This window comes from Excalfactoria chinensis, chromosome 6, assembly GCF_039878825.1.
Source record: "Excalfactoria chinensis isolate bCotChi1 chromosome 6, bCotChi1.hap2, whole genome shotgun sequence".
Lineage (NCBI taxonomy): Eukaryota > Metazoa > Chordata > Aves > Galliformes > Phasianidae > Excalfactoria > Excalfactoria chinensis.
The window spans coordinates 32269181-32341269 of record NC_092830.1 but is presented as its reverse complement, the minus strand read 5'-3'; the positions used below and the strand labels follow the sequence as shown (position 1 = coordinate 32341269).

The 72089-nt window shown below is 39.1% G+C and overlaps 1 protein-coding gene across 1 annotated transcript; it reads left to right on the top strand.

The window, feature by feature from the left end:
- The first annotated feature begins 13254 nt into the window (after positions 1 to 13254).
- On the top strand, positions 13255 to 46007 carry RAB11FIP2 (RAB11 family interacting protein 2). Its single transcript, XM_072339782.1, has 5 exons — positions 13255 to 13856; positions 24167 to 24609; positions 25311 to 25773; positions 37891 to 37936; positions 41515 to 46007. The coding sequence occupies exons 1-5, from the start codon at positions 13504 to 13506 to the stop codon at positions 41740 to 41742; spliced, it is 1533 nt and encodes a 510-aa protein (XP_072195883.1). The 5' UTR covers positions 13255 to 13503; the 3' UTR covers positions 41743 to 46007.
- Positions 46008 to 72089: the final 26082 nt, after the last annotated feature.

Sequence of the window (72089 nt, the reverse complement as noted above, 5' to 3'; positions counted from 1 at the left end):
GCACCGACACCAAAGGAAAGAAGTTCTTTTAATACTGTGCTGTGCCACTTGAAGCAGCATTACCCTCTGGCTCGAAGCCAGCAAACTCCAGTGAGAACTATTTTATAGCAGATGACTATAATAAAAGATATTTAAACATGGCCTAACAATGGATTAAACTAGTAAGACATAGTTTGTGTTAGATCCCAAGGATGAATATCAAAAATAGAGGCAATATTTTAGAAACAACAGCCAGCAGTGAAAAGTTTATTTCTAATATAAACCAGACAGTCCCCCAAAATAATTTGTGGTTTATTTAATTCTTACCGTTCATCTTGTGTTCTTTCGAGTAAGCTAAAGTAAGGCACCCGCCTCAAAACAGCAGCTGGTTTAGATTTTGATTCTGGATCTCCAGTGAGCTGAAAAACTGTAATCTACATCTGCAGGGGTGGGGAGTCATTTCTGTAAACAGAGAAATAAGGATTCATTGTGGGGGGAGGGCAGCTTATCCAAAGGTGCATTTGGGAGAAGAGAGAGAGAGAAAAAAACCCAACCTCGCTAACGTATTATAATAAATTACTGTTTTGTCATTATCTGGTTATATTTGCACAAACATCAATTGCATGTGAGCCCTGAAAAAGAATGTCTCATTGCCTTTAATATGCACTGCAGTGTGCACCCATACAAAATCATTACTGTAACAAAACCAGCTGCGTGTAATAGAAAGCAAATGATTTACAATGTTACTATAAGAAACTACTTTATTTCACATTATCATAAAAAGAACAGCACTGAAAATTTGCATGACAAACACAAGAATCCAGGAAATTCCAAATCTAATTCATTTTTAGGTTTTAATAGGTATTAACTTACGAAGGTGAATTGCTAAGAACATTTCTTGAAGAATATTCCCAGAGAGTTTAGCTGCAATATTGGAAATTGCATTTACTGACATACAAGGTAGTCCAGTAGAAGAAGAAAACGTAGAAGCTTTAAATACATTGGTCGCTCCAAAATTAATGCCTTCTATTTCTTTCCATGGAATCTACAACATATACAAAGAGCACGATAGCACTATTTGATGGAGGAAATTCTCAGCTACAAAACACTGTCACCACCGTTAGCTATGCATTGCCAAACATGAACAAGAGTCTGCATGCTGTGCTTGTAAAAATCTGTACCAGAGGAAGTGACCTACTGTCTCTGTCACCACTGCTGAAATGCAGCATTGAGCTCACATCCACTGTTTGGTCTCTATTAACGTTCAGCAAGCGTCAATGAATGTTAGTGGGAGGAATTCAATGACACACCTTTGCTTCATGTGCACTTCCATGTCAGCTGCCATTTTGTCAGGCTTCCCCTCTGCTGCCATCTGTCAGACAGCAACAAAGTGTAACAGGATATTGGTGGAAGGGTCCTACCTGTATTGCCATACCATCAACATCCATCTCTGACATCACAAGCTGACATGATAAAATAGGAGGCGTTACTTTCAGAGCAGCCCTTATGGTTTGTATTCCCTGCAGGTCCTAGAGAAGCATGTTTCTTTTTACCATGACACTTTGGCTGAAGGTTTGGTGCTATCACAGATATTTCTGAAGCCATTGGGATGTCAGACCCTGAGACAAAAACTGCTGGATTAGTGACTGATGTTCTTCCAGCTTTAGTAGATATCAACATGCGTGGTTACATTTTCCAACTGTTATGAAATTGGAACAAGTAAATATAAGCAGTTTCAAACCTATGCTCTACCCAGTTGTATGAAGTAGCCGGGTTACTCGAGGGATTTACTAGATTACAATGGACACCCCATGAGCAAGGACACAAACTCTGTCTCATACGATTCATGAAACAAGTTTCTGTTGCATCATGGCAGATATGCTTATTTTGTGTAGGTATTGAAGGAGATGACAACAGTTGTTGCAAAAGAGGCAGAGGGGATGTAAAACAAAAGCTAGTCTTGAACAAACGGGGCTTTATAAGACTTAGGCAAAACTCAAACAAATGTTCAATGAAAGTCACTTTTATGGCTTTACTTTGGTTTATCGCAAGGCAGTAATAAATGTGTCTCATTAAAAGCCAGTAAAAGAACACCACCTACACCACCAATTGCTGTAACTGCAGATATAGCAGATCTGGAATAGTTACCTAAAGACCCTAATTTCCTAGCATTTAATGCTTCCCTGTCCATATAAACTAGCCTTCTATGGATTTAAAGACTGTTGGAAGCTAAAAGCAGCAGCTGTTGCTGGGAAAACGACACTTTCAAAGCTCTGTTTCTTTCTCAAGGTGAATTTGGAGGAAGGTGGAGTGAACATGTAGCTCTTGTTGGTTAAAAAAATGCCAGAGGAGAATGTGCCAACAGAAAGAGAAGCAGTTCCCCCAGTCTGCCTAGAGAACGAGCATCTTGCCTCCACTTTATTGCTCAGCGGGTCAAATTCATTCCTGGTGAAATGGCAGTTCCCATGGTGAAGTTGCAGGAAAATTCTGAACCCTTCTGGCACCTGTCAAGAAATAGGGATGTGAAAGCAGGGGGAGGAACTGGCATGTAGAAGCTGGGATTAAGGGTGGGAGCCACCACATAAAAGGTTATTCTTGTTCTGGTTGTTAGAACTTTTTTTATTGCGTAGAATTTACATACATGCTTATTAAGTGGTTTAAAAAAGAAGCCTGACAGATATTAAACAGCATGCCACACTCTTTATGCTGCTGCCATACAGATGTGTCCAAAGCACAAACAGACTTACACTCAGCACTTGATTGCTCTATGGGAGAGGATCTCTCTAGTAAACTTCTCCAAACTTTTCAGGACAATTAGCTTGAGAATTGGAAACGTCTTTTTTTCCTAATTTGATCCTTTTCTTGATCTCTTGCTGCTTTCCAATTATAAAGAGAAAATATATAGCAAGTGTTTTAATACCCTAGATTGAATTTCCTAAACCTAAGCTAGCTGTAGAATTACTGGGCCGGGGATTCTGGCACAATACATACAGCTGTGTGTGAGCTGGTGGGAAAACTACTGGCATATCATGACTAGTCTTGGTGCTCACACTTCAAAGAAGGCATGGAAAATTGAAAATAGATCAGAAAAGAATGATTTCAAGATATGTAATATCTGCCTTGTAGGGATCGGTGTATGCAAGCCTACTTGGTTTACCTTATCAAAAGAAAGGTTATGAGACTTGATAATAATATATTAATACCGACAAGTGGAGAAGATTTGTAATGGCTCTGAAAGTTAGCATGTAGAAACACATTGGGACCTAGAAGCTGAACATGGACAAAATTCAGATTATGCATAAAGAAAACAGGATTAACAGTAAAGCTAATGAGTTATGATGAACATTTCTGCAAAAAGATTGCGGATTCTTCACCCCAGCAGCTTTTTGTCTTTGCTGTAAGGAGAAACATTGTGCTTGACCCATGAACTGCAGGGTGGGTTCAGGATTTCAGGGTGATACATTCTGGCCGGAATAGGTTTGTTAATCACAATGATCTCCATGGCCAAACACATGAATGGGGCAGTCCAGTCTTGCTCAGTTGAATTAGCTGGCAAAACTGAAGCTGCTATATGAAGTACATTAAAATCCACATCTCAAAATGCCCCTCAGGTCTGGCACATCTGAGAAGCTCTGTCACTTGCACTAATGCCTTTTATACCTGGATTTAGGAGTGCCTGCCCTCAGAAGGGAATGGATCCTGTAGGCATCCTTAGTTCTCGAGTCCAATCCCAAAACTGGTGGACAATTCAACAGGAAGCTTATTTACTTGAAGTTTATCACCCTACCCTTTATTTTCAGTATTCACCATGTATAAGTTGTGAAGATCCTTCCTTAATGATCCATCCAGCTTGCTGTAAGGAAATAGTAATTGCTCTGTTCTGTTCTCTTCATACTTCACCCAAACCATGCTCTAAAATCCAGAGATTCTTTTTGAAAGTATTTTGAAGTTTATATAATAGTCATACACCTGGTAAAAGCCCTTTAATGCATGAACTTGTGTTATCTAAATATTTTTGTGTCCGTCATCCATTTTCTCAGCTTATACTTCTGTGAAAATATTAAAATATAGCCACGTAATCTCTTATATCCAATCTCTTTTGTGTCACGCCCAATCCAACTACTCTAATCCTTCTTCCACCTTCCCACCCCTCCCTCTTTTTTTCCCTCTCAAATCTGTTGCCACTGGGTAGAAACCTCTAGAAAATTTCCTTTTGGGAACGCATACTGGGTACTGAAATGCTGATCGGAATTTCTGTGGTTTAAGCAATTTTCAGGGATGAACCTGTAAAGTTGTGTCTTGGCCAGGATGATATTTAAATCAGCACTTACAACTGCCTCTGAGTTTTGTTGAGTAAAGGCTATTTTCACAGTGACATTAGGCTCGTGCCTCTTCTTTGAGTCAGCAATCTCTGCATTACCGTGCCATTCAACCCTTGCTGTGGTGCACTTAGTAACGCCTCATCTACAAATTTCTGTGACCTCTTGATATTGTCCCTAGGGATGGAAGGTAGTGGTAGGAAACTTTGTGGACAATCTTGAGATAAATGAAGCTGGCACATCCAGTTGTCAGAATGGAGTATTTAATTATACAGCCCTTTCTACTAGAGAAAATGAAGGTGAACATGCTGTCATTGTGATGTGGGGGAGAGAAAAAATGAGACTGAGCAGCAGCAAAGAAACAAAGGAGAAGCTAAAGGAAAACAAAATATGGAGATGATTTAAAATCACTTATGAGACCTGTGCCTGCTAATGCATTTTTTTCAAATGATCACGACTTACATAAAATGCATCTGAACATCTTCTTCTCATTAGAAATACTGAGTTGAGAAAGATATAACCAGTATCCCAGTGTGTTCCTCTTACGTGGGCTTTGAACCAGACTTAGAAAGTTGCATCCAACACTGGTATGCCTTAACATCACATGTTACTGGATGATGAGACATCTGTGTTCTTATATGGACAATCATTTACTCCAACACTGGTGAGAGTGTTTCTAGAGAACAGTTGCTGATGTGTTAGCATGGTTCCTGTTTTTCTACTGTCTTTTATTTCATACTTTGTCTTTTATTTCATACTTTGCTAGCAGATGGTGTTTCAAAAAAAGATACTATTTTCATTCACTGTATTTTCATAGACAATGCTGTCAAACATCAATCAAAAAAAGGGAGCACCACTGGCTTTAGCCCATGAAGTGAAAAGCATAAGGTAAAGGCCAAGGTAGGAAAACACATCACTTGTTCATTAGATTCATTCGAAGAGGTGAGCGAAGAAGCTCAGAGGGTGGCCTCTGCATTCTGGCAATGTTAAAGTGGAAGGCTTTCATGGCAGTTCCTCTATTAGAAGCAAAGAAAGAAACATGGTGGTCAAGTGTATATACCCAACAGGAGACTGTAACATTAGGTGACTGTTTTCATTTTTATTTACTCAGATTCCAGAAAGAATGAAATCTCTAAATCTCATTGCAAAGCTTTGCTTTTGGACACAGTTTATTTCTAAAGCAACGGTGAACGAAACTGACAGAGCAGACTCAGTGCACTTCTAGTGCAGGGAAAAAAGCTTCAGGGCTGCACATACTAACCAGGGGCTAAGTTCTGCTCTCAGTCACACTGGAGAAAACTCATAGTAATTATCCTACTGACTTCAGTAATAATTTACATTACCGTAAATGACAGCAAAAATTGGACCCGATATAGAAATAATTTATACAAGACCCGAAGTATAGTTGCACAATTCAATCTGTAAATAATGCCACTAATGCACATATGGCTAATTTACATCCAGACTATGAGAACATATCCAGCACTGACTTCCAGGATGCTTGAAGCACTAGGCAGTGCCAAAACAAATGTGCAGTATTCCCATAGCCCTCACAATCCTTCCAACTTTTGGTGTTGGGAAGATTCACTACGGATATTTTGGAAAAGTGAAGTTTTATCTGTTCTATGACTAAGTTTTCAACGATTCTTGCAAAAAAAGTAAATAAAAAGGGCACAGAAGGCTGTCAAGATGCACTCCATGTCTATTTGCATGAGCTCTGTATGCTCGCTCATCTCATTGAGTTGTTTTCATCTAATTTGTCTCTTACTGGGAGCAGAGCTTTAGAAGCAGCTTGAGTTTTCTAAGAATAAACCATGCTTCAATGAAAGGAGGATTGTAAGCAACACTGGAGAAGAGCGCTCAGAGTACGTTGATTTAATGCACATAAAACTTTACTACAGCAATTTAATTTAGATTCCTTCTATAATCATATATTTATATTAAGAACTGTCTGGAGCCAAACTGAAGTTTACTTTGCTAGAAGGCAAAGATGATATAAAATCTGAATTATTCATCAACACAGCAAAAATTCTCCCTATATACCAAATATTGTTCTGAGCTCTACACCAGCTTCGCTACACGGGGTGAAGAGTTAGACAATCTGTGTCTTGATTTACCAAGACTTGAGAAGAACATGTATTCAACTTAAGCCTAACAAATAAATAAATCCTCCTTTCTTTCCTCCTAAAAGATCTTTCGCTATTGTATTTATTTTTCTCTCCTTTATTATCAGAGAATAAGGGTTCTCCTGTTACCAACACATAGGAGGTGTTGAGACCCCACAGTTAACTGCAGATTAATCACGGCTGACTTGGAGCTGCAGGTGGATTTCATTAGATCCTTCAACAACAGAAGAGAGATGGGATAGGCCTCTGGAAGGAGAAAATCTCTGGGAAGAAATTTTGGGGGCCTGGGAAAAATGTATTGGGAAGGAGTTTAAGTGTGTTTGTTCTGGTTAAGATGATCCAACTTCAAGAAGGAGGTCTTCTCATCCTTTTCAAGCAGCTTTTCTTTAAGGTAGGTAGATACTACACCGGCTTGCTGAAATCGCTAGCTTAGCAGACAAGGAAATGATGGAACTATAACAGTTTAATGTATCTGCAAGTAAGTTCCTTTTACCTGGTCCCAGGTGGCAGCCTACTAACACTGAACATTTAGGTCTTGTAAACAAGGGGAAAGAAGTAGAGAAGGTCAGAACTACAGTTATTATTATTATTTTTTTGTTAGGACACAGTTTTATGGTATTTGCTGAGATTTTCCTGCAGAGAGTTGGTAACTTTGGGATAATATCTGAGGTAATGGTTTCTGAGTTCCTTGGAGACCTATAAAGAGAGAACAAATGCATGATATATTTAAGTATGGGAAAGTACCTTTAAAGAAACCTCACTCAGACAATGGTAAAAATCTTTTATTTTTCCTCCTTATTTCATTAGGACAGCAGAAAAAAAAAAGGTCATAATTTTCAAGTCATTTATTTCTATTGCTAACACTTCTCTGTTTCTGTCAGGCACAAAAAAGATTATTCTCTATAGAGATGGCGAAATTATCCTTATATTTATTTCCAATTCCAACACATGAAAGATATTTGCAACCTTCAAGCATTAGATATGTACTGAAAACAAAAGAATATGCATATTTAAGTCTGAAAATAGATGTCATATAGCCAGTATCTCTGGTGTAACTCTTTAGATTGAACCCCAGTTTGAGCTCCTGTAATTTTTGGATGGATGCTTCTCGAAGGGTCTGTTTGGAGACCTCCATTAATTTCTAAGAGAACTAAAGGTAAACCTGGATCCAGACCCCAGGGGTTGTATCTTTTCTGCTGCCATCTCTTGTCTTTCTGAAGATGATCTGAATGCCTAGGGCCTTTCAGTGCGCCTAAGGTATCATACGTGTATGTATTTTAGGTTAGAAGTGCTTGGGGAATTTGTATGTCTCCCTCTCCCCCCCAGAATAAATAAATACATACATAAATAAAAACAACAACTAAAATGACTTGCTTTTTTCTTACAATTTAAGCAAAAGCTGCCGTCTTCATGGCTTTAAAAAAAACTGAATTGAAACCTAACCCAGACACCCAACTAACATCTTCAGGCACAGGCAGTTTGGGTCAAATCTGGATGACTGGCAAGTTTAATTATAGCATTTGATGACTGTTTTACAGCATTTAAGCCTCTCTGAACTTAACAATGGATGACAGTGTTGAAAGGCTGCGAAACAAGTTCAACGAAAAATGAACAAAAAGGATGGTTCTTCCAGCACTCTTACCTGGTGTTTATTTAAAGTCTGCTATTTTACACGTCCTAATGCATCTGTGACTCCGTATTTCCCATTGAAAAATGACAGGTTTCTGTCAAAACAATGAACAATTCCATGAGCATTTGCCATATTTTGACTTCTTGTCCCGCTCTTCATGTACGTTTTTCCTTTGCTGTTTATCCTATGATTCTGTTTACTGAAGTTACTTAATAAAAGCAGTGAAGAAGGAGGCAGGGAAGCTGCATCCTAAGTGAAGTGGAGGATAAACTCATACCTGGCAGGAGGGGATAATGGCTCACTAGCAATGACAGGGCAGTAGCTGGGAGCTTCATACTAGTGTGAAAATGTGTGCGCAGTTGTTGAGATCTACAGGGGATTTCAACCATAGCGTTGAGGCCAAGGCATTTGGAAGATGAAATCATATATCTTAGGATATGTGCCATAATGTGAAAGGCAGAAGAGAGCATGCACAGCAGGGCACCGCCTGGCTTGTCCAGCCTCAGAAAACCAGGAATCTCCATACTTGAGAATGCAGAATTTGGGTTCGGGACAGAAACGTGATGGATATTCATCAAGCTTTTAATATTTGCAATCAAAATACTTTCAGCTTTTTTTTTTTTTCCCCTCTGCAACCCAGAGAGCAGACAGAAACAGTAGCTTGAGGAAAACTTTCCAATTCACAGTGGTGGGTTTGATCCCAGCAATTTGATTTCTGCAATCAATTAATTCTGGTGAATTCCTGGAGAAGTCAGTAATTGAAACAGTAACAAAAGCTAAGATAAAGTTAACAGACAACTATGTTCGGTCACAAAATTTGCATAGCGTCTCCAGTAAATGTGTATTCTGGACAGTTGCAATAGCTACTGAAAGTTAGGCTGAAAGCAGAAGCTTGTTACATGTCTAGACACAACTGGGCTGCGCCTCACAGCCACATAATGTTCAAAACAAACGCATCACCCGAGAGCCAACAAAGAATAATTCAGCAGATAATTTCAAAGAGAGCACTTAAAAAAAAATAAATAACATAAAAATCAGAAAACAACAAAACGTACCCTACTTCATAAACAGAAAGAGAAATGAAATCATGAAATTATCTGCTACAGTTCACCACTGTAAGCACAACTGCTCTGATCCTCTTTAGCAAGAATGCAACTGGAAATGAAAAGCAGAGGATAGAACAGCCTCAGAGCAATGTAGGCTGGATGGTTTTCTTGCGTTTTCTTTTGCAAAGGCAGCCAGACTATCAAGCCTGATGTTTAATCAGATGTACTGTTGGCTCAGGAATGAGAGCGGAGAGGGTATTTCAAAGTACTGAAATTGTCAAAAATCCACCATAATTCTTAGAATTCTCTTTTTTGAAAGAATAAAATAAAATACCGACCCTTTGGGCCAGGAATGCTTGGAAGAATCTGTAATAGAGATAGATGGCACACATGAGGATTATGGATTCATATTAAATGCACCAAAGGTATGCACTGTTGTTCTGCGTTAAACAATCACTCTCTAAACAATCACTTTTTAAACTTTCTCTCGTCAGTGTATCTTGTTTTCTGTCCAAGTCCACTTACTCAGAGAATATTCGATCACAGTTTTTCTTCCACTTTGTGGTTTTGTTTCTTTCAGAAGATTTCTGAGCTCGGAATATTACGTTTGGAGCTCACATTCCAAAGTGTATCTTTAGAGCTACATCACAGTAAAAAGTATTTCCCCGTGAGGAAGTCTTGTAGCTCCTGTATCATTTTCCCTGTTGTCCTTTTCCTCGCCTCTCTCTACCTGCGTAGGATTGGAAGAAGACACCCGAGAAAAGAAAGGCCAGAACACTTGATGCTGAAGAAAAGCCAACAAAGCTGGAACCGCTGGTCTCAGAACAGTTTTTATTTGCACTATTTGTTCTCTAGTGTTGGTGCTTCCCGTACTTCATCTCTTTTAAATGACAGGTAACGCACCTTCTCTGATGTTGCCAGTCCATTTCCTATTCCATCCTAAACAAACCAACTAAAATGAAACTTGTGTGATTAAGATGCATTTTGATGATGTGAGCCAACTCAATGAGGGAATGTGATGACCTTGATATGTAAAACGCCAGGCTCTTTTCACAGTGAAAGCATGAATTATGGATCTTGCCAAAACCACAATCTAGGAAAAATTCTTCCCTTCATCCAAGAGTCATTTGAGTTCTAATGACCTCTTTCAGAGTCTCAGGACTTTTCTTCTCCTTTATCTGTTGTTTTGTTTGTTTGTTTGTTTTTTCCTGCTTATTCCAATCAGCAAAGAGACAGTGAGAAGAAAACGTATCCATCACCTCTCAGCTTCGTGGTACCCTTCCCCATGTGATCTGTTGTTTGGTTAGTGCCCACTTCAAATTCAGGCAGGAAAAAAAGGGTTTCTCAAAGATCAGTCATCATTATGAGCATTCCTGCTATACTGCTAAAGCAAAGTACTTAATATTAATGACCACTGATATTCCTGTGCTGTTTGTCCTGCATCCAAGATGGTCTCAACAAGGATTAAAAGCAAAAGTGATGAACAGTAAGGTCTCATCACCAAAAAGGTGCACAGAAAACAAAATGGATGTTTCTTGTTGGATACTAAAATACAGACAGCGATAAGCAAAACATACAGTGTGTGCAGCCACTGCATGGTGGCTGTGGTTTAGCAAATGGGAATCCAAGTCATTTCTGGATTAATGCTCTAACATAGTGCCAGGGGACACTGTGCTGCTGGAGATATCATTATTTAACTAGGATGTTTTGTCATTTATATCGCACATTACATTCAAGAAGAGGACAATGTTCGTATTCCAAAGAGGGCAGAATCAAAAGGCCAGATTGCAATTTGACCCTGGAGGGGTATAAGAGTGAATAAAATACATCTGGTGCACCTTTGAGCAGAATTCACACTGAGCACAGGGGTGGGAGAAAGGTCTCCCCAGTGCTGGCTCCACCAGATGAGCAGAGAGAGAAATGAGAACAGGAGAGCCTCCCCCCACGTTCCTCTCACATGCCACACTGTGTGCAAGGACGAATAATCCACCGCTGACTTTGAAGGCAGGAAGGGCAGATTGTGTGTGCTACTGGTATTCTGAGGTACAAACGTTCCTCCACCTTCCCCTGTTCAGCTGCAAGCATATGTACTTGTGCCCGTCCCGATTTAGAAATATACAGTAAGAAGAAATGATAGAACACCAATAAATGTCAAAGAAAAAAAACCAAATCCTGCCTGCTATGAGAGCTCATAAAACTTCTTCTAAGACACAGCATGCAAGACATGATGTTTGACTTAAATTCCTGATTAAATAAATACATTCTGCCTACCTAAAATGCATTTCTTGTTTTGATTTGACGAGAGCATCACGCTCAGTCTAGACTTTAAGCAATGAAGAATACTCTATTAAAACAGAATTTATATGGGGGTAAAACTCACTTGAGAAATCATCTGATTTACATGTGTCTTACTGTTTCTCAACAAGAACCCAGTGGCTTTCTCTCAGACTCCTGCAGAACGCTTTCACTGTGATCCTTCCTTGCTCTTCCAGCCATTTTCCTGAGACATTGCAATGCTGTGCACAAACACAGCAGCTCAGCCTGGGAACTTGTTAAACAACTCCTTGCAAATCATTTGGGAAAGACACCCAACGAAGGACGTGGGACTTTGGCAGCAGTAGCAGAGAGCAAGGAACTTCCAGGTGAAGGTCAAAGGCAATTAATACCAAATTGCTGATGCGCAGCTGTAATTTGGCCAGTGGTTATCTCACCAAACAAACTAACAGAGATAATCACAGCATTAATCTTCAAGAAACCCTGGCCCTGGATGACTCATTTGCATACTTTTTCTAAATAAGACCCCTGTAAATGTTCTGAAGTTGTCATTTGCAACTGGACAGTCTTCCAACATCAACAAAAAGCAGATACAACGTGGAAGAGGAACGAATGCCAGCGCCATATTAATAACTATCAGAGCATGCAGACAAATATCCAGCTCACAGTCAAAACTTAAGGGTCATCCAAGTAGTTATTTAAATTGTTAAAGATAACATGAGCTTGGACTCAGCCTGTAAAGGGAAACTAATGACTGTGTGCCGAGCAGTGATCCCCAACCTCTTCTGACCTCAGACAATAACTCGCTCAGCGTTATGTGGTGTGGGCAACATCTTACTTTACTCTCCCTAATGGCCTTCAACTTTAACTTTTTAATTTCCTGTAGCTCAGAGCAGCAGGAGAAGGTTTCCCAAGTGTTTGTTGCTCACTAACCCGCGAGCCAGGGCTGGGGACATGCAAGGGGAGGATGATGAGGCTTGGTTCTCTGCTTGCTGTGGGTTACGTGGATGGGATACCGAGCCTTCAACCCTCACTGCACGCTGGGTTTTGGGTAGCAATGAGGCTGTGTCTGTCACTCTGCTTACTGCTGCATATATGTGCGTGCATCGACTCCACAGAAGTGTCCCCTCAGAACACACGAGAGTTGTTTTCACACCCTCACTTAAATCAAGCAGAACGGTCAGGGTGGGGTGGGTAAAAAATCAATTTCCATAACTTCTGCAGGCGGTTTGCACCAGGACAAGGGTCCGAGCTGGACCAGCCTGAAGCGGCAGCGGCCTGTGTGCGAGGGGCTCCTTCCCTCGGCGCTCACGGGGATGGGGCGGCGTGGAGCGGTTCTCATCGCGCAGCGCAGAGCTCTCCCTCCGCTCTGAACGAAGGGAGCTGCGGCGCTCCGGCGGAACTAAGCCTCATGCCGGCCGTTCCCTTCCGCCCCAGCCGGGCACCGCAGCCGGGAGAAAGGGAAGGGGAAAGGAAAGGAAGCACCGCCCGCCCGGCGGCCGCGGGGAGGAGGCGAACCCTGCCCTCTGCCCTCTGACCGCCGCCGCTGCCGCCGCCGGCAGCATGGGGAAGGCGGAAGCGGCGGAGCCGGCCCGTCAGGCCGGGCGGCGGTGCGGGGGGAGCGCGGCGAGAGGCTGAGGCGGCCGAGGCGGCGGGAGGGCAGCGCGGCGCGGAGCGGGGCGGCGGCGAGCGCGGTCCCCCTCCGCGCTGCCCGCCGCCCTGAGGCACCGGGAGCGTAAGAGGCCGGGAGGCCTGCGGGGCCCGCGCTGCAGCGGGGGGCTGCGGCGCGTCGGGCCGGGCGGAGGGGCCGTGGGCCTGGGGATGCCCTGGGGGCGGCGGGGCCGGGCGTCCCGGAACGTGCGGGGAACCGGGCCGGGGGCAGCACGGGGCTGTGCCGGGAAGGGCCGCGGGTCCGGCCGAGGAACCGGGAGCCTTGTAGCGATGGAGTCACCCGCAGGGCTGCCTTGCGGGGGGAAGACCTGAGCAGTGGTCGGTGCCTCCTGAGAGAAGTGCTCGGAGAGGAGCACCCGGGGTCGGTGGCAGGTGCCTCCGCTGTAAGTGCCCTTACGCAGTAACTTGAAGACTTAGAGACTTTGTTTTGGTTATTGCTGCTGCGGAGAGCTTCAAAGATGATGCTGGCAGAGCAAGCCCAGAAGTGGTTCCCAACTCATGTGCAAGTCACGGTTCTTCAAGCCAAAGGTCTGAAGCCCAAAGGCAAAAGTGGCACCAACGATGCGTACACCATCATCCAGCTGGGCAAGGAGAAGTACTCCACCTCTGTAGCTGAGAAGACCCTGGATCCGGTCTGGAAGGAAGAGGCCTCCTTTGAGCTGCCTGGATTGCTGATGCAGGAGAACCCAGACAAATACATCCTGTACCTGATTGTCATGCACAGGTCACTGGTGGGGCTGGACAAGTTCCTGGGACAGGTGGCCATAAGTCTGAATGATGTTTTTGAGGACAAGCAAAGAAGGAAAACAGAGTAAGTGATAGTTGTTTCTTTGCTTTAACTGTGGCCTGTTTGCTTTGTACTTTGGAGGAGGGCAGAAATGGAAGTCTTGTTATCAAAGTATTTGGAAATGAAACTGGGACATTTGTTTCTTCTATGGTGTTCAAAGCCCCAGGCATGTACAGTTGTGTCATTGGGGACTGAGAAGTTCTCTGTAATCACAGCTGTCATTCTGCACAGGGCAGGGCGGTCAATACGTTAACATTCTTTGACATTATTGTGTACAACGTGAACTCATTGCAATCTGTATTTCTAATGATTTTTTTTCTCCATCTGCTCAAGGCAATTTCCCCATTCAACATGTGCCCCAGTTTGAACCATGTATAAGATTCAGTCTCTCTCGAAGCCTGATATCCTCCATCCTAAAAATGCCTTTCATCAACTCCTGCAACCAAGTGTCTTTAAATTTTTTTGTTTATGTTTTAGTGGCCACTGAACTGTGACTTATGAAGGCTTGCCACAGTAGTGCAGTGCTTTTCTGATCCTGATTAGTCCTAGGCCGTGATCCTTGCTATAGCAGGCCTCTGCGGAGAAGACAGAAGAGAACGTGCTGCTACTGTAGTAGCCTCCATCATTACATACAGAATCATTTGTCAAAACTGTCATTTGCCAGCAAATTCTAACACTAGAATGCAAGAAAACAAAAAATAAAAGTATCACAGCAGTGCATTAGGCTGAACAGTAAATATGTCAAACTGTTGTGGGGTATTTTTTTGTGTATGTTTCTCAACTTAACTAGGAAAATTGTTAGCATCTCTGGTGAGGGTATGGTTGCACAAAGATATTTGGTACCAGTGTAATTTATCCTTCAAAGTTTGTGGGAATAAACTATATAGCTGTAAGTGTACTATTTGTATGCCTGGTAATGTTTGTTGTAGGTAGACGTGTCCCACAGAAGTAGCACAAGAATAGCATGGAGACTTGTAGGCTAGCTGTGTGTAGACAGAGATATTCTGCAGTGGTTTAAAAGTTAATGCCCAGGTGTCTTTACTTCTCTCCTCTAGAGGTTAATATCTCATCTGTTGAGTAGAAGGGATCCTGTGCCCAAACCTCAGCTGTTAAAACTGTATAAGTCTGGTATTTCTTGTGTTCACTGTGGTGGGTTTACGGTAAGATGCTAGACTTTGCATCAAAGTGACTAAGACTCTGGCATCATTTATCTTTTGCTGACTGTGCTGTGCAGGCGTCAACCTCCAGCAGAGTCAGAGCAGACAGTTGGAGACAGCAGTCAGTGCAGCAGTATTAGCCAGATCATGCTGATCAGTGCCTGAAAGCCATCCCAAAACCTGGCTCTGCTTATGTGCGGCGGTGGTTGAGGTTGAAGGAGCACTGAAGGCAGGTCAAAGCAGTCTTTGGATTGCTTTTCTTTTTTTCTTCTTCTTTTATTTTTTTTTTTCCCTTTAATTTACTAGCAAAATGATATGCTCACACATATACAAGAGCGCAAAGCATCCTTACAGAATCTCTTGTGGGTTTGTAGTGTGAACTAATATACTTTTTAATTGCTTATCTTTTTAATGGCAGGCCAACAGCAGTAGTTCTCTTTATGCAATATGTGGTAATGCCTGTAGCTTTAGGCTCTTAATTTCTGTTTACATTGGGTTCAAGAAGTTTCAGTGCTCTTTAGACATGGATCTTAAGTACTCTTTAATCATCAGTTGTAATTATCTTGCAAGTCAGTAGACAACTGCTTTAGGTTAAACACCTTACTGCTCTACAGGAAAAAGGTGACTGAAGACCGTAAAAACGCTACTAAAAGTAAAAACTTAGTCAATCTAGATGAAAATATCTGTTCACAAGCTGGACAAAAATATGTAAACTATTCATGTATTACTATGAATAATGTTTTCCTTTGGGGAGCCATACACTTAACATCAATTTTACTAAAAGTGTTGCTGGAGTTATTACAAAACCATCACAAAAAAGGTTCGACTGGCAGAATAGACTCAGTGCTTGCTGCAGTGAAGTAAATATGCAGAGCCTGTCGGTATTTTTTTAGTAGGAAGTTTTGTTTAGTGTGGTTTCATATGTGTTCTTTATTCTTTCTTTCTCTGAAGTGTGAGAGAAGAGCTCATGCTGCATGAATGTGCAGTGATGCCTCCCCAGGCTGCTACAGAACCTGCTGGGGCTCACTGAGCTGCCCGTGAGCCATACTGCAGGAGATTGGGGCCCCTTGGGGGACTTTTACAAACAGCCTAAGACCTATTTTCAGAAGTTACTTGAGCATTTAAGATTAGAAATCTTATTAAAAGCTGATGGGTGTTGGACTTCTAGAGCCTAACAGCCCTACTTGTAAAAGTCTTATATATGTGTAAAAGCGTGGCTGGGTGGTTACTGGCAGCTTAGACAGCATATGCACTCTTACTGCCAGTTTAAATTCTTACGAGGTAGAGGCATTGAAAATCCACTTTTCCTATCAAGGTCTTTATGTGCTTTAGAAACCTAGGGGGAAAAAGAATTGTTCAGTCCTCCAGCATTCAGATGTTTTTGAACAGTTACCATGGTTGTCCATTTCTAGTGCCTTCGTGCAGCACGTGGATGTTGTTGCTGTTTCTCATAAGCACTAGTTGGAGAGGTAGATACGGTATTTGTGTGTGTTAGGAGGGGCAGTCTTTCAAAAACACATTCACGTGTATTTTTGTGATCCCAACCAAAATGCTTTTTCTCTTTTCCCTTTTATTAAATCCTTTTTGATATAAAATATCCCTGGTCCTGAGTTGGCAATAAACAAAAGGTAATATATTGGAGCTGAAGAGCATCTAGCCGTGACTGCGCTATGGGAACTGAGATACCCAGTGCCTTTTAAGACCGAGTCCAATGTCTTTATTACTGAAGCATTCTGATGGTTGAAAGCTGTACTCATTGTTTCAGAAACACTAATCTGTTTTATTAAGCAATGTTTTTACTTTCAAATATGTTCAACAGGCTTGCGGTGTTATTAAATCCAGAGTTATTTTCTTATGTTGATGTAACCTTAACATTTCTTGCTTTGTTTGGGGATGAATGAGATCCAGTTATTTGATGAAGTGTCTATTGGTAATATTTCTACTTTTTAATATATTTAATAGCTTCCTCTTTCCAACACAGCTGTACATATGGTGCTGTAAGAGACAGACTTGAGAGTCACCGGGGTATTGCAAAAAAGATATTTAATATTCTGCACAATGCTGAATCCTGTCAGCAATTCCCCAGAGCTTTTTTAGTAAGGAGGTATGAGAAGTGAAGGCTACCAGCTGATTCTGAATTCCTAGAATTGAAGAGCGTGGGGTGTGTGACATCCAGCTTTTTGTGTTTTGTTTTATTTCACCTTTTATAATTTGGAAGCAATACATTTACAAACTCACTGCAACTTGAAAAACCTATTGGAGAGAAATAGTCCTTTTTCTATAACGATTTCTTGTCGTGTTACTTGTGACACCGTAAGAGAAAGACTTCATACAGCAAAGTTTTTAGGCAGAGGCCTCAGTGGTAAGATTTGCACATTGCGTATTCTAAGAAACTTGCTCTGGAACAAGATCTAATGAAACAAAGCAATGTATCTGCTATAATTCAATAGGGAAAATTCGATATGCATCCTTTTTCTTCCTGAAATTGGTGATTTTTCAATTTCTTGAAAGTGAAAACTCCTGGAGCAGTTAGATGCAGATGTGGCTCAGATGGTCAGTCGTTAGGATTCTTCCTGAGACCTCAGCCAAAGCATGTGCAGGATCCCAGCTTATTTCTTCTTTGTCTTGGTGGAAGAAGCGCCATCACACTGTGGTACCTCTGTAGGTGTGTGTCTCCGGCAGCTCTGCTTGTAGTTAGACATGGGCAGGCTCTTTAACTTACTCTGTTCTTTTCTCTTGAGTTGAAAGCTAGGTCCAGATGCTGGGAGTTTTTACTGAGCTGTTTTTAACTATTTGAAAAGCGTGGGAGATGTGGCTTTATTGGAGATACACTGAGCACAATGTTTCTGATCTTAGATTTCTGCCATCTTTTAATTGCTTGCAGGAGAGTCCTATGCCTTTTTTCCCCTTTTTGATTGGTAAATACATCTTGGTTTTTGTCTGGTGTTCTGGAATAAATGCACCTCATCTGCTCTTGCGGTTAAAATTTCAATGATGTTAAATTAATCTGTTGTTTTAAAGCACATATTTGTGAAACAATATGTATTTGTAATTATTTCAATTCAGTTATTATTCATAATTTCCTTCGCACTGCTGATGATTGAACAATGCTTAACACCAAGCAAGATTTTGAATTTCCATAGAGCAAAAAATAGCCATTTACTGTTGTGTTGTAATTTACTGCAGTGCTTTTCAGTAGCTTTTCTTAATGAGTGTGCTCAGTATTTTTTTTTCTCCTGTGTGCTAATGTGCCCAGCAATAGAAAAAGTCATTTCTGCTAGCTTTTACCACGATGCTACTTATTTTGTCAGCACTCATTTGGTCCTTGTTGCCCTTTAACTCCACCCTGCTTATTGCCCATTCCTTTGCTGGTTTTCTTGGAGTGCTAATTTTATTCCATGTTCAGCTGATGCAAGATGCAGCAGTGCTCTGGAATGCAGAATGCAGAGGGAGGCAGGCAGTGGTAGTTATTGCTTCTTACAGAAATTTTGTTGGAGGACTTCTTTGATTTGTGGCGTAATTCCTCCTATCCCTGGTTTCTGTAATACCGCAGCCTCACTTTCTTACCTCCAGATTGCAGCAGTGTTGATAAAAATGTTTGTTTGAGCATAATAGAGTAAAGGAATCTTGGCCTTATCTAAGATGTTTATCCTCTGCTTACATCAGTCATATATAATAATGACAAGCAACTCATGAAATGAATAAAAAAAACCTAAGGAGTGAACTGATCAATACCGCTCTATTGTAAGCACTTTTCCTTATGACTGCTGAGCTTCCTGAAAGGTATGGAAACGTTGTGACTTCCGCCAAATTAATGTGAATTTCTTCTTGGCAGCCTCCCCCTATTACACAGAAAGTCTCCCCTTCGATCGCCTCTGCCCTGCCCGCATCCATAGCAGCAGAAGCAGGAGTGGGTGGCTTCAAATGCAGCTTGAGTGATGAGTAAGCAAACAGCTGCTGATAAACAGGTTGTCACAGGCTCACTGCTTGCTGATGAACAGCGCATTTTAAAAATCAATACACAAGAAATAATCCACAGAAATAACGAACAGCCTGGATGGTCCATACAGGTTTGCTCTGCTGCATTTACGGTAGCGCTCAGGGAATGAAACAAAAAGAGAAAGTTAGTAGTGGAGGACAGAGGAAAGATGGTTACAGAGAAAAGCAGAAAGTAGAGCCTGGTTGTAGCTTTATGAGATTATAGCAGTATTCTAAAGTGATTTAGCAGTATTCCCAGCATTTATATTTCGGCAAAAATGTGAGCATATACACTGAATAAGTCATAATTCTGACTCAGAGGCTGAGTGCCATCTGGATTGAAATGCTTGCGCTCTATTTTCTGCGCACACGCATGCTTACACAAAGCTGCAGTAAGTGGCCTTAATTCTCATCACTTCAGTTCTTTTGTTTCTAAAATAAAAGTTTTCACACGTAGCTTTTAAGCAAAATATTAACTAGTGTAAATGAAGACCACATAATTACTTTGATTCCAGCTGATGTTAGTGAGCCCCTTAGTGAAAGCATTGTGATGTGTGTCAGTTTCCATATGTTTTATGATGTTAAATGTCAGTCTGTAATATTTATTTTTAAACTCTACTTTGTACATCTCATTTCATTTGGCTTCCAGAAAGTAATAATATTCATCTTTGTGAATGTCATCACTTATCTTAATAAGTAATCCATTCTCTTCTTCATTTCCCCTCATACGCCGTGTGTGCCATTTTCCTACTTTTCCACCTCTTTTGGCCAGTGTCTCGATATGATATCGACTAATTGACTTACTGGGGGGAAAAAATGGTTTCTGTTTTTTTTTAATTTAAATTAATTTGCTGCTAACAAGTATGTTACATGATTCTCAGCTTTGAATGTTGTTTTTCTAACCATTAACTGGATAAATCTAACAGTTGTGTTAGTGGGATTTTGTGAAGTAAGAGTCTTCAGTGTACCTAATTTGAACGTACATAATCTAACGTGAAGTAGCAGTTCTTTCCCATGACAGCTGATGTCCATATTCACTCATTGGGATTTTGATCATTTTAGGGGTGATTTTATAAGTACGTGTTGACCTCCTTGTAACGGTATAGCAGAATTGCTTAGCAGATCAGGCTGCTGCTTTTAGCTATAATATCAAAGTTAGCAGCCTTGTAGGTGCTTTGTTTGCTTGGCTTTTTGCAGAGTACGTTCGGTGATTTGGGAATTAAAATCGGGATTTTTGCAAGAAATCTTTGAGTGTAACCTAAACATTTCAGCAAAATGCAATTAGATCAACTCAGTAGGTGTTTACGGAGTGAAGGCAGAAGAATGTATTTGAGAAGCAGTGAAATGAGGGAGAAAATTCCTCTGTTAGTTCACCTCTTCGGCATTGGCAAGGGAACTGAGTCAGAAGGTCCTGCCAGCATGCAGAGCGAGTTTATATTATACCTAATAAAATAAAAATGATCAGAAACCTGTGCAGGAGAGGGAAAGCCCATCAGCGCACTCAAAGCCATATGAGAAAAAGAAGCAATGGTTGCTCTAATGGAAACCATAGGGAAAAAGTAGAAATTGGAGGGTGTATGGACGTTGTCCTACAGTACACTAGAAGGTGAGAGCAAGCTGTACGAATGTGATTCAGAAGGCAGTAGGGCTCCCTTTGAAGTTAGGAAAATTTGCCAGACTTTGTACAAGGTCTGTTTAAATAAAGACTGTCTGCAAGACTGGATGTAATATTTGGTTATTAAATAAAGGGGCATCTGCTCTCATAAAAGCCACCCTGTTGGTTTTTTTGTGTGTGTGTTATTGGCTATTTTCCTACTTTGTGCAGGCTTTCTATAGAATAAGCTTATGGCAGCCTGACAAATGGAGTATTTATTGTGGCTAAAAGTACTGTAAACAAAACCAAAATAGCAAGTTTTATTGGCTTTTATAATACATTACAATTTTTTAAATTGGCAATGGTGTAGTGGAATTTAGTATTTTGGGACCCAAATGTTATCTGAAAACAGTGGACTTCATTTTCCAATTCTTTTTCTATTATGTACAGTACTGTTGTTCTATTTGTTGCTCACGCCCATGTGTTGTAGAAACAGATTCTAATAAGAAACATTTACAGACTCGGTTACTCGCTGATGTGCAGCTCCACGCAAATGCGTTCCTTGCCTTTGTTCTCATCTGTTTATAAATAATAATAATTATTATTATTACTTGTCATTGAATTTGAAGAAAATCATTGAGAGTGCTTCTCATATTGCCTTGTATGAGCAGAAGCTTATGGACCATCCACTGTAAGTGATTCAAGATAAAATCTCCAGCGTAACAAAAGAACCCCACCTCCTTTACTTGCCTATAACGATTAAATATATGTGTTTTATACAAAGACCTGACCCTGCAATCATTCTTCAAAGAAAAATTCCTCTGAAGTCCAGAGGAATTTTGCTAAAAGAGTTCACGATTCAATTCTTTTGGGATCAGAAGTAGTGTAGAGCGTGGTACCACCCCATATAGGGTGCAGTCCCTTACAGGTCTCCACTGTCTTATTAAAGTGAGAAGAGTTACTTTGTTTTCCCAGTTGAACTACTCTTAAGTGTGAAGTCCTTCGCATTCTGCGTGGAAAATAGACGTACAAACCTCAGAAGGCAATGTAGTTCTTGTGTATGGAAGTTCTGCAGACCTCGTAAATATCAAAGTAGCGTGTGTGGATACGTCATTAAGAAGGAAGTTTTGACAGTAACACGGAATTGTTAATTCATGATAAGAATGCCGATAATTGGGTTAAATTTAGTTTTAAATGAAAAGGCTTTCTTCAACACAGCAGAATCTTAAGAAGCTGTCAATATTGTTTTAAATCAAGTTAACCGGTGTCAAACATCAGTTTGATGTTTCTGTAATTCCTAACTAGAAACATGAAAATTCATGAATCTTATCAGAGATACAGTATGAACGTTTAAGAGATATGAGAGAAGGGAAAGGGAATACATTTCCTTACATTGCTGGGTGAGCTAAGAATTTTGAATGTCAAAAAATGAAGTCCTCTGCCTGTTGAGCCTTTCAAAACACCCATAAGCCTTATTTATATTTAGGGACTGTGTAAGCAATCCTGTGCAGGACTTGCTCAGTGTTTTTTGGTGGTTGTTTTTCTTTTGTTTCCTTTCACACAGACCAGATGAATTTGGAAATTTATAAGCAAGGGCTTCCTTGTTATGTTTGTGGGTTTTTTGTTGTGTTGTTTGTTTTTGCATTGCTATTTTTTTTTTCCTTAAAGCAAATATAAGAACGTATTTTCTTTTAAAGAAAGTAGTCTAAGTTGTCTTTCCATTTTTGCGTGTGGGTGTGATATTGTTTAAAAAAAGAAGGTTTACTCTTGATTTTGTTGTGCATGTTTCCTTTAAAGACTCTCTAGATGAATTAAGGAGTTTCTGGAATCAGTTACCAAGAAGTGAAATCTTAGTAAGTAAAATGAAAAATGATCCCGTCTTCTTCAGACTGTTAACATTCAGTTTTTGCATTTCACATAAAGCACATAAATGAAGTTATCTCACAACAGAAGGAAAACTATCTTCCTAAAAGTTGAAATGTCCTTCACTGATCTCCAGCCTTTTTGAATTTCTTGGTCTCTTGGTCTGGGGTCAGTGTCAGGATAGAGACTGTCTGGTATTTCTTAATTGCTCAGCTTTAGAGTGCCATATAAAACTTCTTAGATATCACAAGGCAACAAAGTCACAACACTGTTTATCCTTTCATTACTTCTGTGGAAGGTCACCTTTGTCAAAAAAATAGTATTGAAAACTTGATTTCTTCTGTCACCTTTAAATATATTTATGAAATCTGAAAGGAAATTGAGGGCTATTTTTCTCCTTCTCTGACCTTGTTTTTTGTATTTGACAGTATTGAATAATGTATGTATAACTGCATAATCAATTTTGCATCTGTGTTGATAGGCAATTTCATTTCTTAGTCTCCAGTTCAAAAGTTACTTCATCATGATAATGTACTCTTGTGTTGGTGTGCGTGCATGTGTTTCTACTGACTGTGTTCCCAGGAGTGATAAAGCAGGAACAGGAGGATGTTGCTACTTCATATTTAGCTGAGCCGTTTTACTCATCTAACTTATGTAATCAGAGAGCTAGAAATATGAGTTAGATAGTTTCTAAATTAATAATTTCATAAAATTTATAAGAGATTTTTCCAGGGCTTCTAATTCAGCATCACCTCGAGGCAGGTGGAAGAACTTGTCCTTTGGATGACTTGTCTTCCCCTTCCCAAACCTCTTGGTTGAGAAGTAGTGTTATTCCTTTTCCGCAATGATGCCAACCAATTAAATCATTTAATATTTTTCATGTGTGAGAAGAAGTATAAGAAAAGCTCTCATGTCCTCCAAAAGGAGAAAGAACAGCAATGAGAATATATACAGATGTGTTTAGAGCACTTCTGTGGTACTGGAAAATTGGAAGTGTGCCCTTGTGCCCCTTTTGAAATAGGAAGAAACTAGTGATGATGAGTGGGGAGGAGGTCGGTCATTCACTTAGGTAAGGCTGTGGAGGGGGGACTGAGTTTTAATTCTACTGGTGAGTCCAGTGGACAGAGGAGCAAGGTGGGCAAGTAGTCAGACATCTGGTTAATGATAAGGTCTTTGCTGAAACTGAGGAAACACATATCTTTTTGAAACAAGTGACCTCATCAACTGGAGGTTTGGATCATGTTTCCAGAGCCTGTGGAGGTGTGATGAAGTAAATCCTACTGATTACCTGCAGTGAAGAGCAGTGTTGGATACATTGATGCTGTTCTGCCGCTGGTGTTTGTGACCAGGGTTGCAGCTGCAAAACCAAAATGATGTTTGAGTGTAAATCCTTCCAAGGTCTTGGATATTTCCTTATTTGTTTGTGTAATAAATATTAGATGCAAATTCTTTGTAAGCAGATGAGATCCCCTTAGCTTCAGTGAAGTTTAGTAAGCTTCCACTGAGTTGACTTGGATTCTTGAAGTGAACAGAGAGCTTCCTGCTTTCTAGTTATTGCATGTATCCTCTTTCAAAACCAAGTGGGGACCAAAAAGTTTTTCAATATTGGGAATATTTTGATTTTTGGTATGGAAGTTGGCTTTCATATTTTTAATTATATAGCAAGACTTCAATCGACTAACTAGATTTTAATTGCTAGCCTCCAAAGAAAACAACTTAACTTGCTCTTTTTCTCATTTAAGGTGGTTTCCCCTAGAGTCCAGACAAGGAAAAAGAACCAAAGACAGAGGAGAAATAAAGGTCAATATTCAGTTTATGAGGAATAACATGACAGCAAGTATGTTTGATTTGTCAATGAAGGACAAAACCAAATCCCCTTTTGCTAAACTAAAAGACAAAATGAAGGGTCGGAAAAACGATGGGACGTTTTCAGATACATCATCTGCAATCATTCCAAGTACTCACATACCTGATGCAAACATAGAGGTGTGTAGTGGTGAAGTGCAAATGAAATCAAAACCAAAAAAGCCTTTCCTTTTGGGACCTCAGAGGCTATCTTCAGCTCATTCGATGTCAGATTTAACAGGATCACACGTCTCCTCAGAAAAGTTAAAATCCAGCACAGGAGGCTACTCTCATCTTTTCAAGCGTCAGCTAGAGTCTTTTGGTTCAGTTGATGAAGGAGGTAAGTGAAACTCATGCTACTCAATCATGAACATTACAATTATAATTCCCCGCTTCTAGAGCATACAAAAGTCTGTTTCTTTATGAAGCAGTTATGAGGCCAAAAAATAATGGATTATTGCTGGCCTATTTTGTCTCTTCCACTAGTTGGAAGTAATATCAATGCCATTAAGAGTGTGAGAAATAACTTACATTGGTCATAATGTATTAATAATTTTTAATTTTCCTTGTGTCCTCATTTGGGGAGTGTGTTGTAACGAAATATTGCGTTCAAGACTGAACTTTAGGCAAAGTAATATAGTGTGAAGAATAAGTCTTTTTAAAACGTTAAGAACTATCACTGAAGTTTTAAACCCAATTTATACAAATGAGTGAAAGTGCTTTGCATCACTCAAAGTTTTTAGGCAATAGATTACTGTCACTTTCTGGAATGCCACACTAGCTACAGCTGTATTCCTTCTAGAACCTAGTTCTCATACATAAAAAAAAAAAAAGGCTGTAGTTTCTTCCTTAAACACATCAATACCACAAAGACAGTGCCAGAGCTGTTGATATTTTAAATGCAGATTTTTTAGTCAAGGGTGCTTAATGCTGAAACTCACTTTCAAACCATCTATACCAAAGCTAAAATATTTTTTCTGTGTGTTATGAACTATGCTGTAGTATCTCATCGATAACATACTAATGGTAGATTGTTTGCAGGGAGTCTAAAATCTCCGCATAGGAGGACATTAAGTATTGATACTTCTAAAATGAATCAATTGGACAGCACGGCTGATGAAACTGCACTGGAAGCACAGAATGACCCATTTACCAACGTGAGTGCTTCATTACCCCAAAAATTCGCTACACTGCCAAGACAGAAGAATCCATTTGAAGAAAGCCCAGCAACGTGGGATCAAAACATAAGTCTGTTTTCCAAACCTGTTGAAATCAAAAAGGAAATTAGAAAAGAGAAAAAAGAGAAAGTTAGTCTTTTTGAAAGAGTGACTGGCAAAAAAGATAGCAGGAGGTCAGATAAACTTAGCAATGGGGGATCGGAGAGCTCCACTGACTTGAAATCACCGAGTGCGTTTGGTGAAACTCATCAGGAGAGTTTTGATTATGAGTCAACTAATCCGTTCATGACAAACTTCAAGCCTACAAGCATCTTGCCATCTTCAAGGTAGGTTTTGGCTGCATTTTGATCTGCTATCTTGAACAGGTTATATAAATGAAAGTCTGGAATGTTGAGGGGCACAGTCCTTGTTTTCCTAACTATCAATAGGAATTTAACAATTTCTATTGTTTCTAAGTAACATTTATGAACCTTTAATGTAATTTAACCTTTTCATTCTATATTTTATTTAGAAGTTACATTTATATTAGTAAATGTATTATTACTGTGACTCTTCTTGGGTTTGCATATGCAGAAAACCTTGTTCATTGCTAGCTATTGCACTACCTTCAGTCCAAGGCAAGGTTTTAGAGGAAGAAGTTTTAATTGTTAGAGTATGATGGAACAGAATAAATGAAAGGTTTGAGCAATGAAAGCAAATGCCTTGGAAAGAATGGGTGTAGATTCTATATATTAAAGCACAAGAACTAGAGACCGTTCTGTTTCAAAATGAGAGCATCTGCCTGGCCCTTATCATGCCTGGAATCATTTGGCTCACTGTAGCTTTCCTGAGTTCATGTGTATTCAAGGCCTTATACCAGGCAGCAGTTTATATGCTAAACAAAATGACTTGAGTTACAGGAGTTGATAAGAAACTTTGATTTAAATTATCTATTTTAATCTTTGTTTGCTTATCAACAGTTTACGTATTTTCCTTAAATTAAAAAATATATATGTATATATATATATATATATATATATATACACAACATATCACTTCACCTTTGGCTTTTGTTTACTAGATTGCATATACCTCTATGTATATAGTCTCACACTACATATTCTGTAACCAGTGTTCATAATCAATCAGGTGATTATTCATTTACATTCCTAAATGTTTTTTGTACCTTGTCAGAAATTAATTGACAGATCAATCTTACTGTATCCCAGCTTCTTTTTATTCATAGGTTACAACATATACACTTCTTACACTTCTGTTTAAAACTTCAAATCACTTTCTCAACACAACTAATCTTGGTTGTGAATTTAGTAAACTGAAATGGGCCAACTGTAGAAAAGATTAGTTGTCTACAAGCTCATACAGACTTCAGTGACTCATCTTCTTAGTGCCTCCTACAAGTCAAGCCAGTTCTACTGTCTTGAATAAAGTATTTACAGCCAGAGTCTTAGAATATTATTTATTTAATAAAGGATTTCTCTAGATTAAAGTGAGGTTAGGATGTAGCTTGCTTTGTCAGAAGTTAAACTTTCATTTAAATAATCTCCTTTAAGCAGAACTAATTTAAATAACAATTAAAATTACATAGCATTTAATATTTTTTTTAAATGAAAAAATGTGTTCGGGCAGATGCTAGATATCAGTAGTGAAATCTTTTGAAGTTTTGAATGCAACAGATCTTGATAAATATAAATCTTAAATAACGATCATGATGGACTTGTTTTTTCTTTGTTTTGTAATTAAAAAGCTCATCACAGTGCCCATTCAGAAGGGTTCTGGTCTTTCATTCCCTCTTCTTGTGTGAGTCTCTTTTACTAGTTCTTGACTTTTATGTAAACATAACTACTTGTCTTATCAAAAGTTTTTTGCTATTTCCAAAAAGCCAACAGTAGAAAACATTATGACCATTTTTATAAGTCAGCTACTCTGGAATAGTATGTATCATGCAGTAATTTATGTTATGAGCTTTTATACCCTCCACTATTATGGTCTATGAGCATCTTTAAAAAAAAAAAAAAAAAAAAAAAGTTTATTTTGTATGTATCTTGAACAATGATTTTCTTTTGAAGCAGAAACTAATTCAAAATGTGCATACTTAATAAGTTTACAGTTTAAGTTTACCTTTTATCTGCAGAGGATTTGTTGAATAGGATCCATTTTTAATTTTTGGAGTTAGTAATACTGTGAGGAAAGAAGCATATAAAGCTGTGAGCATAAAATAAATGAGGTTGAGTAACAAATTCAGCATGCAGGAAGCACACATGGGGAATTTGGATTTTGTGTTGCTGTTTATTTACCCAGCATGCTATTAAGTTTTTTGATGGGTACCATCTTGCAAGTAAAACAGGCGGCACGTTTTAGCGAGGTGTGTCCAAAATCAGTGTTCTGGGGTGGACAAGGAGTTTGCTTTGCAGTTCATCTCCCAGTTAGCCGCTATGTAGCCATGCCTTGCTCTGATTGATGGAATGGTCGTGGATCCCTATCTGATGAAACTGAACAGGAAAATGTGTGGTTAAGCCATGGGGCCAAGCTGAGGCTAGTAGTACAAACTGGAGGAAGAAAACAAGAAAATTCCATGCACTCCCAATAGACCTCTTCATCCCCAAACCCACAAACCACTAAACCAACCAGTCCAGGTCAGTAATATGTATAAATAGGTTAATTAAAAGCCTTTTAATATATATTTATACCTCAGATCAGCCACAGGAGACTTGTTTGGATTTTTTTTTTTTCCCTTCTGTCAGCTAGTTAACAAGATCTCAGAGGGTTTATACAACCTCATGATGTAATCCAGTCATTAAGAACTGTCACTACATGTTTACCTTAAATTGAAGGAGGTCTCAGGTTGGAGACACCTCTTTACCTCTTGTCTTTCTTTTTTGTTCTCATTTACTTTCGATGATTCTTCTCTCCTGGATCCTTTTGTCCTTTCTTTGCATTCTTGTCTCCCTTCATAGCTGGGATCTTATAACCTATGGACTGACCTTACCTGTCTTTGTAATAATAAACATGTCAGCAGTCCCCTCTTTTAATCAGCATGTTTGTAGTCAGCATCATCATTAGATGCTCCTTCTGCTACTTGTATCATTTCTAGATTTGTTTTCTTTTTTAATTATTATTTTTATCAAGGTCAGTTTGGTTAACTGCTTTAGGACATCTGATGCTTGACTTTACCTAGCTAATATTCTCTTTAGAGCAAGGTGACAAATTTTAGGTTAGGTATCAGTGGAAGTACAAAAGACTACCAGTAGAACTTCTGGTTATGCATTTTTGTTTAAATGTTTTTGTTGCTGTATTACCATTGTTCTAGATTTACCATTGTATGGGAAACTGTTAACACAGCCTGAACCTCTGATTAAACCATCTGAGGCAAGTGTGGGGTCAGCTGCAGGAGCAACTGTGAAGGTAATTCAGCTGTGCTCCCAGAAGGGGTGGAACTTGACTCCACCTCTCCTAGATTTCATTTAAGGGCTGACCACCACTAATAGCATCTCTTTCTGGAGTTTGCTCCTTTGTGGAGTTATGGTGGCAAGCCTCAGCGTTTTCCATCTTGACTGAAGGCCTCACAGTTGGTGAGTTTTTCCCATAGATACTCTCTGACTATCTATTTACAACTGTTCTTGTATTATTCTAACTATACATAATTATACTTGCATTATTCCAGTTGTTCAGCCATCAAGGCAAAGACTAATCTTGTTAATGGCAGCAGTTATGAATCCAGGCAGTGTTAAGACAGCAGAGACATAGGCATGTGTTCCTTTCTGCAAAATGGCTGTGGTAGAGGGACAGATTGGATGTTTGGTGGGCAGCATCTCTAATCACTGTAATTAGATTTGCTAGGAGTCAAAGCTCCCGACTTTCTCGTGGGAGACAATTCTTCCAGTCTTCACATGCAGAAGAAAGCAGACTGTCAAATGGTTGTAAACAGGTAAAAGGATGAGGTTGTGTTTTAATGCACAGGTAAGAAACGCCAGTTCTTTCCAAGATGTGAAGAAAACATATAGTTTCTTCTGTTGCTGGCTGCATGGCCGTGCATGTCTTGATCCTGATATCTCTGTACAGTGAATAACACTGTAAAGCAGCTTTTCAGCAGTTTGTTGGGCCTTGGGTCTTGCCTCGAGTCCATCTGAGCTGGTTGGATAGTCTTGATCAAGCAACAGCAGTTCAGAGCTGCAGCTCATGACATCGCTGACTGCAGGTTGGGGGAGCTTCCCAGCAGAGCTTAACATTATCTTTAAACACATTCACTAACAATTAATTTTGTTGTCTTGGCTTTCAAGTGGTTAATTTGCAGTCAGTAGCCACGTGGATTTTGTATTGAACACAGTTACAGAAATTGACAGTAATCCTTGCAAACAAAGATTTGTTTTATTTGCAGTGACCAAACCTTATGCATCGTTTCTCAGAAATTGTTTATGTTTAGGAAAATACACTACAGTAGGCTAATAAACTGACGTGAAAATTTCTCAATTTACACCACTTGACAAGTGCTAAGAGAAAAGCATCTTTAATTTTAATGTGTTATTAGGACCTTTTTAGAGAGATTGGACAAGTTATTAACAAGGTCCACTGAGACAGGAGACGGGTAATTAACAAGACCTACAGAAAGGGAGTTTAGGTAATTAACAAGATCTTAGGCACTGGACACAGGGAAACAAATAATCCAATATTTAAAGCTGACAGGTTGTTACTAGTCTGATCAAATTCCAGATCTGGGAATTTGGATTGATAGGTGTGAGCTCACTACAAAACATTATACATAGTGTGTGCATGTCTGTATGGTTTGTTTTCTATGTATGGAACATGAGTGTGTTTGTATATAGGTATATGTACATGTGTGGAGAAAGAGACAGAAAATAAAAATAACCTACAAAATAGCACTTCCATCATGTGAAGAAAATAAAACAAAGCTTGTGCTGCCTGCTGAATACTGGTTTCACTTTATGTCAAGTTCAAGCAATAAACCTATTATGTTCTAGGAGGGAAAGCTGTGATTACTGGGATTCACTGTAGCCAATAGGAATAATGCTCATAAACATCATTTATCAGCTATCTGGAGCCTAAGGAACAGCTGATGTTGAGTTTAAGGAATTATGAACATTTAGCATACGTGGTGATCAACCACTTAGGCTAGTGCAAAACCGTGTGTTGCTCAGAGTTTCTTACTGCTTATTGAGCTATGTTGGTAGAGCTGAGGCCTGACACCAGTCAGCTGCACTTGTAAAATCTGTTAGTTTAAGCAAGAGTGAAGATAAATTGTTAGTGCAATAGCTTGAACATCAAAGATAAATGTCTGCTAAATAGTGCTAGTGTTGCTTGTTACATATGATGGACGTGGTTACTGGACACAGCTCCATTGGAATGAACCCCAGCAATGGCTCTAATGGCTGTGCAGTCTCTCACAAAGTAGTCACTCTTTCCCAGAGCACAATGCACGTCACTAATTCTGGACTCTTTTTGTATACCCTATTTAGTAATGTTGATCTCTAGGAAGTTCATTGCTGTGCTTGCTAGAGCAGTGAAGTCTGTTCTGACGCTTGGACACGTATTTCTCTTATTAAAAAAAATAATGACATCAGGTGAACTGCTCTTTTCAGAATTTTGTTTTATCTTAAAATAGAAGCATTTTGTTGTTTTCCACTGGAATTGGACTTTCCATGTTTCTAGTCATATGTGACCATTGGTAGATAGAATTTGGATGGATTATGGCAGCTCATTAATTGTTACGCAGACTATTAGTATGTATTAATTCATTAAAGCAAATATAATACTGGTATATGAGAGGAAACAGGAATCTACAAAGCAAAGTCATGTAGGGATCCTTAGTCTGTGCTGCTAGGATTGTTAGCATCTGATTTAGAAATATCACTACTCCATGTGGTGAGAAAATAAAGATGTCATTTCTAAAGCTGCTACAAATCAATGATTGGGCTATTTGTTACCTTACGAGGATGAGATGGAACAGTTGATTCCTGGAGAGAGCTCATAGAAATACTTAGTTATTTCTACAATTAGTAATATTAGTACTTAGTATTACTTTCCTGCTGACTTCACCACCAATCACTTCTTATTAGATTCTAAGTCAGTTTCAGGAATGCTGTTGTAGAAGTTCTTCCTGCTGAATAACAAGACATTTTGAACCTTTAATTTTCTGTTGGTGCACATTAGGCTGTGTGAAATCTTTCTTGAATGGCTTTGAGGCACATCATCTGTCCCAATGGGGAGTGTGCTGCTGGTTCTGTTTGCTTTAAAAATAATACTGAATAGTCATATCCATTTTCTTTATTAGTAAATGCAGAAGCAAGTTAAAACCGAGGGTTTTTTTGTTGCTGTTATTTGCTTGTGGGGGTTTTTAGTTCTGTTTCTTTTTAGAACCTAAGAATTAGTGCTATTTCTTTAAGCATTCAAAGTCACTTTCTTTATTTTCAATACAGAGTTGTACTTCAGGGTTATTGTTGGTTTTAGTTGGCTCACGCATCTCTATAAGTAGAGTCTTCTTGTGGAGGTGCTGGCACAGCCTTTAGTGTAGAGGATTCTTAGTGATCTCCTGAGTATAAATAATTCATTTGTTCTTCAGGCGTAGTGCAGCTGCCTAATAAAAGCAGAAATGTTTAAATGCTTTACAATGCTAACTTTTATATGAAACTGTTTTTGTTTATGAACGTTGTTGGACATGAATGTTCTGTTGAGCCCACTGTGTAGATCACTTTTGGATCTAGATGCCTCATAATGAGTGAACTTACATGAGTAATGTACTTACAGACTGCTGGATACAAGTTCCATTATTTAAAGATACTTAAATATTTGCAAACAGAGGTCTGGCCATCTGATAGAGCTCACAAATGCAGCCCTGCACACCTACAGGTCCCTGGTCTGTCTCCAGTAACCTTAGAACCAGCTGCCAGCCTGCCGTGGGTTCTAATTCATGATGTTCAAAATGAAGTTATTTACATGTGTGCACAGATTAGGGATCCAACACCATTTTAGATCTGCTTCTCAGTTTCCTCACTGATTTGTGAATGACTGCATCGTGTCAGTTGTGCTTTTGTATCATCTTTAATTTATTTAATGCATCAGAAAAAAAAAAACCACAGAAAAGCACTTCTGTGATATATGTCATTTCAGGCCAAATAATGCAGTCTCAAAGTGCTTGGGATGTTTTGTTTAAGTACTGTCACCTTGTGTTGCTGTTAGTCTTAGAAATACAGTGAGGAATGTTCAGCATTTCAGGTTTGCTTCGCTTCTGCTTTCTTCAGCTCTCATTCAGTGTCCACTTCAGTTTCCATGCATGAAAAGGCAGAGTGATACTGCATTTGAGCACAAAGAATACTGCCTTCTAACTCCTGGCTGCTTAATATAATAGAACAGATGAAAACCAGTATATAAAAAATTAGATTATTTATTGATAACCATGTTAATGGATTTAATTATTCCCGTTACGGAAAGCATTGGTTTTATGTGTGGTGTTGGTCTGGTCAGAAGTTTTTTTACTACTGCTAGCCATTGTAAAATCAGTACAATTCTTCCTAACAATCTTAGGTAGCTTTGTTTGTTTGTTAAATCGTTCAAGTTTTGTATCTGATTACTGCTGTGCTTGTGCTGTTTTTACTGCACTAAATTTGAGGTGTCGTGGTAGTGCATGTTGACTAGGACTTCTGGGACTCCTTCATGGAGCCTGCTGCTATCAGGAGGGCTCCAGAGCGCAGCAGTCTGCTCATGAACAGGTCATTTCCAAAGGACTGTGTGTAAAGAATGCGTATAGATTGGGATCAAATGGCTCGCAATAAAAGTGTATCTTACATTCAAAGTTCGGGGTTTTTAGTGCAGTTAACTCTTGGCATGGGACGTCATAGTAATATTAAGAAAATGGAGTGATAGCAACACAAAATGATATTCTTTTTGTGTCCTCGTGGGGCTACGCAAACTCCAGAAGGCCTTGGAACATGTCTTGACAGCAGGACAATTTATGTAGTGAAGTGTCTTAAGTGATGTTCCCCAGAATCTGATTGGGAAATAAATGGTAACGTGCTTGCTCAGCTGCCAGACATGACAGTTATTCCTTCTCAGAGTATAAAGTGATGTCTGCATTGCCAGGCACAGCAGGCTAATAATATTCTTTGGAAAACTAAGTATCTGAGTTTCATTAACTGTATGCGATTTTATTCATTTCTTTTGTTTTTCTATTACTTTGGTAATAACTTAAACTGTATCCTAATATTTCAAGTTTCTGGTGTGTGTTGTGATAAACCAAAGAAAAATTCGTAAGCAATACAATAAGAATCGTAAGTGCAAAGACCAAGAAGTAGGAAGGGGAAGAGTTTTTAGACTCTGATAGAAAATCATGGTACAGCTTTGCTAATTACCTGTACAGAGATGTTCTGTAGTAGTCATGAAGTAGTCATCCAAAAAACTGTGCAGAATCAGTATGTTTGTCCCCAATATCATTTTATACTAGTTGTATTTCTCATTGCTTTTTTCCCCCCAGCAATGTGGTAGCAGGGTTGAAATCCAAGCTAGTAAACCCCAGAAATTCTAACAAGCTTTTGCTGTTCAGTAAAAAATGTTAAGAAACAATTGTAGTAATAATAATAATAAAAGGATAGGATTTAGTTTGGTAAAAATATCTGATATGAAGGAACTCTTATGAAAGGTAACTAGATTCCCAGTTGAGTGAAATGGGGGCATGACTAACTTCTGTGCTGGACCAGGTAAGTCTATTTTACCTCTGGTTGCTAGAGGGGATTCAGAAGCTGAGTGGCTCGTATGGTCAACCAGCTTATGATCTCAGTTCAGCTTGTTTCTGCATCCTCACGCTTGCTGATGTGATTTACCTCCTAGTATTAGTTCCTGAATTTCTTAAAGGTGCTCAGAGTGAATGAAAGTTTATTAGCTGTAAGACGAGAACTACGGGTCGTCTGATGTGTGACCTGGGACATGACCTAGAGGTACATGAGACTGCTAATGGGCAGCCATGGGGAAGGAAGGTTTCCCAACCTGTCTGGATTAGCAGAGCAGATAGAAGGTGACTGGATTCCTTGAGTAGATTAAGGAAACAGGAGTAAGAAGGTAGATGAGTTCCTCTCAGTGAGCAGGAAGAAGAGTGAACAAGCCAGTTTGTGTAGGTTGGGTGATATATTCAATGAGTAGGCACTAGGGTCAGATGTAACACCTGGGAGTTATAGAGTATTAATGAGGATTCATGAGCCAGAGGAACCCAGTTGGACTTCAGTTCTCAGGGGCAGTTGGCAGAATGTTTGTTTGTTAGAAAAGAAACATCTTTTCACTTGTACACTGAGCAAGTTTAGTGTGGGCATAATTGAGAAACAGTAATTACAAAATCCTGCGATGCCAGATTTTTACAGTCACTTTTACAGTGAACTGCTCTCTAAAAACAAAAAGATTTTTTTTTTCCTCAAGCTGTGAACATATTTTTATGCTTCCATAGCAGAAGATTCTTGCCAATTTATCAAGCCCTGGGGAAAAAACAGAGACAGGCCTATAACTAGGCTATGTGCTGGGATTGTAACGCAGTTAAAAAAATAAGACATGATTTCATATAGTTGCTTAGATTGATAAATTCAGAATGCTCTTATGGAGTCATGGAAGAATTGTAGAATCATAGAATTACACAGGTTGGAAAAGACCTTAAAGATCATCAAGGTTAACTGCAGCCTAACCATGCTACCCTAACAGCCCTCCACTAAATCACCTCCCTAAGCACCATGTTTGTGAAGTTCATGTTCTGTAACGCTAGAGGTGTGTTTTCTGTAATCTATGTAAGTGATCAAGTCAAGCAATAACATCGGGGATGTAACGTTGTGTTGAAATTTAAATTGGAAAAAAAACAAACCCTACTGTTGTTAATTTCAATACACAATATCTGCAACTCCCCCAACTGCATGCATTCATAATTTTACAGTGTGCTCTTTCAAGGTATTGCAGGGCTCTTGGACAGTGAGTTATGGGTGCAGCTGGGAGAGTCTGCAACGGCTCACGTTCACCTCAGGCTGGAGGAGCTGGCAGGAAACCCTGCAAGGCTCGGTGGGGCTGCGGAGCTCCCACGTTGGTTGGTTGGACAGGCTGACTTAAACATGCTGCATGCGATCCCAGCACCTGTTTCTTCCTGCCTCACTGAGAAGTAGTATATTTCTTCATATCTCTCTAAAATAGGAGTATTCATAGGGTTGGGGTTTTATTGGTGAATATTTTGTTTAATAAGTTTTTTGTTGTTGTTTTTTTTTGTATGTGTTTTTTTATAAGGATATTCAGATTACTTCATGTGAAACACACAGATGTGCTCTTTTGTAATTGCACTCGCAGTGTTACAGAAGTGACTGCTGAGTTTTTAGATGAAAATAAAAGCTTAATCCATATTGCCAGTGATTTATATTTCTAATTTTGAAGCATAACTTTTCATAGTCAGAACTGTTCCTTTTCTTTTAAGCAGCTGCTGTGTAAGGGAGTCCCAGAACTTATTGCACAGAAAGTCATTCAGCGCAATGAAAGATTTTGCTTTTTTAACCTTTCAGAAGCTCACTCAGTTGAGCAGTCAGTCTGTATTATTCCATATCTTGTCTAACATGAGGAAACAGTCCCAAAAGAAAGATATCCCAAATTAACGCCACACTTCATTAAATAGAGACATTCTTGGTTTTCACCAAGCTAATTTGATCCAGTTCAGTTAACTCTTTTTTTTTTTTTCCCTGGGATCACAAAAGGCAGCCATGAATGAAGCAAGTTCATCATGTGTTTGACACATCAGTGTGAAACTAAAATGCAGACCGTGAGGGAGGGTTCCTGCCTTTTTGCTTTTTAGACAATACCCGATGAATGCAGCCCATCATTCAAAACTATTCTCCAGCAAACTCCAGGCAGAGTGCTTCAGATCGCTGTTACAAACAGGTACAATGGGAGTTAGCCAGACCTTGATTCTCCAGACGCCTTTTTACTTCTAGTTGTGACTGTAATCCAATCTTCCTCTAATATCTTCAGTCCAGCAGGTGGTTCTCTGAACTACTATATATGAGCGAAAGCCTATTTTTGAAATGAAATAAAAGGACATATAATAAAACATTGGTTTGTACACTATGTCTCTTCCATTTTTAACAAGGTCTTTTTCAACCTGTGTAATTCTATGATTCTATGATTTTTACGCTATTAAATTTATGGCTTGTAATTTCAGATATCAAAGAGTGATGGGCGCAAGACATGTGCTTTTTACTTCAAGCTACATTTAAAATTAAAAGGAAAAAAAGTGTACAATTTGTATTTCCCAAATTATTTTTTCAACCATAGATTGCAGGTTGTTTTTGTTTTGTTTTGTTTTTTTACTAATTTGTCTTTATTCACATATCAGCTTGTTGAGTGTGGAATTAATCATTAGTTTTATGCCAATGAGATTCCCTAGCCTGAAAAATAGGAAAGAAATGAACTTCTGACTGCCTGTCATAGCATTTGCAGGAGCTTGTTACCAGTTTTGGTGCAGCCAGGTACAGAGATGTGTTTTCTTGAAGCTCTGTTAACAGATGCCACCCTTGACAGCCAATACATGCAACCTGAGTAAATGGTAGGTTTTGTGATGGGAAAGAATGATGCCTTCTAAGGTGCTACTGAGGAAGCACTATTGGTGAGTCATACCCAAATTCTGAGCATATTTTCTCTAAGACTCAATTTTCTCTCAAAACTTTCTATAGCAAGTATGTGGGACGTGGCAGTATTGGTTTTTGAGGAGACTTGGAAATAATTGCATCAACTTGTGTGAACAGTGTCTATTTCTTGGGTCTGACGCTTTGACTATGGCTGCTTTTATCAATAATTGCTGCTGCTTTTGCAGATGAGAGAGAAATATTTACACGCAACAAAATCATGAAATAGCTTTGCTTTCTGAATATGTGGGATAATCACTGTGTTTATAAAATAGTAGTTTATTAACTCAATTGTAAGCATAAAGCGAACGTTAATAGAAGATAACTTTTTAGTTCTAACTGAACCTGGTGACCTCAGTGGAATTTCTCAAAGGACCTTTTTCCTTTGGCAGCTTCCATGACAGTTGGCAATGAATATTAGCCTTTTTGTTGTTGTGTTTTTATTTCAACTACCTCATCCCAGAATCTATCCCCAGAATAATTCATATGAAGTATTTTTTTTAATACTTAGAAACATAAAATATGTCTAGAAATAATCAAATTGCTAGGGTTAGACCAATCTGTAATATCTTTGCACTGCTTATTCTGAGCATATGACGGATATAAAAAATTGTGAACAGAGAACATATGAAAGTTTCTACGAATTTCAAATATTGTCCTAGTTATTCTAAGTTTGACCAGTCAAGAAAACAAATGGTAATAATTGCCTTGTGCAGCCAGTACTCTGAGTTCAGTAGTAATATCTAGTAGAAGTTTTGGCCAAATAAGTGTGCACAGTTGACGTTTGTTTTTCCTCCACAGTTTTAATGTGAATCCTTCTGGCACTGAGGACCTCAGGAAAACAATGGTGAGTTGTAGAGTGTTATGAAAAGCTGTCAGCAAATACCAACTAACTGGTGCCCAATACGATATGAGCTAGTGTTCTTTTTTAATTTCTTATAAGGAAATGCTTGTTGCTTGTTTGTTTTGTCCATGGAGGTGTTCAAGGCCAGGTTGGATGAAGCCCTGGGCAGCCTGGTCTAGTTTTAGGTACGGAGATTGGCAGCCCTGCCTGTGGCAGAAGGGTTGGAGCTTGATGATCCTAGAGGGTCCCTTCCAACCCAAGCCATTCTATGATTTTTGTCTTGCCTTCTGTCGATATTTCCAGAAAATCTAATTGGAAAATAAGAAAACTTAAATGAACTTGAAAATAAAGAAGAGTTTTGTGCTTAATGTGTAAAATATTTGGATAACTTCTAGTATTACAATGTAGAAAAGAATGGGAAAATTAGATCTGTACAGAGAGAGCAATAAGAAGCACTGGGGTATGATGGAGAGCTCTAGAGAAATGCAGTCAGGTGAGAGCCCTGCACTAGGTGGCTGTCCATTAGCCATCATAACAGGTGTTTCCTTTCACCAGGCTCTGAGACTGGAGGACCATTTTTAGATGGCTCATCCAAATGGAAGTAATGAGCTGATACGTGGTGAGATTCATAACAAAACTAATAAATGAGCAGCCTTGCAGGAAACACTTAAAATAGAAATAAATACTAAAAGTTATTATTCAAAATACTCTTTTTACTGTCAGAGTAGCTAAAAATGTGTACTAGTAAGAAAAGACAAAACAAACTCCGCAGATGGACTGTGCAGCATCTTTGGAAGAAAATGTGGTCTTGCTCAAATTTATTCTGTGAATAGATCAAATCTTTAAAAGTGGGTTTGTTTTCAATCTTTACAATATATAGAAAACAAGTTTCACAGGGAAATATGACTTTGTACTATTTGCTTTTGCTGGTTTATGTAAATGTCCTTTAATGATATTTGATGTTTTTATAAACACCCAAGCTTTTTTTAATGCAAGTAACTGGTGGGAGATGTCAGCGTATATGAATGCTGCCTTTGATCAGATAGTAAACTGAATTCTACCAGGCGGTTACTTAATCTCTGACAAAACACATCAAATAAAAATTGATTTAACTTTGCAGCTATTGTCTGTAAAGTGGCCGTAATTACAGTTTTCTGCGTGCTTGCAAATGTGCTACTGGAAATTGTGTAATTTATTGCTGGTAAAAGCGCCGTTATGATTCTTTTAAGAAATAATATGTGGATTGTTTTATTTAAAGGATTAAAAGGTGATAAAAGAAACCCTTGATGATTTTTCTTTCGGAACAGCAGCTATTCTAAATGTCAGCCGCAGGATTATGAGGTGGTGCTCATTTAATACAAAATACAAATTAGGAGGAGAAGAAACTACATCACAACCAGAGTTTTGAATGAAACCATTTGAATATATATATATTTAAATATTCCAGATTGCTTTCTGAGGTGTTTGAGGTAATTTATTATTGGGTTCTGCTATTATAGCCCTCACCAATTTATTGCATTTCTTCCTTGCACATCACATTGAGTAATTATGTTTGTGTGTCTCCTGCTCTGGTGCCGACACCTGTCTCTGACAGCATTGCTTAAGTGGGAGCAGTAGCCAGTTGAAAGGGCAGCACGAGCTCTTTAAGGCCTAATTAAGAACTGAAAGGAGGATGAAGTAAGGAGGACAAAAGATGTGAAAGGAGTTTAGATAATATCCCCAGAGTAGAATTCCTCATTAGAACAATATGGAGACGATCAGAGATTGCCAGGCCATTGCTTTGATTCCTCTTCCTCCATCTCCTCTGGTTGTCAGTCTGTGCCTCAATAGGATCTTACAGCTGAGACAGCAAACCCATTATTTGCAACACATTCTTCACTACTTTCCTACAAGATTAATGTTTTATATTACATATTTTGGTGTCTTTAATTTCATTAAGGGTATAGGTATTTAAGTACCCTTTATTCAAACTGGGCATTTAAAATCCTCCTACCTTTAACAGTATCTATTTCTGAATACAAAAAGCATCGTAGAATTTTCCTGTGTGTTTAATTTGATAAGTTACACAGAAGATCTGTCGGGAGCATATGTATGGCAAAACATCTTTACAGCATATGTATTGTACACAGTTTTCCAGTAAACTTTATATAATGATTGAAAACATCATTGCATATTCCTCTTCCTTTGCCAAATCTGAAAATTAAGCAAACTCTATATTTTTGCACATTGAAGTTTTAATTTATTTTCCACCCTAAACCCTTAGTTCTTTGAAGATAAAATTTAGCTTCCTTCTTATGGAAGAAGATGTGCTAAAAATAGGATGACCACAAAGTGAAGTTATTTTCTCTTCTCTACTTGTTGGAAATCAATTAGTAACCAATTTATGGATTTCATCAAGGTAGGCATTTTTGTAAAATGGGACTTATTGATAATGTAAAATGCCGTAACTCGATAATAGAAGTTCAAAATAGTAAATACACCTACATAAATGTGCTATTAGTATCTCAAATGCAGTGAAAAATCCTTAAAGCACCTAATTTGAAGAGCTGCTATTAAAATCTAATTGATGGAGAGTGGCTGCTTGATCTGTGGTACTTCAGCTTGTTTGCAGTGCACCATCTTTTCTTACTGGGCTTAGCTGAAAACTCTGGGCACCTGCATATGTTAATGATTTGACGTGCCAACTTGTCAGTATGGAGCCATATGGGATTAAACAATCTTTTTCTCAATAATAAATTGCCAAATGTATCATTATCTGGTTACTGAAGATCTCAGCTGTATCTCTTGGCACAGAATAGGGCATTATAGTGTTTTGGTTCGCATGCTGACCTTTCTTACAGGGACCAATTTGCCCATCTTTGCTAATAACTGTATTCAGTGTCATCAGAAATTGATAGCAAAACACTGCTGTTTCCTCTGCTGCTTATTTCTGTGCCCTTCCTGCTTTGAAGGCAGCAATGCAGAAGGGTGTTGTAGCAGTACACATTTCTGCCTTAAGCACTCTGGGTCTTCTTAACTTCACCTGAAATGTAAAATTGGAAGTTGTAATGTATATTTCAGAGGCCAAGGCCTGGCAAGCTGCTGGCAACTAAAAATAGAATATGAAAGACAGATGAGGGCTGATGTCATTTAAAGCTAAGTAAATGTTTTGCTGTAATATTCTCTAAAGACGAGAACTCAGGAAAGTTTACGGTAGGGCTGGAATTCTCAGGGCTCTTTTTCTGCTGTAATTAACGTTACCTTATAGTGGGTTTCCCAAATGGACCTGCTAACAATTTGTTGGGGTTACTGCTCAGGTGTTCACAAACTTGTGTGCACATCTTCCTGAGAACAGCCTTTTTTTTCCTGATGTGTTAGTGTGGGAAACGTTTCAAACTGGGCAACATATCGCCAGCTGTTTGCTGTGGAAGGGATATTGCAGGGAAAAGCTCTAGAGTAAAAGGAGGAGGAATATAAGAAAAATGTCCTATGTCAGAGGTCTACATAAGAAATATATTAAAAGCAACCTGTCAACGTCTTTAGTTCAGAAAACTATTTAATTGAATCTGATGGTCTTTGTTTTGTTTTCTTTAAACCTGTAGGATGGAAATCCTTTTGACACCACTGCAGGATACCGGAACCTCACCTACGAAGAGGTTTTGCAGGAGCTGCTGAAACATAAAGAACAGCTTAAGAAGAAGGACACCCATATTCGTGAACTTGAGGATTACATTGATAATCTTCTCGTACGAGTGATGGAAGAAACACCCAGTATTCTCAGAGTGCCATATGAACCTTCTCGAAAAGCTGGCAAATTCTCCAAAAGTTGAGATGGTGACACTGGGTGATACTTTCTGCTGAATACATTCGTGGGAGGAAATAACATTTCAACATTTTGACTTCTTTTCATTCCTTTTCGTTCTAAATAATTCCAGGCATTGGAAGGATGGGACTGTGGCGTAGCTTTTTGTGTTGTTGTTATTTGTTTTTTATTAACTCCAAACACTAGCAGGTACTGCCAAAATGGTACTTCATTAGCTGAATAACTTTGGTCATTTTTCTTTTTTGAGAACAACCTTAGCTGCAGCATCTTTACTGTAGAGTAAATAACACACATGAATGCAGTGTCCTTGTGCACACTGTCCATGCCGTGTCAGCTGGGATACCCTGTGCTGTTTTGAATGTTTTCTCGGCTGATTAATATTATGCAAATATGTCAATTCTGGTATTAAGGCATGCCATTAAGGCCACTGTTTTCAAGCCAGTGTAGAATGCTTTACTAAATCTAAATGTGGCTTCTTGCAATGGAATGCAGTTTGTTTTACATGTAGTAGAGGAAAACAGTGATGCGCAATCTTTGCAGAGTAAATGCTATACTGTATGCAGTATGCTTTTGTATGGCAATGTGAAAAATACCATGCCATTTCACTAATGGCACATGTGGGAATGAGTTAATTTACACTTAAATGCAGATTTTTTGTGTATAATGATTGAACTTTGGTGGCGAGCTCATTACATGGGATTATTTTGCAGATCTTTTTGTATGAAGTTATTGCATGCATTTTTTTTTATATGTTGAAGTACTTTGAACAGTGTTAATAGAGTCAGAAGTAGGATGGGAGAAAAATTGGAATAAGGTAAGAATACTTTGTTCAGTCAAGGTCTGCTACAGTAACAATACAGGAAAAATGAACAGGCTGACTTAAAAAGATGATAATTCTGAGAATATAGAACTGACTCAATTTAAGGTTGAGTTTAAAATGATATATATCTGTATGTCTCTTAGGTTTATTTAAACTTATGAGAACAAAATATAAGCCTTTAGAAACAGGCTGTATTGCTGAAACATGTCTGGGGTAACTTAGGTTTAATTTTACTTAAATTTTTTAAAAAGGTCTGTATTCCTTTTAAGTACTTTAAAAGTGGGCTCTCCTTGAGGCAAATGTAAGAATGTAGCAAATGTCTTCCTGATCAGTTAATAACTGTCAGATGACAGATGGAAAAAATATCTGTTATTCAATAAATTGGCTAAATATGGTGGTTAACTTATTAAGGGAAAATAGTTTAGGAGAAGAATCTTTACAATATTAATGTAGGTAGGTTTTAATTATTTCCTTCATAAGAGGCTCAATTGGATTTTCTATTGCTGTGAAACAGTAAGAAAGTATTTTAAAAAGGAAAAAAAGGTACAGAGAATATTTTAGATTTGGATTTTCTTTTCTTTCCACACCTGATCTGTTTTCTTACATAACAGCAGGAATAGCTGTTGTTGAGAAAGAAAAAAAGCTTTTTCCCATGCTGTAAAAAAAAAAAACAACTATATTTTTGTTTTGAAAGCTGCAAAGATTACTAATATCTTAAATAACTACTTTCTGGAAGAGATGAAAAGGATCCACTATTTGAATACTTTTTCTTTATTCTTTTCTCCTCCTTTTCACATTTGTTCTTTTCTCCCATTTTTAGGAGCTATCTCCCATCCCCCTAGAGTTAAAATTCACACAGCTTGAGCATTCTCAGCACTCTGTTGGGATCCACCAGTGTGGGTCATTTTGCCTGGATGAAACCTCAGCAATTCCAGTCATCCCTCCCTAATTGTAGTACTCTCCATTTGGTCGTTAGAGACAAAGGAACAGGCCCACTCCATCAAGTGATTTCTCTATTGAGAGACAAAAGATTCATCAAGTTCTGTACCTTGTAAACCACATGAATGTCCTTTTACCCACTTACAGTCTGCATGACTGTAAATTTGCTGTAATATATTCGAAGTGCCAAAGGTTATATACGAAGTTATGGTACGTTTACTGTTGGAACTTAGGTTTTGCACTCAGTTAGATTTTAATTTCCTAATTACACCAAGATGTATTTCAGTTACTCAGTGTTTCCATGCAAGTTCTTGAACAATTTTTCAGCCTTTGGCTCAGGCAAGTGGCTTTCTCATATTGTTAATGGGGGAGAGTTGTGCAATTGTTTTGAATTCAGCAGTCGTTTTCAAACTAACTGGTACACATGAGACAATGCGTAGTATCCGCGATGATTAAACCATACACACCAGTGGGGTTTAACAAGTAAATAGACTCCAATGACTTTTCACTTGGTGAGCCAACTTATTATTATTAAAATGAAACTCTACTATATTTAGCACCTCTGAAATCACTCCTTTTAGAATGTAAATGTAGAATATCAAACTGCATAATTGACTAAAAGCAGATCATTTGACATATTTGCATACAAAGAATGATAAGCAGATTAAAGGTAGCGAAAAGATCAATTTTTGTGCATTAGTGAAGAAATTTAGTGAAGCTTTGAATGCACTATCTTGTCTTTATCTGATCTGTGAGTGAATAAGCGCACCTTTTGTTTCCAACAGTTTATCAAGGAAGAGAGGAGAACAACAAATGCAATTTAGGAGAAGGTAAAGTTACAGGAATTTCAACTCTGTATTTTTATACAGAGTTTTTATGGCTGAAGATATGAGCTTCTCTGGGGCAGTTGTGGAAAAATTGCACACCTGTCATTTTCTGTTTAAAATGAAAATCTTACCATTTTTTTTTTCTATATTTTTGAGACTATTTTTGAAATGCATCTTCATCCCACTTGTATTTGATGGAGCATGCAGCTTCCAAATGAAAACATTTCATACAGAGTGATTTATTTGCTGAAAACAAAGTAAGTTCTGTTTCTCCTGTGGGACAAAATTGTGAGTTCTCTGACAGATCACTTAAAAATTGTAATAACTTGCCACTTGCAATTAGTCTTTCTCTGAAATGATGATAATTTGGGGCACATTGTTTTGGTGTCTTCTGTCAAAAATAAGTATGAAAGTTCATCCATGCACACCCTGTATTTGGAAATTCTCCGTAGCAATGTACTTCCCTTACTTCAGAGAACAAGTATCAAGGTGGTATTTTAGTTTTGTAAGCAACTTTCTAAGCAACATTAACTTTCTGCCATTCAAGAAGGATGTTTAATATTTATATACGTTACCTCGTGCTGCTGTATTTTATGTTTAGCTTGGTTTTCCACCTACTAATGAATGTAGCATTCTCCCTAGATTATACATAGCTACATTTATTGCCGTTGGCTCCGTATCAAGAACTATTTGTAACTTTCCAGCTGTGAAAATGTTGCCTTGCATTTAGAAAGGCTTCATGATGTGGGGACCTAATGAAACTCAGGCTCATTAGGTAATAGTCTGCATTTCTTCCTCTAGAAGATGCCCTTTCTTAGATGCATCTAAAAACAACTGTTGTCTTAATATGTTTACTGCTGCACTGGAGGCTTATTTACACTTCCAGCTTTAAAGAAAAAATATTAAGTATGTAAAGTAAGCTTTTTTTGCTGTTTATGTATCCATTACTATTGCTGATATGATAGAGTGTTAGCTCTGTGGTTTTAAAATGGTGATATTTGAAGCATGTTGCCTAACTTCCTCTCTTTGAAGTCCGTGATGAAGGATAGTAGTGCTGCTGCATTCATGATGTTAGATGTAAGGCTCTGTCAGCACTTTTAGTTTGAAATGCTATTTTCAGGAATTTATAACTTCTAAATCTGCGTATGGGCACTGGAAGTATTTAATATGCAATAGGTAGCACTTTAATCTGTTTATGAAGGGTTTTGAGATTTGTTTCTGTTGGAAAGAGTCATGATTTCCTACGGCATAGGGAGCATTTACTTTACCTTTCACAATTTGTTCATCAAAGCAGCCACTGTATTACAAGTGATAGAGCCATTCCTGTTCATCTTATAAGCTTCCAGGTGTCTTGTATTACGATATGCTGTAAAAAACAAGCTGAAGATCCAGGTTGTATAAGAAGTCTGTAAAAGATACGAATGTTACTTCTACCTTAAGGGTTAATTTTGTCTTGTGCAACCAATGGTACTTTGTCTACATTTAATAATGGTACAGAATCACAGCTGTATGCACATGTGAGAACTATAAACCTAGGATGCATGAAAAACCTTTATTTTTGTTTCATTATTGCAACTTCAGCGCCTTTAATTTGATTACAGTGTTATCTCGGTATATTTTAATTTCTGCCCATTAAAACAATATTGCATGTCTAACACTAATAAAGCACCACAATGCACTACCACAGTATTGTTTGAATTGTGATAATTAATCCGCATTTGCAAGAAATGGAACTTCTAAGTTCCACTCCCATACATGTTTGTAAGAACCTGGCTTTTGAGAGTCTCAGCCTTAGAGAATGCTGTTTCTTTAAGGGCAATTCTGACTGAATGACAAATACAAGGTGGTCAACAAAGGAAGCCTCCAATCTCTTCAGTAGTTGCTGGGATAGCAGATGCTCAGGAGGAGAATTTTAGGTGTAATTGAGCGAGTCCCTTGAATAGGCTTGAATTTTGGTTGGATGCAGTTTCTTTCCCTGTACTGGCAGTCCTTTGTCATATTACTATGGGCTTGACAGGAGGCTTAGAAGGGGTTCTTCCCTTCCAGGCATCATGAAACAGGATGGCTGTTGCAAATCAGGGTGGAATTTTGAGATGTATGTGCTCTTACACATGCTTGGTTCTGCAGATCTGCATTGCCTGTGTTACCTCGGTGCCTCGCTGGCTTTGCAGCTTTCCTAACGGGTAAGTGGATGACGAATGAAGATGGAGGAGGAAGGGAGGTTTCTGAAAGCGCCATGACGTTGCTTAGTTGATACCAACTGTAATTCTATTGACAGTGTAAGATCCCAGCTTGATTAGGTAGCTTTCCATTTTCCCAGTGTGGGCTTGGATTTCAAGTTTTCGCTATTTAACCTGTCTAATCCCCAATAACAGTTTTTCAAGGATATTTTAAATGCAGGCTAGCAGTTAAAAAGCAACTGAAATACTCAGACGTAAACAAAGAGGGGCCATTAAAAACAATTTGTCTCTCTTCAGGTACACACATATTAAACTTATTTTAGTTAATTCTTTGTGGAAACATGCAGACTAAAAGTCAGGATTTCATTTTCTTATTTTGTTTAATCTGTTGTTAGGGGAGTGCTGTGCAAGCTCTGGCTGCAGCTCACTTGGGATACGTTGCCCCATTGTATAACGATGGACGTGTTAGTAAAGCTATAAATAATGATGATGAAAAAACAAATCTCATCTCTCATTCCACATTAATAAATTAAACGTCGGATTATTTCATATTAGTGCCGTCTTGTGGGAGAGAAGTAAGACTATCTTTTAAAGGAAGCTGTAACTCTCTTGTCTGTTCTGTATATTGAATAGTGATGATGGAAGGCTACCACGCTCAGCACAGTCCAAGTGAGGACATTGTCTGTGCAATGCTTATGTAAGTATCAGTACATTCCATCCTGTGTACCAGTGTCTACTCCATGGAGATTTTTATAGTGTGTTTTCAATGGGTTTTTATAGCACAGAATCATATAATTGAGTTGGAAGAGACCTTTAAAAGCCAATGGGTCCAACTCCCCTGCAGTGAACACGGATGTCTACAGCTCCATCAGGTCCTCAGAGCCCTGTCCACATGACTCCCTCAACTTGCTGACCATGCTTCTAATGCAGCCCAGGCAGCAGCCCATATGGCAGCGTAGATCAGGCTTTGATATTCATAACAGATAAGTACTCTCCGTAGCTAAATGCTGGCAAGTTTAAAAGTAAGCTTCTTAAAAATCTTCTGGGCACATTCAACACTTTAACAAAGCCCAGCATTTCAAAGGGAAGGAAGTTCCTTGGGATGCTCCTTTGCTTCAGCCTTAGAAGTGGGAGATGTGGTGATTGCTATTTGATTGTCTCTTGGGGACAACCAAGGTCAGACTGGATGGGACTCTGAGCACCTGATGGGCTGCCGGTGTCCCTGTTCATTGAATGGGGGGTTGGACCAGATGGCCTTTAAATGTCCCTTCTAACTCATGGTTCTATGAGTCTGTGATCTTAAATATCAGATGTGTGATGAAGAGGGTCCAAGTAGAAGGAATGTTGGGTAGATTTCATCGCTGTTATAGAAAACAAAAGAGAGAGAGAGAAAAAAGGAGGAAAATAGCCCGCAACACAGAAACAACCCAGCAACAGAAAGATGAAGTTGGTAGGACAGGATTCTGATTTTAAGGAATCTGTTTGCGCAGCATGTGGCCAGTTCTTTTTGTAGCAGGGTGCTTTGTTCACTTCTCCTTGCAAGCGGGATCAGTGTCAGGGTGAAACCCAGGGAAAAAAGAAAAGGGAAAAAAAAAAAGAAAGAAAATGGGAGTTTAACAGATGGATTTGTTACCATGAGGTGTGAGGCAGGTGTCAGGCAGAAGCCAAGCGCTTCAGGCTCTTGTCACCTCTGCTCTCTCCATCCCTCTGACCTAGCATTAACTTTAAGGATTGAACTGAGTAGGAAGCAGAAAGTGCCCGAGGAAATGTGGTGCCTGCAACACGTGGCTGCCCAGGTTGCCTTTCTTTGTTACTGAGGTGTGTGTCTGGCACAGGGCCTGGTGGAGACCACGAGGAAAATGCTGAAATGTGTCGTGTCACCTCTTTCTCTAAATGATTCATTTGGGGCCTTCGGGGGTGACGAATGTCTCCTTCTCCGATAACTTGCTGCTTACATTATGAATTCCTTGAAAATTGATTCCCTGGGACGTCTTTACAGAAAACATCGAGCGTCTCCATTTAAATTTAATGAATTTTATGTCATTTGCCAGGGGCTTCTACAACACATTGTGAAAATCTGCTTCTTTGAGGCCAGAGGTTTGTCTAAAAAACTGGGAGCCTCGTGGCATCCTTGGAGAACTGCCCCCAACGTTCCAGCTATGAGTGTTTTCTTTTTCCTAATAAGAAGTTTTTCCCGTTAAACCAGCTTGTTCCATAAACTTACAATTCACAGCTTCGATATACCTGTATTTTGCTAACTGTGGATTACTTGGTGTTTATTTTTAAAGAACGTGGAAGCTCAAAGTACAAAATGGCAATTGCTTTTTTTAAAAGAAAAGTCTCCTGCATAGCAATTGCATTTCAATAAGCGTTCTTCAATACATTGTTTCTAAGGAGGGCTTACCTGTTGTTGTAAATGAAGTCATTAAACTTCTGTAACAGAAAGCAATTCAAGGTCTTTATGCGTTTTATGGTTTTGGCTCCTTTGAGATATGTGCTCCAATATTTTAGGATTCAAATGTTACCACAGTTAGATGTTTTAATTTGTAAGGTTGTATGGTAAGATCACAAGTTATTTTCCTGGTTATATAAAGCCAAAGTTTGTACTCCTTTGTTCATGGCAGACATTAAAAAAGGCTTCTGACAGGAAGGAGAGTTCCCTAAAAACAAATAAATAAAGTAGCTCAAACCTTTGTATGGAACAACAACGCAGCTACACTTGGGCGCTCAGCCTCAAGCACTCCTTTGTCAAACAGGTGAGCATCAATTTCACTTTCATTCCTTTATAACACGGAGGACAAGAGAATCGGAATGGTTCTCCAACAGGTGCTGTGTGCTGTGAATATGGAAGAAAATATTGACCCAGATTAGTTGTTGGTTTGTTGTTTTTTTTTTTTTTTTTTTTTTAATCCATTTCACGATTTTCTGTAGTAGTTTGAAGTTGAACATTTCACCACGTTTTATTTGGAGCATTATTTAACACTTGTTCCAGTTCTCTTCGTTCTTATGCATGCCGATGTGCTGAACTCCTCCAGAAACCAGCATGGCTCTCCATATTTGGAGGCTGCTCCTCTTCTTTGCTTTTTGGCTGTTTGGGATGGGGTTTTCTGACCAAAGTAATGAAGTATGTGACAAGAGCTGTCTGCCAGAACTGGGATCACAGTGAGTTTTTGAAGGCTCGTTTGAAAACTATCTTGAGCTTTGGGAGGATGAGTACAAGCCTGAACAGAGCAAACACAGTGATGGAATGTCAAGGTGAAAGCAGAGCTTTTGAGTGTGGGTGAGGGTTTGGAACTACATTGTCACTCTGATCTTAGGGAAAGGGAAGTGAATAAACAGATGGATTTCCAAATAGGTATCCATCAGGGTGGGATAGGCAGGATGCTTTTCATCTGCAAGTACTTGAAGTTGCGCATTTCCTGCTTGAGCTTAATATGCACAAATTATTAAACCTCTTAGCTAAAGAGCTTTAAACTTATAGTTCTTATTGATAATCACAGAATCACAGAATTGTAGGGGTTGGAAGGGACCTCTAGAGTCATGCGAGACATTAACTTGTCTGAAAAGTTGCTAGGTTTGGAGATGAAAGGGTTAAAAGATTGTGCATTCCATTCCCCATATCTTTCTAAGAATCATATCATAGAATGGCCTGGGTTGGAAAGGACCACAAGGCCCATTTAGTTTCAACACCCCTGCTATGTGCAGGCTGCCCAGAGCCACATCCAGCCTGGTACTGAATGCTTCCAGGAATGGGGCATTCATAACCTCCTGTTCCAGTATGTCACCACCCTTATTTTGCATATGCAGAATACAATTGATGTAGCACAGTAGATAGCTGTGCTTTGCACCTGAATATGTGTATTAATAAATAAGAACTAGTACTAGTCTTGGAGAAAAGAACATTTCTGTGTAAAACTCAACCAAGGCCCCTCTCACCAACACAGCACCTTTCAAAATCCCAGGGCTGTTAAGGCATTTAGAAACAATGAAGTAGGAGAAACCCATTCAGCAATAACGATCTTTAGCAACTGGGAATTATGCATTTAGGTAACAAAGTGAAACGCTGATTTTAGAGGGAGAGGAAAGAGGACAGTTTTTAGATGGATCAAATATTAGTATTATACAGGGTAGCTGCAGACAGGAGCAGCATCTCACTTGGTATATAAAAGGTGAGGAATGAGCGTGCTGTTTTGCTGTGGCAGGCATGAGAAGCAATAACCAGTAACTTATTCAGGAGGCAATAGCTGGCTGCCTGTGCTAAGCATCACGCCTCAGGAGTGTGCTAGGTGCTGTGAACACAAATGGGAACAGATTTCTCAAGTTTTTCAAGTGCCTGGAAAAAGAGTACACAAATCTTTCCCCCAGACAAGCTACTTGAATTACAAGCTCTTGATTTTATACATTTATATGTACGTATATATATTTACCCAAAGGAAAATTCATAGATATGTAAAATAATGCATCTTTCACTGCTTTATTTGATTCTTCTTTTGATTCAGCTTCAAAAAACGGACAGTGGATTTTAATCTGACCAAAGGCCAATGGAGTCAGTGCTTTGTTGAAGGACTGCGATGGAAATGGGGAGTGATGCAGCTCCGGAGGAGGCACGTTAGGCTGGTAAAGTTCTTTCTACAATCAAAACCTTTGTTGTGAAATGTTAATCATCAGGCAGGAGCTCTTGTTGCAATATGTTTTGATGTCCTGGGAAATACCTCCCCCTGTTTTCTTAACCCAGAGTGTTCCTTGGAAGAGAGATGAGCACACTACTGTCCAGTTGAAACTCTCACTGCAAGCCCAAATGCAAAATGATGCTTTTTAATACAGAGGGGTAAGAGCATCGCTGGTGAAATTTCCAGGATTTCGCCTTTTTTATTTTTCCCCCATCTCCAACCTAGGAGTGGTACGGGGGGAGCTGGGTCAGACTGACAACCTTGGAGCAGTCTGGCCATCTCTCAACTGCTGGATATTAATTATTTAGACCATTGGAAAACAACCCTGTGCTTCCCTCCAGCACGAAATCTCTTTATTTTAGATGTGGCCCTGGAGTTTTCACTGTCTATGGCTGCCTGTGAGGAAAGATGGCAGGGTATCTGCCAACAGCCCCCAATCTCTGGTTTCCAGAGCACATGTGATGTGGGCTGTTGTTTTGTCTATAGGCTTTTACTAAATGGAAGGTTATGGAATTCTCAATAACCTTTTTTCTTTTTTTTTTTCCCCCAAACTTTGATATTAATACCAGACTTTGCAATTATATTAGGTCAGACTAAGAATTAAGTTTAAAAGACCGCTAAACTCTGATATTAAGAGCTATTCCCATTCTGCACTGGTTTTAATGCCTATCTTAGATCCAGCATGGCAGTCCCTTACCACACCTGTTTTCATAGTAGCTACTAGCTTTGTTGATAAAGGAAAATTTAGGTTCGAGTATAAATTTTGTTCTGTAGGAAGGAAATATTTTGGTTTTTCTAACGGCAAAATTACACCAAAAATGTGCTTGTAACCCAAGATCTTTGAGAGATGGCTGCAGCATCAGTCTTCTTTCTGCACCCTACCCCTCCCATGGCACATAGGTAAGCAGCTGGATATGTTGATTTGCACAGTGTCTGTTCTGAATAAGCTCCCTCTTCAACTATTGGAATACTCTCAGGTGCTGGTGCAGCTGTACATTCAGTCTGGCTTCAAACCAGGATAGAACGTGCATTTTTGCAAGCTGTAAACATTAACTGAATAACAGTAATACAATGTGCTTGTGCAATACGCCATTCTATTTTCTTTACTAATATCGTAGCTCATTGAACATATTTTCCAGATGCACTTGTATATATTTGTGTATCCAGATAACTGTGCTTCTTAAATTCAAGAGTCAAGTATCTACTTGGTATGCCACGCTTATCTTAAGTAGAATTTGATTTAAAACATTTATCTTCCCTACTATCATCTCCTATGTCAAAGCACATTCCTAAATCCCCTTATGTTTAACATGGTGTCAGAGTATGAAAGAGTTTGACTAGCACTCTGTTGTTTGCTCACTTTCGTTGTTACCAGCTGCTCTGGCCTTGTTTTGAATATATCACTGAAGTTGAGAAGGAGACATTTTAGCAAAGTAAACTCTTAATTTTTAAAAGCAAGGTCAGACTCTGGGGCTAGCAATACTAGAAGACTGCAACCTAAGATGGATCCAATTATGCAAAATCATGTGTTGAGTTACAGCCTCATGTCTTTCACAGGTAGAACATTTAGGCAGTACCTCTGAGTACTGAGTAGAAAAAAACTCCCTTTGATGGACAAGAGGTGACCCACAAAGGCAGAGCAGGTTTTGCTGATTTTTGTGTCAGTATTTAAACCAAATGCCATCACAATTAAGTTCATTGGTTTGGGCTGTGTGTGGTTGAGGTCAGGTTGTGTTTACTTGGATGATCTATAAGGTAGTCAAGTAATGAATTTGCCAAAACCTACTTGACTTCTCCTTTCTGGGTGAAAGAAAAAGATGTCATGCTATGCTGTTAAAGTCTTTATCCTCGAGCCAAAGCACTGTGCAGATATTTTGTAGCCTAGCTACTAGAGCGTATCAGAACTTACTGTCAGTGTAAGTCCTCAACTCCTGAATGAATCTGAGGTGTACATCTTCATAACCCTGATCATTTATATTAAAGCACTCTAAATAAGAGAAATGGATGTTCTGTTCCATAAAGACAGAATCACAGAAATCTAGTTCTGACTATGTTCAAGTTTTCAGATTGATAAACAGAACTACTGAGTGTTCTCTACAATCACACAGACACAGAAAGCCATCAGCAGTTGCTAAAGAATTTCTGCAACACTTGGGGCAATTTGTGGCTGGATCCTCCTGGAAATTTCAGTCTCTTCTAATAATTGTAGCAAGAAAGCTTTAATGTTTCTGTAATTAAATGAGGTATTTCACCATTTGAACAAAATGTTAGGTTATGGTGAATATGTTCTTGTATTAGGAGCAAGAGAGCAGCCCAGAATTTCTGTTTCAAAACTGACAAATTTACCAGTTGTTCAAATGGTTTTGAAAGAGTGACACTTCTTACAGGCAGGACTAAGACACTTGTATGCAGGCTTTATGCTGTTTCTTTGTGTAATTAGCAGAGTACAAGGGAGTTCGCTGTCAAACTAACTCTCAAACAGTCTAATATACGCCTGTATTTCTACTTGTAAATATTATTCAAATTTCATTGAATCACTGGTGAAGGAACTGAATTCTAAGCCCTAAATTCCATCCCTCTCCAAGATCAGCTCTCATCTTTTGATGATGTTTAGCCTCTAAGATATCTGCTCTGCCTCCCACCACTTGCAGGTGAACTCCTGCTGCAAGCTCTCCCTTCTATCAGTAGCATCTCCCATTTGGAAAGCGTTCCGCTCTGCCTCTTGGTGGTCAGTGTCCACTATATTGTTCTGCAGTATAAAAAGGATAGCAAACCTGGCTCGAGACAGGTTAATCCAGATGTTTGGCCAAGTTTTGAGAAAGCTTGTACTGGCTTGTGTATTTCTAGATTTTAAATAACTAAATGGATCATGGTAAGATTAGAAGTAACAATTTTTAGTATATGAAATAAGTTTAAAAATACTTATTCTTTTTAAACTCTGTCATTTTCAGTAGTTTCCCTTAGCCACTTGAATTTACTGCGGGCAAATGGAAAACAAAGCAATATATTCAATGTAAGAAGTCCAATACCAGACTAGCTTGAAGGAAGTTCTGAACTTCCCTAGTTACAGAGTCCAGTCCAAAGGTTGCTGAAGCAGAAACCAGAAGTCTGAATGCAACAAAAGCTGGATGGGGGAAGATGCGAACAAAGCTTGAGAAGGGCACGAACTGTGCTTTGATTTCCATATAAGCAAAATCTCGGTTTTCATAATATTGAATGAAATTAAGTAAAAAGTATTTTATCTTGGTTTAAAAGAGCAGAATTTGGCCACAGTATCAGTGGTCATTAAATATTTTTAATCCTTACAATATTATCGTGAATCTATCATTATTTAGCTGCTCTGAACTCCCATAAAGTAAACTGATACAGGCTTAGGCTATAACTTGTAACTTATGTTTAAAATCCCAAGTCACTGAACTGAATCAAAACTCGTGGTTCAAAAAGACACAATATTTTCACACGAGGAAAGCAAAACAAAAAGGGAAGAAGAAATCTCCTTTTGCAATAGACTTCATTATTTGGTTTTTCTGGACTTATATTTTTTTCTCAGGGAGACTTAGGGTACTTAATGTACAGTAATTAAAAAATTGAGGATTTATTATGATACTTCAAAATATCATTAAGGCTTATGTAAACCAGAGTTCAAATTGCAGTTGATCTAGTTCCTTGGAGCTATTTAAACTAGAAAGAACTCATGAGTTTTACAGCCTACGTTTTTATAAAGCATATTATCCCAAATGGGCCAATCTGAAAATCACCATAGTGAGAGTTTGTTATATTTGGCTGGGATCTGCAATTGTTAGGAGTCAATCCAAACTTCGGTGAAGTCATGGATTTTCATCAAGTCAGTATAGATTAATATGGACTCAATCTGTTACACTTCAGCTAACAATGACCTTTCTTTACATGTATGTGCATTCACTGTCTACATTCGGTTGCCAATATATGTAATTCTTAAGCCCTACAGAGCACTTTACTTGGGAAAAATACCTTGCCTGTCAGTTGTTCAATCAGTGGTTATAAGTAGTCAGGGTAAATCCTGCACACTGCAGTGAGACTAATCCAGGCAGAGAAGTGCGAGTATCGAGAGATCCAGTTTTTCCAAATAAATTTATTTAGCTATTTAAATCATACATGAATTCTGAAAAAGATGCACCGATAGGTTTAGGCAGTTTCTTAGCATTACATTTGCTGAGAAACCATCGGGCTAATTTCCACCAGAATTTATCATCACATGCAAAATTGCTGCAGTTAAGAAAATTGCTGTTTGATGTATAAAGGGGTGAATTGTTCTTCTGAAAGCAAGGTAGTATCGAGTTTGGCAGTTGTTATACCGGGTTATATGAACTGTGAATGTTCTACAATGTTCTCCCGTACCTAATCGGCTCTAACTGTTGATACGTCTCTGAATGAGGCTTGTAAATGGCAGTCCCATGAGTACCAGCCAGTTCTGGAATAGAAGTTTTGATAATCAAGTAACGTATATGCTCCCTATTGCATGTAAATTACACCACTTCTGTTTCTCTAGATTCGCTTTAGAAACAGTTGATTGGCACCACACACTTTGTGTACAGCTATAGAGCTTTAGATTCAGCTGAGAAGTATTTTCTTGCAACAACTGCAGATTATTTATAATGTAAGAGAGTGTGAGGACAGTACTGGGGTATTTAAGATGGCATTTTGATTGACTGGGCTGAAGTAACATGTAGCCTTTTACTGCTTTTATATATAATTCTTCCATTACACACGCAAAGATTTTTCCTGTTGTATCCTTGCTTGGATAAAAGGGGTATTGCTTTTGCCTCTCACCTTAGCCAGTGTGGCCTGTGCTAAAGGATGGAGAAAGCCATCACATCTCCCCCACCCCAACGACTTGCATCAGCTATATATGATTTATCTTTTAATGTGCTGAGGCCCTGCTCAAGATAATCTCTCATTGACTCCACTGGCAGATTTTCTTACGGCAAGAATGTTAATGGGAAGAATATTAAACAGAACATTCCCCTCCTCCCCCCCACATTTTTTTTTATTATTATTTTTTATTTTCTATCTCTTCTTTAATTTTCGTTTCTGTCTCAATGAGACAGCAGAGATGATTTATAGAGATAAAGTTTATACGCTCTTGTTCCAATTCCACTTTAATACCTGTCATGAATGATAAACACATAGGCTTGGCAACTGGTGTAAATTACAGGAGCACAAGTATCGCATTATCCTTTCTAAAATATTGCCAGCCCCAAATTACTTAATGGTACTCAGGGTTAGCAGGACACGAAGTGTTTCTGTGGTCTGTAAGGAACGTATGACTGAAAATGGGGAGGTCTTCATACCATGGGTGTTGTAGTATACTGTGCATTATATCATAAACACTGGAATAGGCTCCCCAGGGAGGTGGTTGAGTCACCATCCCTGTATGTGTTTAAGAGCCGTTTGGATGTGGTGCTCAGAGATATGATTTAGCAGAGGGTTGTTAGAGTTAGGGTACTATGGTTAGGCTGTGGTTGGACTTGATGATCTTCGAGGTCTTTTCCAATCTGGGTAATTCTGTGATTCTATGAAATGTGATTCTTCCTCCTATGCTTTGCTTCCGACTTTATTTATGATAGAAGCTTTTGCACTTAGGCACTGGGTTGAGTCATTTTTCTATGATAGGGTCACTGTTATCAATGATTATTTTTCATGCACATTGACATTTGTGATATTTTCTATTATCAAGTATTCATCACTTTTTGCTATAGAGGCACTTTGACAGTGTGTGACTTGGTATAAGAAAGTCAGCGTAAATCTTGCCTTCACACTGTGGTCTGTGGAAGGTAAAATGTTATTAGACTCTTTTCTTTTTGTACTGTAGAAAGCGTCCTATATTTTATCATGCGTTCACAAACTTGATGTTACACTCTTGATAATGCTTGTGTTCACAGCTATCCTTAATAACAGAAAAGGACATGTGAAATCAATCAATGCTGCTGTTTCTGCTATTGGAGTTAAATGTTTAGAAAATGAGGTCCTGAATTAGGATGCTAGAGAGAAATCAGATCCTTATAGGTATTTTTTATTTATTATGGTAGTTGACATAATTAGATACTTTAATTAGAAAATATTTTCTGTTTACTCTCTGGGAACAGGCATTGTTTTTTGTTTGTGTTGAATGATCTTTTCTTGAACTTCCTTACCAAATTTCTATCTCTAGAGTAGCTCTCCTAATATTTTTATGCATTTTTGAATCTTTTTCCTCATTATGTGTGGTTATTGACTTGCCAGGGAGCACAAAGTCAAAAGACAGTTTTGCTTGTCAGACATGTTAGGAAGCAAAGTGGTCTTTTCCTGTTGGATTTTTTGTCAAGATGCTTGGGATTTGGATCTGCCAACTCATGCCAGTTCTGGTGTGAACTCTGCTAAATTTCCTGCTGAGTTTTTCAGCTCTCAACCAACTGTAACCCTAAGAAAATACAACAGAAAGATGCATTTCAGCTTTACAGCTGAACCTGAATCTCCACTCAGGCTGACTGGGGGAATGAGGCCTTGCTATGGGATGAGCCCTATGGCACTGGCTCTGAAGCATATGCTGGGCAATTCTGCACCCATCTCAGAATCTCACTTCAGAGCCATCTGCTCCATTTGTGTTCTATCTGCACATTGGCCATCCCTAAGTCCAACTTTCCTGGTAGCAGAAGTGGCTGCCCTACCTTGAGGAATGCGGAGGCCAGAAGTACATTTTGAAGAGCAGACAGAAAAAGCAAGGGAGGCTTATCCCTGTGATCTCTGTTCATCTTGCAGGAAGGCAGTGACTGTCAGAGGATCAGACCTTAATTATATTGATAGAAATATGGCAATGCAGAAAGAAAAGCTCAGTATTCTGCAAGTTCAAGTTCAAAAAATCACTATGTCCTTGGGAAGATGGCTTTCCTCAGACAGAGGTATGTATTTCCACCGTTCGGTATCCTCATACGTGAGGCTCACCTATAAAGCAGTCATTTCTGGCCTGTTCAGTCATTGCCATGAAGAAGGTAGGTTCTTACTGTCCGTGCTTCACTCATTGCAATGCAGACTGAATGCCTCTGCATCAACAGTGGATCTGACTTCGTCGCATCAGGTGCCCTTTTGATAAATACTGCTGTTGCAATGTGTTTGCACAAGGGGAAGACCTATCACTTAAAAACATTTACTTGATGTATTTACATATAATTCTGCATTCTCCCAAGACCTGTTGGCAGCATTAAGTTATTTTCCAATGTCAGCTGTTACAAGGTTGTGAGCCCCGTGGCTTTTCAGTTCTGCGTAGAAACAAAGTGCTTGCAGTTGCTTTGCCATTTGGCCATCTCGTTGCTTTCCATCAAACAAAAAAGCATTTCTCAGATGTCATACAAGCATCAGCATCAGATTTCGGAGCGATTAGATTGGTGCTACAGGTAGATCTAAAACTGTTGCTCCTGCTGGTGTGTACTAAAACGTTAGTGAGGCCTTTGATGTTCTACCTGAGTGCTTACAAACTGTTGCCACCTCAGTCTGTCAGCATTTTTGATGTTCCAAAATGTGGAAAAGATAACCACGTATCATTAGCAACCTGTTGCTGTTCAAAGATGAAAGGCTGTGATGGCAAAAGCGACATTCATATCTGCACTGTTATCTTAGAGGCACGTTAGCTGTGCTGTGCACTAAGATTTGTCTTGCCAGCCATTAAAATAATTAATCAGCAAAATGGCATGTTAATGAGGACTGTAGAGATGCCTAGATGGGCTCATAGAAATGATCCTTTATGTCTGAGGGTGTTTTTTTCTCTGTTCTTCCTTGCAAGAAAGAAAATCCAAAGCAGCTCTGTGCGTTATTCCACTTACATTAGTGTTTGAATAAAATCAGAAGCAGATCCTTGAAACTGAGGCAAAGTGTAATGCGGATGAACCGTTTTTAGAATGATTGTTTGATTTGTCTGAGAAGGAAAAAAAACGCTTGTGAAAACTCTGAAATATTTCCAAAGATTGCTTTGCTTTTTGTTGTCTTTTATTTTAAGCTAGAAGTAGCTCAGGTGGGGCTGTGGTTGCAACTAAATCATCTGTCTCTGAAGTGCGTGCAGGACTGGATGATGGTTTGGGGAAGAAACCCCCCCTAAACACTGATAGGAAAGTGGAAGCAAAGTGCTTAGTAACAATCAGAAGAGATGACAGATTGCATTATTGCACAACAATAAGTCTTCAAGGTATTAGAGGTATCAGTTTACAGCCCTTTCTATACCATCATTACCTGCCACTGCCTGACTCTAATCACAGCAATAGAAACTGGGGTAGCTCCGTGGGTGTTTGTGACTTTCTCTGAATATTTATGAAGGTTATAAATGAAATCGGGATCTTGCTCTCTGTTCTTAGCCCATCTGTATAACCATGAAGGCCAAATGAAGCTTTTAGTCATTATACTTAATTGGATGAATGGCCTTCAAAGCTGTCAATAAGTGGTATGTTCACAGTAAGGTAATTAATAACGCTATTTCCTTTTGGAAGACATATCATTAGCCATTATTTCTCGAGATACAACACTGATGTCTTTATTCAAAGAGGTAATTGCAGGTTACCCACCAATTCCCCACCAGTGACATCATCTTTGCAAACTGAATCTCACAATCTGTCACTTTTGAATTCATAATTAGGATATTTTTCTAATGACAAGTGAATGTTATTGAAAGAAATACCTACTTTGTCTTTACAGGAACAAGCAGGGGCTTTTTTGAGGGGTGAGGGCTTGCAGCACCGCAAGGCTTGTGAGCTGTTAGACCAAACATCTGGGACCCTGAGACTGGATGCATTGATGGATCCAGCAAAAGTCACAAAGGCAAAACTGGCAGCTGTATCGCTACCAGTCGGTCACCAGCAATTGTGACTGCATGCTTGAACAGACATGCCAAAAATATTCTCTGCTGTAGAATTTATTTGCTGGTTCAGAAACATAATAGCAGATAAAGAAAGTCTGTTGGATCGTCCCCATTCGTTCTCCTAGAAAAAAAAAAAAGAACTATACAGTCCAAATTATTTTTTCAGCCTTTTTTAATTAGCTAATATGCTGTGTGGCATGGTTTACTTCTGACCCTGTTCTGGAAGGTTAGAAACATAGACGGCAATGGAATATTCTAGTTGTTTAAATTTGTTTGTCTTATTGCAAAATACATGTGTACAAATAGCAAGGAGCTTTCAGATGGAGGTAAACAGCTCTTTCTAGTACTGTAAAGCTATACAGATAAAATATGTTGCATTTATGTCACTGCAGAATCCTAAAATACATCCATTGTTTTCAGATGTCTCAGAGAGTTACTCTTCCTCTTGCATTGGCTGTTTTCAGTGTCTTGGGAGCTTCACAAAGGTGTAAGCAACAGCATGCTTTGTGCACTGACTTTGATCTGCAGACTTCAAATAAATGTGCTATGCGAGCATTTGTCACAGACCCAACTGTCTAGCAGGAGCTGGAACCCTATCTACAACCAAACCCTGCTATTTTGATTCTGTTTCTGTATCATCACCTTAGCAGGAGCAATTTAAATGGCTCCAGCCTTCAGCTGACCTTGTGTCAGTGCATGTTCAGGTGAATCAGGCTAGATTTTGGAGAGTTAACAGCATGGATAATCAGCAAGCAGGGCTCACAACTGCGGTCAGGTCCCAGCCAAAAATAGCATTCATATTCTTGACCCAGGATGGGGAGATTATTTTCCCTGTCAAAAGGCTGTAATGTAGTGGAAACTACAGTTTCTTTCTTAGTGGTTGAAGATTTTGGTGCTAAGCAGTTTCTTCTGGTAAAATATTTTAAGTAGTGACATAATTTCCTTTGAATAACTATCATTTTCAAGCCCAGTAAAAGTGAGAGCTTTATGGGCTGTATTAACTCAAACAGCCCTTTGGAGAACGTCTAACATTTTATGAATACTTATTGTCTGCTTTTTCTCCGTGCTCTTAAATAATGAAATACCTAACACCTGCAGATGAGTAATGATGTCGAGAAAGAAGATCTAACACTTAGTGCTGCCTGGAATATCAGGCATCAGAATTTCTCATTTGTAAACAAGGCTTCTCACAGGGGTTGCAAATATCAGTCGTCATCTCCAAAGCTGCAGCAGGAAGAGTTCAGACCATCAGTGGGTGAGTGCACTGTGACTGATGGCATGGTGGAGGAATTTGCCTCAGTTTTCAGGCCTTGTGAACCATAGGGAGCACGGCTGCAAATGGCTCTTACAGAAGTACAATGTGAAAGAACTTAGAGGTCATATAAACTTGCTCTCGTGGGAGCAAAGAGATGTGATGTTTCAAATTTAATACAATAAACATTGAGTTTGGTGCCTGGTCTCTTTTTTTCCTTACCTGACTATATTTGCTATCTAACTTGCTGTGTGGAGCTTGCAATGGCACTTTGCCTCAGTGATCTCATCTCTCTTTAATCTTATTCTTTCCTTTTTTTCTTTCCTTTCAAACATCCCCTGGTAGTATTTACCCATTCACAGATCTGGGGAGAATGCTACTGCACATCTGCATTTAAATAGCAGAATTAGAAATAAAAGTTCTTGACTTACTAAGCAAAAGGAAGGTGGATTTTTCTCTGTCCTAATCCCTTGAATATATAACAAATTATAATGCAGACTTGTAGAACAATTAAGGCATAATTTTGAGAAGTGAAAGTCTGGCAATTCATTGAATCTTGCATTTTAAATACAGAGAGTTGAATCCTAGAAATCTTTCTTTGGTGGAAATAATTGTGTAAAAACAGATTGTTCCATACTTGTCTCTATCAAAATGCATTTTGTAGGTGATAGATCCAAGCTTGATTTGCAGGAATGAAATGACTGTTGGATGATGGAGGTTCCCATAGCCCCAGGGGAGAAGCCCATGCTGATGTTGGTGGATGAAACACAAGGCCAGAGCATGCACCATACAGAAGCTGACTTTGCCAGTCCTTGCGTGACTGCCATGGTGCAATGAGCTATGGATAAAGGACCTCAAGGGATGTCTGAAAATCAAGGTACTGTAATGTGTTTGTCTTAGATGCTCAGTCCCTTGATTATACTACAGAGCCGCTTGCAAAGGTTTACAGCATGAGCAGTATCACCGTTGCAAAACGAAGTAGTTGTATAATGTATACGTAATTATATATTGCACAAATAATGATGCTGCCAAATGCTAACTGCATTACTCACTAGAGGGCAGATTATAATCCACACTGGGTACTTTCCTACTCTCTGCCTGTGTCACAAGGAGACAAACAGCTCTCAGTGTCTTGCAGGCAGGTGGGGGCAGAGGGAAGGGATCTGAGGCCACTGAGTCTGGTGGCAGTTGCATCCTCTTGCTGAAAGGAAGGGGAATCATCACCTGGCTTTGAGTAATAATCTGGTTGGTTGCTCTTTCTGGAATTGTACAACTGTGATTATTATTATTAATTTGTTTTGTAATTATGGCAAAATAGGAACATATAGAAAGCTGAAGTCCAGCTAAGGCATAACGAGAGCAATTGTGATGCTCACTCTTACATGCAAAAATGTTTGCAGAATTAGAACATTTGTGATGATTTTATACACTCATTGGTATTTAACGTGCACTATATTTCCATTCTCCCCCTCTGCCCCCTCCTTTTTTTTTTTGTCTTTTTAGAGTTTATGTAAAAGTATATTTTACTATAAATGCTACCATACTTTTTTTCCCAGTACCAATCCATAGGAATCTATATTTTAAGCCAACATGAAGTACAGACCCCACTTCCAAAATATTCAGTCAGCATGAACATAAATTTCTGCCCACTTACATCCAGAACCACCATGGGGGATCTGCTGTGTGCTATGTAACTTAAACAAACCAAAGGGGCTTGAATGAAGTTTTGAGATCAAGACACTTCTTGTCTTTTCTTCCTAAGTATGGCATACTGATAAAATCAGTAACGTTTCGATCCCTTGAATTTTTAAAGTAGAGAGAGACTAAATATAGACATGGAGGCCTCTCGCTCAACCTGCTGACCCTGAACCAAGTGACTGTAGGTTGCACTGACAAGAGCCCCTTTGTCCTTTTCATTAATCAGACCCACTGAGCCAGGTAAATCTTTAAACAAGATGAATGGGCATCATTTTTAAAAAGTAAAATAATTCACTAAGCTTCGGGTGTGTTTCTCTTTAATTAGTTTGATGAGCACAAAGTCTGAGGCCTTGTCAAACACCCAGTATTAACTTTTGATACTGACCCAGAAGAGAAGCATTGCAGAGGTAAGAGCATGGGCAGGTGAAAATAAGTAATATGTTTTCTGTAAAAGCCTTTTGCCAGATGAGAGGAATCATTACCACGATGGTACTTCTAATTATAACGCCATTAGGGCACTAAAGCAGGTTCCTATGGCACATGAAGTTTTTCAGCATCTTGGTCCAAAATGGGTAAAATACAGGCATTAACCCTTACACTGGAAGTAGAGTTGAATATCCAGGCAAGCTGAAAGAACACAATTTATTTTAAAGTTAAGTCATAGTATTTTTTGAGAGTTCTGGAAAATTTAGCAGTAGTAAAGAATACTGAAGAGTAATTCACCTGATCCTTCTGCATTCTTGCTGGAGGTCACAGATGGAGAACTGATGGTATGTATTTCTTAAGACACCAAAAAGGGAAAGACAGTGTACTTTGTTGATGTAATTTTTGTCTGACTGGAAAACAGGAGGCAAAGTTTCTGGCACAACGTTGTTGCCCAAACCTTTGAGGAATAGCCAAGAGCAGATAACAAACAGGTCTGCAGACAATATTGCTCAAAGTCACATTAAACTCCTTAAGCAGCTGTTTCAATCTATGAAGTGAAAAATTCTTCTATTTTTGTGTAATTTTTAAACTGCTGATGATACTATGACATATCCTCTATGTTTTTCTTTTCGTTTACGCAGCATGGATTTATACATTCAAATCTTGGCTCTAGAAGGTTCCAAAAGCACAATCAGGCATGCAGGTACCACCAAATGTGACAAAAATGCTATGCTATTAAATGCTATGGTAAAACCTTCTACTTAGTGCTATGGTGCTTCTAGAATTTGTCTTGCAGGTCTAAGTTGATCTTGACTATAACTGGCCTGGAAAGGAACAACATTTCCTGTCTTTGCACAGTGCTGACACTGTGTTCGTGTTGCTCTGGACTGAGTTTAGCTCCTGGTTTGCTCTTTAGGAGTCAGTCAGTTAAACCACAACCCAATTCTGCAACTCTGGAACAAAATAACATCATCTTCAGTGTTTCAGGAGCAGAGGAACTGAACACTGAGAGTTGCACAGGTTCAGATGTCAGAATCTTAAATGGGCACAGCTTCCCCCCAGGTTCCCAACCCAATAGGGTGTTCCCAGGCTGCGGCTACTCCAAGCTTAGACGTGCATAGGAGATCCCAGATTAGAAGCCTACTGCCAGAGATACCTACAGGAAGAAGATTTTGAGTACTGCATTATGCTTGAGGCAGACATTGTGAATGATGGAAAGAAATGAGAGTTTTCCATTGGATGAAATTTCTCAGGGCAGGTAGATCAGAGTAACAGATACCACAACAACCAAATTAGTTCAAAGCAAAAGGACAAAGGGCAAGAGAGAAATTTTGAAGGGGGAGGAGACAGCAATAACGTTATTAATACATCCCTGTATGCTGAAGGAGCAGCTTTTTTTGTGTAAAACAGCAAGTTGTGACGCTGAGCAATGCCACTGCTGTAGCACAGTCCGCGTGGTACAAAGTGGGGATGTGGCATGAAGATGCTGTGAATTCCAGAAGCTCCTCTTTGATGACTAAATAGTTATTAGCTCTTTGAGACTGAGTACCATTTGGGTAATTGGCAAGTGGACTGTGACCTGGAGGGCTGATAAACTGGAGGGGAAATTATTCAAAATTCTTTTCAGTTTTTCCTCCATACTGCTTTTGTTTCATGTTCAGACAACTCAATCTAAAACATGAAACGTTATTTTCATAAGAGCAATCATAATTGGCATAATTTGAAGAGAAAAAAAAGGAAAGACTAGAAGCACTTGCTAATATGGGCAGAATTCAATTAATAAAACACCAAACCACACGCTGTGGCTGATTTGTTTGTAAAACACACTTGTGTAATTTAATAGACAAATGTGTTGTCCGTGGTGGTCATTATATTAAGGCCACATTATTTGTTTTTGCATAGTACCAAACAGTGCTTTGTGAAAGCCTTTTAGTTGCAGCTTTTTTCTTGGAGTGGTGTCAATCTTCAAGAATTTTTAAATATTTTACCTAACCAACCACTATTTGTTCCCTTTTGAAAGAAAAGCAAATGGTTACGAGCAGCCCTGGCCATTTTGCACTCCATATCCCTTCCCAATCCCAGCTCCATTAATACATCCAGATGATGTGTGTGGGCTTTGCTCTGCTCCTCCCCTTCACTGCCCACCGAGGGACTCCAAGCATGAAAGAGCTGCCCTGATGCACGCCCATCTCCGGGCATGCAGAGGAAATCCCAAGTGAGTACTTTAGGGTAAGCACCCTTAAATGGTCTTTGGTTGGCTTTTGTTCTCACACATTTGTGACTTGGAATCACCTGAAAACGTAACTGCAGTTTAGATAGAGCTTTGGTGGAAAAATGTTTCAGTTAACATCACATGTAATAATGGGTAGATATCTCAGTTCGTACCTTCTGTAAATCTCTTTTTAATCCATTTTTTTGTATTGTTTTGGGCTGCAAAGTAATTTGTATCATGGTTTTTTCTCCTTCCCAGTCTGTCCCTCCCTCTCACCACTGCTCACCTTTATAAACTGATTTCCAGGTGGAGAAACCGTGATACTGCCTTCTTCCTGGGCTACGAAATGACAGCACCTATTATCTGCCCAGTCATCTGTTCCTGTTTAGTCAGTAAGTGGAACATATCCTACGACTTTCTTCAGATAATGTTCCTCCTTTTCCACATTGAGGGGGCCTCTATTGTATATAATCTCTCTGCAAGATAAGAGCTTAATAAATAACTCTTTCTTATAGTATTTTTCTTTTAATTCTGTATGTCTAGAACACCTGTTCTGCTGATGCTTGTAGATTTTTAGGTAATTTGACTTTAGTTTTTATATAAAAAGGAGATATGAAACTTCCCCCTGACATAATTAGAAAACTAAAATGTAAGTTTGCTCGCTGAAAACTATATCTTGGAGTTCTTTTGCAATACAAGTTAATTAACTGGATTTAGATATTTGCAAGACGATATATTTAATGGGATTACTGCTCATATAATGTTCTCAGTGACTGATTTGGAATCTAAGCTCGGGGAACAGAATACTGAATTTCCAGCTCTTTGAGAGTTAATGTTGTGTTAAGGAAAAGTACAATTTGAACCTCATTGGTCATGAATAGCGAAGTTATTCCGGTGAAATGGAGCCGGTGCCTACAAGGGCTACACGAGGCAGATGCATGAGCAGGAGCGCAGACAGCGGCATTCCTGCGAGTGCTCGGCTACAGATATCCCCGCACCTGAACTCCTGGCAAGTTCAAGGCAATTGCATATCTCATCACAACATAATGGCCCTTTATTCAGCCCCTGTCTCCCAAGTGGGATCAATTAGATGCTTTGGTCTGCAGGCTTGAGAATAAACATTCGTGTTTTCGTTTATATTTAGAGTGAAAATGAAGGCGCGTGGCCGCGGCCGTCCTGCGTCGTGTTTTGAAACAAAGGTTTAATCTGTTCTTTCAAAACATTGATTGTCTTTTTAATAAGAAAAGATAGAAAGTTAAATGACAGCAGGCTCTGGGGAAAAACGCGATAGCCCCGCACAGTGCACCAATAAATCTTGCATTAGCGTCTATCTTCTTATTAAGGCAAATACATTTCGATGCATCAGTTTGGTTCACTACAATGTTAGAGTTTCACTCCTAACACAGGATTTGCGTTAGGAGTGATGAAATGAAAGTGGTGATTTAAATCTTTTGGTCAGAGTGCTGCTTCTAAAGAAATTTGAACATTTTTTTTGCTTGTTTGTTTAGATGCTATTAACCGTTTCAATATTAGCTCAGCCAAATAGCTATTAGATGGGGAAATTTATATTCTCACTTTTAGGAATGAATGTGTAATTCTACAGTGCTTCTACATTCTAACACTTTGTTAAAGTACTTAACAAGTGGAATGGTGATTTGTGGTTAACCTGTTAGATTTTAAAATTTAACCAGCATTCCAAAGCTCTGTTGAGTTCAAATGCCTTCACGTTTTTCTTTATGGCTGTAACTTTATTTTTAAGCATGGGTAAAGTGCAGTCTTAAAAATCTAGCTGGACAAGAAAATGTAGATGACAGTGGTTCACCAGGACATAAGTTGGGAAGGGAAAGAAAATCCATGGGAGAGAAGAAACTCTTATATACCTTATATATAATATATGTACCTTATATACCTGCATACATCTTCCTAAGATATGACATCAAATACTACAGAAGTGACACTTGACATGCTTTGGTCTTGAATTTTGGGGAGGTTTTTTGGTTTTGGATATGATTGTATGCTCCAATCAGAGGGCTTTGGTGGCATGAAACAGAAGAGCAAAGTTACCAATATGCGACAGTGTAAAAACTGACCTGCCAAATGAGAGTTGTCCCCAGGCCACCTTGGCATCTGATGTTTTACATGGCTGCTACATTACAAGTATTCCATTCTAAGCATTTTAGTCCTTGAATAAATTGCTCTTATTAAGCTAAATTTGGATTCATTCTGTTTATGAATGCATAAAAATAGTCCTGTTTTCCAGGCTTTTCAAAACTACTATGAGATGTACCCTATGATGTGAGCAATCACTAAACATAGAGCATAGCTCATATATCTGTGAAGAGTTTGTGATCTTAAGTTGTGATATTCTATGATTTTCCAGCAAAGGAATTTGAATCGTGTCTTTATATTCCTGTCCTGTATCAAAATGTGCTTGTTTCCAGACAGGGTTTTCACTGATGTAAACCCAGATACTGGTGTTGCTGATTGAACAGCAACGCAACCCTATGAGGAGAAATTCTGTAGTTGAGAGTTTTTTCTCAGCGTGTGTCATGGAAAAGAAAAACACAATCATTTAACAGCTTTCTTCCAAGCATGAGTGTGTCATTGAGTTTACAAAGTCAGGTTTTTGAGATGAGGAGCTTTCATCCATAGGTAAGTACGTATTTTTTTAATGCAACAAATTGTGGAACTAGCAAGAGGATGGTTATGAGTGCACAGCAATAACCCACATCCAGGAACTGCATCTGAAGCATCAGCATGAGAGAATGAAGCGCATTTCAGAAAGAACCCACTGCAGTTTGTCAGGTGCTCTATAACAAGCTGACCCAGTGCTTTTCTTTCATATTGAATACATGGAATTAGTGCTCTTAGTGCACACAGAGAGAAGGGAGATAACAAACTACTGCTTGGATAAAGCAGATTGGATCTATGTATATGAATGAACTCAGCCAAGGCTGGAGCTTCTGACTGAACAGTGTTGGCACCAGTCGTGCCTGGGAATTTTGCAAACAGTTTCAACAGCAGTGAAGAACTTGTTACAAATAAGTCCTGTAAGTCTGGATATTCTGCTGTTCACAAGGAATACAAAATGAGTGCAGACTGGAGGAACTCAGATCAAACCGTGCCCAAGACATAAGAACACACCGTCTGTCAGAACTGAAGCACTTCACAAGTCAAGCGTTGCCAGCCAGAACATCTGAAAATGTTTTGACAGTATCAGGATGTATCTTTTGGAATGAACTGATAATGCTGTTTTGTATTTCAATCCAACTTTTTTATTATTATTATTTCTTTCAGCTTTCTGTTTTATTGGAAGAATAAGTGCAACTGAAGCTAAGTGTGGCAGAAAATGTGTATAAATTAGATTAAATTTTCTCCTAGTTGCAGGAAGCAGAATAGTTTCTAGCTTATCTTGACAGATGCATTTTACAACTACCTTCTATCTTATGTTTTCAGTCCAGAGGGAGGTGAGAAAAATACAGCGTTGTGCTACTGAAAAGGCAATATCTGAAATTACTGAAAAAACAGTTTGTCGCTGCATTAGTCCAAGGATAATTCAATTCTGTACTAACGGCAGTTTAGAAAGCACAAAAATGAAGCTAGAACATTTCTAAAATCATTGTCCACAGGACACGTTGTTTATCAGTGCTCTGCAGGAATTAACTGATCCAAGGGCAGGATCTGGCCCTATGGCAGCAACACTCTTCTCTAGGAGGAACTTGCAGTGCCCACGTGAGGTGGCTGCACTCACAGCTCCTCAGGTTGTGCTACGAATTGTTTTTCAAACACATCACCTGTCCTTGCAGAGAGACACTGCAGATCCTCCGACCAGGCCCTGAGTACAGCTAGGTATTGGCTGTTTCAATTACAGCTCAAATACATCACACAGATGGAGGAGTGCATTGGGCACGCATTTGGCATCTGAGGGCAGATGGCTTTTCCCAAAATGAGAGCCTGTGGAAAGCTGTTTTCATCTTCCTGAGCTTCTGGCCTGATGGACTTCAGCACAAATGCGTTTCCAAATAATGAATCTGCAGTTCACTTTTCTGGCCAAGGTGAACGAGCACACGTTAACTCATTCAGAAAGGAGATGAAAAGCTCACATTCAGGATGCATTAATCTGAAAACAAGTGTACTTTTGTGTCTGGGGAGTATTATTTTCATTGCCATCAATTTAGAACATAGATAGAATGTGATTCTAGCTTCACTATCAGGTTGCCCCACAGGCTGAGACCCCTCACCAGGCCATTCTATTTAATTTAGACTAATCTAAAGCTAAGTGAAACTTTGTACCCTCTCTGATTTCTCCCTATAATCAGGAACACTCTGATTTCCCCTTCCCCCATGACCCAGTCTGAATGGCTGGGATGTGGGCGAGAGGGACACAGGAAAACGACCTCCAGGTAAAGGCAGCAGCTATTTGTGCCAGCCTGTCTGCTTGCCTACTAACAGGTGACAAACACATCTAACCACATCATCCGTAGCTCTTGCTCTGTTTGAATTTCTATTTACTTTTACAGAGTTATTGTGAAGGCATAACCCTTTATGCTTTAACATGTGAATTTTTCAAGGCATTGCAAATGTCAGTGGAGATAAATCTCTCATGGAAGAGACTGAAATCCTGATGCTGCTCTCCCTCTGTTATGCTTCTGGGCTTGGGTGGAGTTTCATGGGGCAGAGGTTGTGCCCTATAATTTTAATGGTGGGGTGTTTTTGGTTGGTGTTGTTTTGTTCGTGTTTAGAGGCATCAATTTGCACAAGAGAATCTGTTTTGGACAGTATCCAAGGTCAAAAAGAATTCAGCAGCTTTGGCAAAGTGTTCCCCTCTGTATGTGGTTTACAGATTCATCCATATGTGGGAGCTTAAAGAAGTATCTTTCACTCTCTGTTGCTATCATCTCTGATAATTAGACTTGGCTTTGCTGCTTTCTCTCTCTCCCCATCTTCCTTAAACATCTCATGATGCTTCCAGTGGATAAGTCAAGTGGAGAAGAAAAGGATCCATTAGTGCCCCTCAACTGGCAGGTACTTAGCAAGCAAATCAACAGGTTCCCATGCTAAAGAACTGCGCTTATGTCTAGTTAATGTTCTTAACCCCTTATTTGCTAAAGCAATGAGACTCGACGTGCCTGTGACTCTCAATAAACTAAAATCTGCAGCAGCCCTAAGTTTAAATCAGCAGATTTGTTTCTTAACAGCAGAAGTACCCGGGGTGCAGTTCTCCATTAGGAGTTCAGGTGCGAGGGGCTCTTCCAGTCCACTCCTTCTGGCAGTTGTTCAGTTTGTCTGACTGTGTTTCTCCTAAAAATATCTCTTTTTCTGATTAGAGATGCAATTAAAATTTAAAAAGAAAAGAAAAAAAAATTAAAAGGCAAAAATGAATATCTTATTTTTGTCTGTTGGCTCACAAAACCTGCGTGAACACGAGTTTTATGTGTGTGGAACTGCCAAATTGGAGCCAGGGTAGAAAATCTCAAGGGTCTGAATGCTGAGAAAAAGAGATAGATGAAACAGCTGAGTTACCGAACTGAGAAACATATGTGCTGTACTTATACGTTTACCAACGTTGTAAGGATTTTCTGATATGTGGCTGCTCTCTTGAAAATTATTTACGTGGTAGCCTGGAGTTGTTCCCACAGATACGCTACCATTTTGATCTGTCAATTACATTAGGTGTTGTTGCAAAGAAGTTCGTATATGAGTCTTTGTTCCTTAGATGCAAAGCGTTTTGAAGGAGTTCTACCAGCCGAATGGGTAAGTAGCAAGCTGCTCAAATAACTGTTATTATGTATGTGACCAAAGAGCAGAGCAACCTTTACTTTCGAAAGTGTTTCTATTCTCCTTGATATTTTTTTCTTAATGAAAAACCAAATCATGAACATCACAAACGAGGCCGTCTAAAAATACATTAGAGATTGACGTAAACATCACTGATATCAGAGGAGATGGTTCCCATCAACTTTTGGCAGTGCTGAATCTGATGTCCCTTTTCAAACACCAAGATGCTCAGGACAGACCTCCTCCTTCATGGTGCCCATGGAAATCACTGCAAATTTGACAGCTCTGGCTCCTGGTAACTCCTTTGGTCTCCTCGGATCCATAGCAAGGACAGCTGCCCAAAGCCAAGGTTCTCCCTCATGGTAAGTGCTCTGAAGAGAAACAAACAGGCCTTCTGCTTCCCTGTGCCTCCACACTATGTCACTGCTTACTCTTCTTCCACTGCCTGTTCTCTAGGGGTCAAGATGACACTCAAACCACCTCTAATCCTGGCCTGTCTCATTCTAAACAGACAGTTACGTCTTGTTTTTGTGTTCCTCCTATCTGTTCCTCCTACTTTTCTTTCAGGTAGTTCTACTTGTTCTTATCATGTTTTTTTTCCCATAAATATTCTCTTTCAGCTCATGATATCTCTTTTTGTTGTCAGAGTCGTGCATTCTGCCCCTTCTCACAGTAATCTCGTGACCCTCAGG

Excerpts from the sequence above, each read along its gene's own strand:
- RAB11FIP2 (XM_072339782.1), top strand. The coding sequence starts at position 13,504 with ATGATGCTGGCAGAGCAAGCCCAGAAGTGGTTCCCAACTCATGTGCAA. Across the intron at positions 13,857-24,166 it reads AAGCAAAGAAGGAAAACAGA|GTGGTTTCCCCTAGAGTCCA; the intron begins GTAAGTGATAGT and ends TTCTCATTTAAG. Across the intron at positions 37,937-41,514 it reads AGGACCTCAGGAAAACAATG|GATGGAAATCCTTTTGACAC; the intron begins GTGAGTTGTAGA and ends TTAAACCTGTAG.